The sequence below is a fragment of the Typopeltis vanoorti genome, chromosome 6 (genome assembly GCF_054136105.1).
Source record: "Typopeltis vanoorti isolate ZY-2024b chromosome 6, IOZ_Tvanoo_1.0, whole genome shotgun sequence".
NCBI lineage: Eukaryota > Metazoa > Arthropoda > Arachnida > Uropygi > Thelyphonidae > Typopeltis > Typopeltis vanoorti.
The window spans coordinates 72,781,796-72,853,884 of NC_143554.1; the positions used below are offsets into that span (position 1 = coordinate 72,781,796).

The 72,089-nt window shown below is 35.6% G+C and overlaps 5 protein-coding genes across 8 annotated transcripts; 1 reads left to right on the forward strand and 4 right to left on the reverse strand.

Moving 5' to 3' along the window:
- Window positions 1–2,519: 2,519 nt before the first annotated feature.
- On the reverse strand, window positions 2,520–14,178 carry LOC150105558 (uncharacterized). Of its 2 annotated transcripts, none has more exons than XM_090394903.1 (6): window positions 14,048–14,178; window positions 10,170–10,342; window positions 9,558–9,790; window positions 7,116–7,278; window positions 6,893–7,021; window positions 2,520–2,798 (listed from the first exon to the last, which is right to left on the reverse strand). In XM_090394903.1, exons 2-6 carry the CDS (start codon window positions 10,267–10,269, stop codon window positions 2,602–2,604), a joined length of 822 nt encoding a protein of 273 aa, XP_090251029.1. In that variant the 5' UTR covers window positions 10,270–10,342; window positions 14,048–14,178; the 3' UTR covers window positions 2,520–2,601. The 2 variants fall into 2 exon arrangements, with proteins under 2 accessions (XP_090251029.1, XP_090251030.1); XM_090394904.1 differs by having other exon boundaries at window positions 14,052–14,167.
- Window positions 14,179–15,987: 1,809 nt separating this feature from the next.
- On the reverse strand, window positions 15,988–27,741 carry LOC150105559 (low-density lipoprotein receptor-related protein 10-like). The gene is made up of 8 exons (XM_090394902.1): window positions 27,367–27,741; window positions 26,862–27,088; window positions 26,620–26,773; window positions 26,271–26,399; window positions 19,124–19,347; window positions 18,813–18,963; window positions 18,572–18,703; window positions 15,988–16,385 (listed from the first exon to the last, which is right to left on the reverse strand). The coding sequence occupies exons 1-8, from the start codon at window positions 27,446–27,448 to the stop codon at window positions 16,090–16,092; spliced, it is 1,395 nt and encodes a 464-aa protein (XP_090251028.1). The 5' UTR covers window positions 27,449–27,741; the 3' UTR covers window positions 15,988–16,089.
- A 6,389-nt stretch (window positions 27,742–34,130) lies between these two features.
- LOC150105560 (low-density lipoprotein receptor-related protein 10-like) lies at window positions 34,131–42,623 on the reverse strand. The gene is made up of 5 exons (XM_090394905.1): window positions 42,491–42,623; window positions 35,533–35,756; window positions 35,285–35,441; window positions 34,681–34,803; window positions 34,131–34,432 (listed from the first exon to the last, which is right to left on the reverse strand). Exons 1-5 carry the CDS (start codon window positions 42,564–42,566, stop codon window positions 34,260–34,262), a joined length of 753 nt encoding a protein of 250 aa, XP_090251031.1. The 5' UTR covers window positions 42,567–42,623; the 3' UTR covers window positions 34,131–34,259.
- A 568-nt stretch (window positions 42,624–43,191) lies between these two features.
- On the forward strand, window positions 43,192–58,357 carry LOC150105561 (uncharacterized). Of its 2 annotated transcripts, none has more exons than XM_090394908.1 (5): window positions 43,192–43,370; window positions 53,336–53,562; window positions 53,657–53,831; window positions 55,607–55,729; window positions 58,130–58,357. In XM_090394908.1, the coding sequence occupies exons 1-5, from the start codon at window positions 43,298–43,300 to the stop codon at window positions 58,294–58,296; spliced, it is 765 nt and encodes a 254-aa protein (XP_090251034.1). In that variant the 5' UTR covers window positions 43,192–43,297; the 3' UTR covers window positions 58,297–58,357. The 2 variants fall into 2 exon arrangements, with proteins under 2 accessions (XP_090251034.1, XP_090251033.1); XM_090394907.1 differs by lacking the exon at window positions 58,130–58,357 and adding an exon at window positions 56,643–57,999.
- Window positions 58,358–63,071: 4,714 nt separating this feature from the next.
- LOC150105562 (uncharacterized) lies at window positions 63,072–69,504 on the reverse strand. Of its 2 annotated transcripts, XM_090394909.1 has the most exons (5): window positions 69,318–69,504; window positions 64,856–65,076; window positions 63,939–64,107; window positions 63,623–63,748; window positions 63,072–63,482 (listed from the first exon to the last, which is right to left on the reverse strand). In XM_090394909.1, the coding sequence occupies exons 1-5, from the start codon at window positions 69,397–69,399 to the stop codon at window positions 63,289–63,291; spliced, it is 792 nt and encodes a 263-aa protein (XP_090251035.1). In that variant the 5' UTR covers window positions 69,400–69,504; the 3' UTR covers window positions 63,072–63,288. The 2 variants fall into 2 exon arrangements, with proteins under 2 accessions (XP_090251035.1, XP_090251036.1); XM_090394910.1 differs by lacking the exon at window positions 64,856–65,076 and having other exon boundaries at window positions 69,318–69,450.
- Window positions 69,505–72,089: the final 2,585 nt, after the last annotated feature.

Below are 72,089 nucleotides of genomic sequence, written 5' to 3' on the forward strand. Positions count from 1 at the left end.
AGCTACTTGAACTTTGCCCAATGTACGCAAGACCGCATGTACATGGAATTTTATACACACCTGGACACTTGAGAAATGGAACAGTATCTTTAGGAGATCTTGAAACTTGTTTGATGGTAGTAGATGGTTTAAATACCACTCTGATGTCGTGAGATTTTAACAATCTCGCTATTCTAGAAGAGATTGAACCCACATAGGGGGGATGACTATTGAAACGTACTGGGAGACTGTTCCTTGTTGTTGGTTCAACAGTAGTCATCCCCTTGTCACCACCTTGTGCAGACCTTCATGGAGAAATTTGTTGATGACGTTTGAAGGAAAACCATTTTGCGATAGTGTTATAGCAATTTGAGAAAATTCTGTCTGAACCTCTTCCTCGTCTGAAATAAAATTCTGGGCTCTATTCCGTCACATGTGGATGATGCTATATTTTTGTGACCTATGATGCTTAGAAGAATAATGTAGATACCGTCCAGTATCTGCAGGTTTTTTGTGTATGGAATGGTTAAAATTATTTTCTTGTCTTCTCACCAGTATCTCCAGGAAGGATAGTTGTCTGTTCTTTTCAACTTCTAGACTAAATTTGATTTTGTTGTGAAGTGAGTTTATTCTATTTAAAAATACATACAGACGTTCCATGTTTTCTTTCCAAATGATGAAAACATCATCAACGTATCTCCACCATATCGATGGTTTAGGAGTAATGTTGGTAAAAATTTCATTTTCAAATTTCTCCATGAAGGTCTGCAGGACTACCCATGGCTAGTCCTGATTGTTGGTAAACTGTATTGTTTACTATAAAGAAATTTGATTTTAGACACATATGTATAATGTCATTAGGGAAAGAGATCTTTAATAATATTCATGACTTCCTCAACTGGAACGTTCGTAAATAAGGATACTACGTCCAAGCTGCCCATTATATCCATTTGTGATATCTTTACGTTCTTAAGTTTCTCTACAAATTGTTGAGAGTTCTTTATATAGGAAACTGTTTGTCTGATTTTAGCTTTCGGCAAGGTGTTTAGCCAATAGGTATGTAGGGGAGGATCTGCCAGCAACAATCGGACGTACTGGAACTTCTTCTTTATGCACTTTGGGTGTCCCATAAAGGCGAGGAGTTATGGGAAGTGAGGATTTAAGTTTTCTTTTTAAATCTTCAAGCCACCAGTTATATTTCGGATTAGAAGGTTTGTTTCGTTGTGGTTCGTCATGTAGGGGAGGATCTGCCAGCAACAATCGGACGTACTGGAACTTCTTCTTTATGCACTTTGGGTGTCCCATAAAGGCGAGGAGTTATGGGAAGTGAGGATTTAAGTTTTCTTTTTAAATCTTCAAGCCACCAGTTATATTTCGGATTAGAAGGTTTGTTTCGTTGTGGTTCGTCATGTAGGGGAGGATCTGCCAGCAACAATCGGACGTACTGGAACTTCTTCTTTATGCACTTTGGGTGTCCCATAAAGGCGAGGAGTTATGGGAAGTGAGGATTTAAGTTTTCTTTTTAAATCTTCAAGCCACCAGTTATATTTCGGATTAGAAGGTTTGTTTCGTTGTGGTTCGTCATGTAGGGGAGGATCTGCCAGCAACAATCGGACGTACTGGAACTTCTTCTTTATGCACTTTGGGTGTCCCATAAAGGCGAGGAGTTATGGGAAGTGAGGATTTAAGTTTTCTTTTTAAATCTTCAAACCACCAGTTATATTTCGGATTAGAACGTTTGTTTCGTTGTGGTTCGTCATGGTTGGATTTTTGTTGAGTATTTTATACGTGGACCTGTCATCCGACAGTAGATTGTTTTTCTTATTGAAATAGTCTTTTGTGTTCAGGATGACTGTGAAGTTCCCCTTATCAGTTTTAGTAATTATAATCTCTTTGTTGTTTCTCAAGTTTCCTCCAAACATCATCAACAAATTCCTTTATAAAGACAACCTCCAACAACAAGGAACAGTCTCCCAGTACGTTTCAACAGTAGTCGTCCCCTATGTGGGTTCAATCTCTTTTAGAATAGCGAGATTGTTAAAATCTCACAACATTAGAGTGGTATTGGAACCAACTACTACCATCGGACAAGTTTCAAGATAGTGTTCCATTTCTCAAGTATCCAGATGTGCATTGGCGCTAATTCGAGAAAGGATACAACACAACAGGTATGAATTGAATGTTATTGACCTTAATTGCCGGAACCATTATGACGATATTTCAAATAGTTTAGACTACATTAGACCATTATAGACTACACTATCTAGAACAATATATAAAAAATATATTAATTTCTTATTTATAAATATGTCATTAATAAAATATTATGGTGTTACACTATTTATTTCGATTTATTTTAGCAAATTATTTTATTATAGATTTTTAATCGAAACGAAACTCATCTTTATGACTAAGTTTCTAAAAGATTTTATTACAGAAATACATTTTATTTAATTAACAAAATATTATTTTGCATTTTTTGAATTGTATCAAGTACGTACTTTCACATAAATTGCATATACACGAGAATTGCTCATTTTATTCGACACAGTGCACTTCTAGCTTCTTCCTAGAAGTAAAATATTTTCACCATTAAAATATTTACTGATTTCTTGTAATGAATTATGGGATGGGAGTAAGTTGAGACACATCATCATTTGTGACTGTACTGGTTCTTCTTCTTCTACATACAAATTGGTTTTTCACTGGCAAACTAATAAGGAACAGTATGAGAAACAGAAACACTAAAATGGTTGTTAGAATAATCATTGGGATGTCCATTTTTGGCGTTGGATCATAGAGTTCGTCATATTTTAACCCTATAAAAGAAAAATAAAGAAAGATGGAATTCAAGTAATATTAGTAGGAGAAATGTAAAATTATTTCTTTAGATTTTATTGATTATTAGCAGTTTTTTCTCTCTCTCTCTCTCTCTCTCTCTGTAAAATTTATTTTAATATTCCTCTAAGCCTTCTTAAACGTTAGATTAAATTAGATTAGATTATTACTTAAACGTAAAGATTAAAATTATTTTAATTAGATGAAAATTTTGCCAACGAGGAATATGGTCACCAGTTGCCAGTGGCAACTGGCGACCATGTTTCCCTTTTACTAAATGTTAATTGAACTTTGACTTCTTAAACACAATCCGCTGTAGTGCATTATCGCACTTAATAAAATGGAGTGATTCTATGATTCGCTCCATCTCTAGATGAGGCTGTCGATATATAAAATATACCATTCGTATGATAAAGAATAACTTTCATGTGCAAAAATAAACAACGTTAACCTAGTGAAAATGAAATGCACCCACTACGAGAAACACATAGCAATGAATATCTCATTAAACTCTAAAGTCCTTAAAAGGACTGGCTTAAAGAAGCGAGGCAAGAATGCTTTTCATATTCCCCGTTATCTGTAGAGGACAGTGTAGGGATAAGGTGTTATTGAGCTATTAATGCTCTGATCATGCCATGAGGGTAACAGCAATAGCCGAGCCTCAGAACTTCATTGGCTACAGCATTGCCTTCCATTACCCTCCAAAGGTATTGGATTGAATGAAACAATCAGCGACTGTTTAAGTAAAGGTGATATCTCAAAAATATCGGACGATCTCTAGGCCACTCATTCGTGGGCGAAAGACCGCCCAAGTCTCCGCATTGGTTCTACTCAGTGAAACTCGACCACCGAGCAAAACCGCTCATTCCGAAGAAAATAATTCACCGGCAAGTACCCCTCAGCGGGCCGTGTCGGAGAACCCTTTCCCCGGTGACTCAATTGCACCCTTAGGGCAAAACCTAAGAGAGCGAACTCATTACCCAGGATAACAGCAACAGCCGAACCTCAGTTAAACTTCATTGGTTCAGCATTGCCATCCGTTACCCTATATGGGCATCTCATATAAAATCCGTCACCGTATGTGTAAGTAAAGGTGATATCTCAAAAATATCGGACGATCTCTAGGCCACTCATTCGTGGGCGAAAGACCGTCCAAATCTCAGCGTTGGTTCTACTCAGTGAAACTCGAGTACCGAGCAGAACCGCTCATTCCGAAGAAAATAATTCACCGGCACGTACCCCTCAGCGGGCCGCGACGGAGAACACTTTCCCCGGTAACTCAAAGTGCTCCCTTAGGTCAAAACCTAAGAGAGCGAACTCATTTACCCAGGATAACAGCAACAGCCGAACCTCAGTTAAACTTCATTGGTTCAGCATTGCCATCCGTTACCCTATATGGGCATCTCATATAAAATCAATCACCGTATGTGTAAGTAAAGGTGATATCTCAAAAATATCGGACGATCTCTAGGCCACTCATTCGTGGGCGAAAGACCGTCCAAATCTCAGCGTTGGTTCTACTCAGTGAAACTCGATTACCGAGCAGAACCGCTCAAATTCCGAGGAACATAATTCACCGACAAAGCCCCTCAGCGGGCCGTGCCGGAGAACACCTTCCCCGGAGACTCAAAGTGCTCCCTTAAGGCAAAAACCTTAAGAGAGCGAACTCAAAAACTCGTCGCCCAAGGGGGTAAGAGCAACAGCCGAACCTCAGTTAAACTTCATTGGTACAGCTTTGCGTTGCTATCCATCACCCCCAAGGGCATTAATGAATCAATCACCGACTATGTAAGTAAAGGTGAAATCTCAAAAATACGGACGATCTCTAGGCCACTCCATAGTGGGCGAAAGACCGTCCTAATCTCAGCGTTGGTTCCACTCAGTGACGGGCTCCCCGACCACTGAGCAGAACCGCTCAAATTCCGAGGAAAATAATTCACCGACAAAGCTCCTCAGCGGGCCGTGCCGGAGAACACCTTCCCCGGAGACTCAAAGTGCTCCCTTAAGGCAAAAACCTTAAGAGAGCGAACTCAAAAACTCATCGCCCAAGTGGGTAAGAGCAACAGCCGAACCTCAGTTAAACTTCATTGGTACAGCTTTGCGTTGCTATCCATCACCCCCAAGGGCATTAATGAATCAATCACCGACTATGTAAGTAAAGGTGAAATCTCAAAAATACGGACGATCTCTAGGCCACTCCATAGTGGGCGAAAGACCGTCCTAATCTCAGCGTTGGTTCCACTCAGTGACGGGCTCCCCGACCACCGAGCAGAACCGCTCAAATTCCGAGGAAAATAATTCACCGACAAAGCCCCTCAGCGGGCCGTGCCGGAGAACACCCTCCCCGGAGACTCAAAGTGCTCCCTTAAGGCAAAAACCCTAAGAGAGCGAACTCAAAAACTCATCGCCCAAGTGGGTAAGAGCAACAGCCGAACCTCAGTTAAACTTCATTGGTACAGCTTTGCGTTGCTATCCATCACCCCCAAGGGCATTAATGAATCAATCACCGACTATGTAAGTAAAGGTGAAATCTCAAAAATACGGACGATCTCTAGGCCACTCCATAGTGGGCGAAAGACCGTCCTAATCTCAGCGTTGGTTCCACTCAGTGACGGGCTCCCCGACCACTGAGCAGAACCGCTCAAATTCCGAGGAAAATAATTCACCGACAAAGCCCCTCAGCGGGCCGTGCCGGAGAACACCTTCCCCGGAGACTCAAAGTGCTCCCTTAAGGCAAAAACCCTAAGAGAGCGAACTCAAAAACTCATCGCCCAAGTGGGTAAGAGCAACAGCCGAACCTCAGTTAAACTTCATTGGTACAGCTTTGCGTTGCTATCCATCACCCCCAAGGGCATTAATGAATCAATCACCGACTATGTAAGTAAAGGTGAAATCTCAAAAATACGGACGATCTCTAGGCCACTCCATAGTGGGCGAAAGACCGTCCTAATCTCAGCGTTGGTTCCACTCAGTGACGGGCTCCCCGACCACTGAGCAGAACCGCTCATATTCAGAGGAAAATAATTCACCGGCAAGTACCCCTCAGCGGGCCGTGCCGGAGAACACTTTCCCCGGAGACTCAAAGTGCTCCCTTAGGGCAAAACCTAAGAGAGCGAACTCATTAACCCAGGATAACAGCAACAGCCGAACCTCAGTTAAACTTCATTGGTTCAGCATTGCCATCCGTTACCCTATATATGGGCATCTCATATAAAATCAATCACCGCATCTCACAGTCGATTGATTCCATTCATAGAAGCTCCTATGAAGTTTCTATGATCTTATGCTTTGAGCTATGTATTGTTGGTTATGGTGTACTTGCTTTTCTTTAAAAATATCTTTATAATTTTGTTAAAATTTTATAATTATTTCAATAAAAGAATTTTAAAATCTTTCTACTTTTATCTTTTATTAAAAAGAAAAGTGTATATAAAAACGAATGAATTTCTTTCATTATGAAAGCAACTTTTTTATATCTCAACATATCCAAAACATCATTCGCGCATTATAGTGTGTAATCAAAAAAAATTCCCAGATTGCATTTTTTTTCTTTAAGATAATAGCTTCTTTCTTTTTCACGATGCCTTCTTCTAAAGGGCACTGTCAGTATCAACTGAGCGTCCGTAGATTTTGTAAATGTTTGCAACGTGGAATTCACTGTATAAAATTGCAAGATCCTCTTGGAATAGTCACAAACTACAACTATGGAATTAAACAGCCAATGATCAGCCAGAAGTGCCTACTTTACTACACCTAGCGGAACAACGTCGTACTAACTTCAGTAATCAAAGGAACTTTCGAAGTGGAAACATTTCTGATCGCACCTGCTGCTGAATAATGTTTCATGAAAATACAAATGAAAGGTCGCTAATTTGGAGACCATAATTAGCAGAGCTGCAGCGTTGTCTTTGGAAAACTTTACGAACCGAGTCTAAATTGTGAAGAAAGACCGCATTCATAAACTACTAGCATTTACACGTTAGTTAATGACTCCATACTTAAAAAATAAACCAAATGAGATAAATGTCTTTTGAAGATTGCATAACAAAAGTTGAATCCATGTGATAATACTTACGGCATCCGCCTTTCTTTGAGAATGACTCGTCGGATTCATCTTCACAATTATTGCGATCATCGCAAATGAGATTCTTTGAAATGCAGTTAGAATTCTCACATAGAAATCTTTCTTGCGAGTCGCAGTGACCTGAAATGTAGATGGAAGTTTGTAATACGAAATGTGTGGAACTAATGGAATGGTATGGTAAGGTAACATTTTCTTATAAACTAAATTGATTTACCTATTGAATAAACTGTATAAATTAATCGAAATCCGACCGAATAGTAGTATCTTGTGGCTGTAAAGTAGTGAATTTCAATGTCTCCAAAATGAGAAAAGGCAGCCTTCCCTGTAACTGACCGCTCGTATTGGGAATAGGATTCCGATCTATTACCAGCAATGATCTGAAAATAAATAAATAAATATCCATTAGCAAAATGAAATACCAGTCATGGGATTAGTATATTATATTTCATATTATAACTGATCTATATAAATTACTCTGTATATTTTAGATATACTGCATATATATATTTTATTTTAGATATATATCACTCTGTCCTAAAAAGGACTGGCTAGATGGGCGAAGCAAGAATGCTTTTCATATTCCCCGTTATCTGTAGAGGACAATGTAAGCATAGGGTATTATTGAGCTATATAAAGCTCTGATCATGGCAGGAGGGTAAAAGCAATGGCTGAGCCTCAGTTAAAACTTCATTGGCTACATGAAGTTTTAACTGAGGCTCAGCTAAAATGGGTACCCTTTTAGCTGAGCCTCAGTTAAATCGAGGTTTAAATAAGGTTTGAACTGAGCCTAAGTTTAAACCTCATTTAAAGTCGCCTCGTACGACATGCATGGGCTGAAGTGGAACCAGACTACTCCATAGTGGCCGAGAGATCGTCCAACTCAGAGTTGGCTCCACTCAGTGACGCCCCCCCCACCACCACCACCGAGCAGAACCGCTCGTATTCTGGAGAAAAGCATCCACCGACACAGTCCCTCACCGAGACTCAAATTGCTCCCTTAAGGCAAAAACCTTAACAGAGTGAAATTCAAACTCTCGAATCTCTGCGCATATTTTAGTCGCCTTTTACGACACGCATAGGTTGCGTCAGCGTTTTTTTTTTTTAAAGTAAATCAAACTCTAAAAATTAGGACGATCGCTAGACCACTCCTTAGTGGCCAAAAGATCGTCCAACTCAGCGTTGGCGCCACTCAGTGACACCCCCCACCACCACCACCACCGAGCAGAACCGCTCATATTCTAGGGAAAAACAGCCACGCCGGAGAACACCCTCCCCAGAGACTCAAAATGCTCTCCTAGGGCAACTCCCCCGAAATCAAGCTCCCCTCACCGGGAGCAAAATTCCGAAAGAAACCGGAGAGAGCGAACTCTTGAAACTCAGCGTCCATTTGGTCGCCTGTTATTACGACATGCCTGGATTTGCATTGGTGCTATTCTTATCCCGGCAACCACACGGGGAAGTGCTGCTATTCGCCCTATATCACTCTGCATTTTAGATATAATTAATTATAATAAAATAATTTGGACTGTTTAAAGATATATTACATTTTTATTTTTTTTTAAATTCTAGATATTAATGCTATTAAACTTAATATAAAAATAAAAGTTATATTTCGTTATTATTTTTTAAAAGAAATGGATTTTTTTGGTAAACTGTGTAAAAATACAAACATAATCGCATTCTCTCAATGTTAGTAAAAGTTACTTACAGAAGTAACTTTTACTAACATTGAGATCCTTCTATGATATGGATACGTTAACAATTAACATATGTTGAAATGTGGACTGTTTTGTTATGTTTTTCTGATTTTACATATAATATTTAGTGAAATATCATATGTAAAAGTATAATATTCTTTATATTTAGTGAAATAATGCAATGTACAAATTATAAAGTTACTGTAATAAAATGAAAAAAATGAGTTTGCAGCGTTTTTTCGTTTTTACAGTAAAGTAATCAGCTGGAAACAAATGGAATAACAGTAATTTTACAAAATCGTTTCTTTATTAGTTAGAAGATGCATAGGAGATAGTGGAGGCTAGTTCATGAACAAATTCTTCAAAATCAGAAATGGCAATCAAGAATTTAGAACGGGTTATCAGATTCGTAAATTGTAGGTTCTAAAAAGAACTGGGCGATGGACTGAGTCCTTGACTCTTTATCCCGTCATATGAATGAAGAGAATCTGTGTGGATGGGGTATTATTGAGCTAAAAGCTCTAGTCATGACTGAGTAACGGCATTAGCCAAGCCTCAGTTAAAACTTCATTGGCTGCAGCATTGCCATCCGCTACCCTGGAAGTCCTAAAAAGGACTGGGTGATCTTCTAACCCACATTTCTCTTTCCGTAATTTGTAGAGGTAAAAATTTGGCTTTCTTCATAGGTGAAGATATATATTTGTAAATGGTGTAATTAATCCATTTAAAAAAATACATATTCTAATAAAATTAAATAATAATAACAAGAGAAAAAAAACATATAAAATTAAAAGTAATTTTTTATTATTAAAATTTCATCCATATTTAATATGGTGGTGGAGTTCACATAAAAAATATATCCCTTTTAACTATTAAAATAAAATATTTCATTGTTGCGTACACAAATCTATTTTGCACATTAATCGGGTTTATTTAAGAATGCAAAGAAATACCTTTACCTTTAAACTGTCTGGACAATATTGTCTGAAGCAACTGAAATCAATTTCTTGTATTGCAATTAAAATTCCGTAACCGGAAGGAGGATGAAGAATAAGTGTGCAACTTGCTTCATCACTGTATCCTGCACTTCTGTGAGGTTGTATAATTCCCACAGATGTCAGTCCTTCTGAAGAAAGATTGTACACAGCAGGAGTCGGCCAAGGAAAATCGGAGCATATATCCTCCAAATAGGCTATAATATAGGAAAGAAGATGAATTTAAGAAAGATACAAATTATCTAAACTTTATTTCGAAATACTCGATTGAGAATTTCTCTCAACGAATTCCTATTCTTAAGAAATGATAAACAAAAGTTTACTTCTAAACTTGTAAAATATTAAAATATTATTTACTAGTAAAATATTAAAGTGCTATATGACATTAGAGGGGGGGGGGGCTAGCTGGCGCAGTAGCGACACTCGTGGTCTATATCACGAACCTATATCAGAATTCTTAAACATTTACGATTAGAAGTAGATTAAGTATTTCACATTCCATGAATCTACGCATATCATTTGTTAAAGACTGTCTCAGCTAATAAAAACTGAAGAAATGATTACGGGAATACTTACTTGTGTTATAAACTTCACCGATGCATGTATTGTGGAAAGAACCAAACAAGACAAAGAACAGAAGAGATGGATATGGGGCAGCCATATCTTTAGCAGGCATTTACTTCAGTATAATGCAAGTGGTCTTTTCACTCTAAGAAACCCAGTCTACAAGTCTTGATCATATCTCATTTCTAGAGAGAAATAATTTCAATTCATGAACAGCTTCTACTTTAACGTGGTTATCAGATCAATAATCTGCACCGAACTTACCAATATCCTTAAAAATTGAAATCTGATTTCCAATAATAAAATTCTTATTTTCCCAATATTGCCAACAAACGGAACAAGACTGATACCAAACTCTAAGATAGTTTTCTTGATAACATTTGAAAGATTTTCAGGCTTTTAAAATTTTAATTTAAAGAATAAAAAAAAATTATAATTAAATTCTTTAATTTACTATTTAAACTAAAGAGCCAATAGGCTTCATTTCGGCGATGTAAACATTATTTAAATTAAGGGGATATTAGATCCCACATTGTTTTAAAACCGAATAAGAAACTCAAAGATCGAAATCAGAGAGTTTCATGCCGAATATAGTAAACTATAAAAGTATCGGCGAATACTAGTGTAAGCTAAAGCACGTAGTACAAACTAGGGCAACTCGCAGCAAAGGTGGAGAAAGTTCTGATCGCTATTCTTAGTATTTCACATAATGTAACATAATATAACATCATACATCTCCTAGGAGATGTATGATGTTATACATTATGTTATGGCGGGAGGTCACTACCCAGACCGGTTTCGATCTTTATTGAGATCTCATCAGTGAGTAGCTAGACCAAATATAATACTAAGGCCTTATCCTTATAAGGACTGGCTTAAAGGGACGAAGCAAGAATGCTTTTCATCTTTCCCGTTATCTGTAGAGGACAGTGTAAGGATAAGGTGTTATTGCGTTATTAAAGCTCTGATTATGGCAGGAGGGTAACAGCAATAGCTGAGCCTCAGTGAAAACTTCATTGGCCACAGCATTGTCACATTTAAAGGTAAAGCCATCTCTAAAAATTCGGACGATCCCTAGGCCACTCAATCGTGGGCGAAAGACCGTCCATCTCAGCGTTGGCTTCACTCAGTGATGGCCTTCCACCCACACGCCATCACCGAGCCGAACCGCTCATATTCCGAAGAAAAGCATTCACCGACAAAGTCCCTCAGTGGGCCGTGCCGGAGAACACTTTCCCCGGAGACTCAAATTGCTCCCTTAAGGCAAAAACCTTAAGAGGGCGACTCAATCTCTCGAATCTCTGCGCCCCAGGGGGTAACAGCAACAGTCGAGCCTCAGTTAAACTTCATTGGCACAGCATTGCCATCCATTACCCTCCAAGGGTATTAATTACCGCATCTCACGGTCGATCTCCTTACCATTCTCCTATCCCCTCTGCTATACGAGTTGTCAAAAAGTAGCACCCATAAATTATTTAAAATAAAGATCCAATAGGCTTCATTTCGGCGATGTAACATTATTTAAATTAAGGGGATATTAGATCCCACATTGTTTTAAAACCGAATAAGAAACTCAAAGATCGGAATCAGAGAGTTTCATGCCGAATATAGTAAGTATAAAAGTATTGGCGACTACTAGCGTAAGCTAAGGCACGTATTACAAACTAGGGCAACTCGCAGCAAAGGTGGAGAAAGTTCTGATCGCTATTCTTAGTATTTCACATAATTATTTCACTATTCACATAGTATTTCACATATTTCACTATATTCGGCATGAAACTCTCTGATTCCGATCTTTGAGTTTCTTATTCGGTTTTAAAACAATGTGGGATTTAATATCCCCTTCATTTTAATAAATTTTTTAAATTAATGAAATATATAAAAACAAAAGATATTCTTAATATGACCCATATTAGAATTGAAGTTTCATCTTTTTTATTAGTACTACACCTAAATGAGTATTAACACTTTCACACCTGTTGTTATATGTGATACTGATAATTAAAATCATTGGATGGGTAATATTAGCACATTCAAATCGCACTACAGATGATTTCTGGTGCAATTTCTACAGTATGTACATAAATTTTGATCTGATGGATTCATTCAATCCAATACCCTTGGAGGGTAATGGATGGCAATGCTGTAGCTAATGAAGTTCTAACTGAGGCTCGGCTATTGCTGTTACCCTCCTGCCATGATCAGAGCTTTAATAGCTCAATAACACCTTATCCCTACACTGTCCTCTACAGATAACGGGGAAGATGAAAAGCATTCTTGCTTCGCCCCTTTAAGCCAGTCCTTATAAGGACTACATACATTTTAGGGAATTAGACATTCCTGATTTTAAGTTTGAGTATTTTAGGGAATTAGACATTCCTGATTTTAAGTTTAATTAGTTGGTTGGCTTTTATCGAGCGTGTGATGTGGCGATTAATACCCTTGGAGGGTAATGGATGGCAATGCTGTAGCCAATGAAGTTCTAACTGAGGCTCGGCTATTGCTGTTACCCTCTTGCAGTGATCAGAGCTCAATAACAGCTTATCCCTACACTGTCCTCTACAGATAACGGGGAAGATGAAAAGCATTCTTGACTACAGCATTGCCATCCATTATCCTTGGAGGGTAGTGGATGGCAATGCTGTAGTCAATGAAGTTTAACTGAGGTTCGGCTGTTGCTGTTACCCCCTAGGGCGCTGATATTCGAGAGTTTTGAGTTCGCTCTCTTAAGGTTTTTGCCTTAAGGGAGCAATTTGAGTCTCCGGGGAAAGTGTTCTCCGGCACGGCCCGCTGAGGGGCTTTGTTGGAGAATGCTTTTCTTCGGAATATGAGTGGTTCTGCTAGGTGGAAGGCCAACGCTGAGATGGACAGTCTTTCTCCCACGATTGAGTGGCCTAGGGATCGTCAGAATTTTTAGAGACGGCTTTACCTTAACATATGACAATGCTGTAGCCAATGAAGTTCTAACTGAGGCTCGGCTATTGCTGTTACCTTCCTGCCATGATCAGAGCTTCAATAGCGCGATAACACTTTATCCTTACACTGTCCTCTACAGATAACGGGAAAGATGAAAAGCATTCTTGCTTCGCCCCTTTAAGCCAGTCCTTATAAGGTATTTTAGATGGTTTAACAATTTCGCATTTTTGCATTTTAGTTTTTCAAAAGAACGTATATGTTGTGCTTTGTATAGCCATCTAGATTATTTAGTACTTTCAAATCAGGTAATCGTGTTTCTTACAATGTTTGTTTAGATACTAATACAATGCTATGCTTCAACAGGTTAAGCTTCAATAAAACTCTTAACAATTACATTAGTCTTTGAATATGTACGTTGCTATGACAACTAGCCAATTATGGACATGCGTACCAAATATTCATTAGAGGTATGACCAATGGGTTTTGTCATTTAGTGTAGAGTGATTAGAGCAAATTTGTATATTTATTCGTCGTAAGGGGAGATTTTAAAAAATGCATAAAAAAGCTACTAACTTGGCGTATAATGAAGTAAGCTCTTACTATACTATTTCCATTTATAATAATCATTCTAATAATAATAATTTTTCTCTACTTTCAACTATAAATAATTTTAATTCCAATTACACGCTGTTTTTTTATTTTTAAATTGGGTATCCATTTAAAAGTACGCTAAGGGAAAAAATTAATAATATTTGTAAATAAGTATGCTCAAACTACCACTAAAGAAGTAGTATGAGCTTCTGACCCTTTAATTTAGTGTCAAGGTCCTGCTACAAAGAACCGTGTTGGTGATGACGTCACTAACTATTAGAGTGCAAAATCACGTATATGTTTTGACTATACTTAGAATTTTATATTCGAAAGTTATGGCCATTGTTCAGCAAATTACCTAATAATGATTATTAGAAACTTACATACATGAGCGAACTGCAATCCATATCCACAAAAAATTAAAATTCTCAGCTCCGACTGGACATTTAAATTTACTGATCGTTAGGATTCTACTGAAAGTCTGTGCACTCCACATGCAAATGCTCAAAAACCTTGAAATTTATATTTCGTCTCTACAACGATACGGCCTTCATCTGGAGGGATTATTACATTAGGTCATTAGCAATCACGTGTTCTAGGCAAATTTCCTGATTACAGCGCATGCGCTATTTGCATGTGCCATCTTCGGGGAAATGCTTTTTCTTAAGGAATAAATGACCTTGATTCATTGACGTTAATGTCACTTGATCTACGAAACTGTTCTTGACAGAAATTACTACCTATGACAGCTTAAAAGCATTTCTAGACCTTTAGAACTGAATTATTAATACTGAAATAATTAATACTACGAATAATAAATAATACTCTTATCGCATGACCTTAAGTGCCTCGAAGCTAATGAACAATTGAAACCCTCCTAGGAGAATATAATGAAATAATGAAAGGTGTTAGAAATTTATTTATTTATTTATTGAATAAATAAATGTCTTTCAATAAATAAATTGAATTTATTTATTGAAAGGCATTGTTTTCTAAAATTAAGAACTGGATGTATCCTAATATATATAGCTAACATCTATCATTTCAAGATGGAAATAATCATCATTCACAATTGCCGAAATTAAACCACACAAAGAGAAAGAAACAGTAGACATTTAATTTAATCAACAATAACTCACGTTTCGCTAGAACTTAAATAGTATTGTCAAGGCATAAAAAAATACATATAATAAAATAACCTGCAGGGGAAAAAAAGACCACCTACGTAGGTATGGAGAGTTTCACAGTTGATTGAAAAAATTTAAGGGTATGCCAGTCTTATTCAAGATAAAAAATTTTAAAAAATCAAAAAAATCATCTGCTTTGTTGCATTTATTTGAAATTTTGAGGATTTATTCTTACTTTGAATTATTTTTCGCTTACAATCTTCACACACACACACACACACACACACACACACACAAATTTGTGCCTCGAGAATGTTTAATTTCTGGCAAATTTGGAATGTTACATTTAAACTATCTGCGTGTTTATGATTGGAAAATGTGAATTGCTATTATATATATTGCAAGAAAGGTTTGTACATATACCTTGCGCACTGCATGTATGTTAATCCGTTTAAATTTGACTCAGCCTAAACTGTTTAATCATGTTGTTTTTAAATGTAATACTCTCTGAAATGCCAATCTGATTTGTTGAATTCAGGCGACTGGAATCACGATATGAAATATAACTTAAAATAGCAGCATTTTAGTTCATGATAATAGATGTCAGCTAATAGTTGTTTTCACCACTGGTATGTAGCATTATGGTTTCACTTTTTCTCAAGCAGGTTTAAACTTTAAAGTCGCTTCGGCCTATATTTAGAAAAAAATATCATTAGGTATTACGAAATAATATCGCTCTAATTGTGTAGCTATGTGGAAATGGTGTTCACATCCATGACTATTGACTTCCAGAAGTCGGATTGTTTTTGTCAACTAAAGGACTTTTTATCAGATTTTTTTTTTCAGTAGATTCCCTAGTTAGTTGATCTTTGGCACATCAAGTAGGATTTTTCCCATGAAAACCTTGATTTTTAACGTGCAACTGGAAAAAAAAATCACCTGCAGAAGTTACACTATTTTAGTTAATAACATACATGTTAAGTTTCGGAACCACGAAATGGAAATGGTTGCTTTTTGTACTCTCCTCCTGGGATGCATTTAAAATCACTGGTAGCCTTGGGAGCAGCTATCAGTATTCAGTTGCTGGATAACTGACATAATAGGTGAGAACCGGGATAAAAAAAATTAAATAAATCACAGGTCTCTTATTTTTTTTTACTAACGTTTATTACAAACACAATAAATAGTACATAAAAATTCATTCAGTAAAATTTTAAACATCCAAATGTTTTTAATTACTTGAAAACGGCTGTTGAAGATGTGCAAATCTTCTCTGAATATTTGTAAAGCAGTCAGAATCAAGGCTCGTATGGCGGAGGACGATCCAGAAATCCATCATTATCGTACGCTGCTGGTTCCTGCCTTAGATTATCCGTAATTGTATATGGAGGTGGAGCAGGATGTCCTGTGCTTCTACGAACAGAAGCAGCGGAACCTCTGGTGCTGGTTGTATTTTTCTTTTTTATGCAAATGCTTAGCATGATTATTATAATGACGCTTATTATGACAAGCATGACGTAAACTAGTATTAGTAGAGGGTCAGGTGTCTTTCGCTTCTTTTCTTCTTTGGGATAAATTGAAGGATATTTGATTCCTGTTCGGTAAGAGAAAAATCTCATCAGTTTAATTATTTTGATTATTGATATAACTAATAGAGTTACTGATCAATGAAACTACACAACAAACGTCTTTTACTTACTATTACAAATGCGCAAAGATAGATTCTTATCTTATCCCTATGTAATTCTAATTATGGCCCCATTTTGTAGTATTTATTAATCGTTTGTATCTTTGATCTTGTTGAAAAATGAAATACATCAAATGAAGCCATTCTAGACTTTTTTCTTTAATGATAATTACCTTCATAAAAAGTTATCGAAAAGTTCCTTCTGTGGTTCGTTACAGGAATATATCCAAACATTCATTAGCTGTTTTCACCATTCCCTCAAACCTAAGGCGATGTCGATAGTTAAACCACGAATCCTAAATCCTTCTGATCCTAATTCATCTGTTACTTTCTTGCAAAATATTTCAACAACTCATTTATTCTCTCTCAAGTCAGACTAGTATCGCTTACGCCTATTACCAGAGTCCGTAACCCCAACTATGGTAATTGGAGATGGCGGTGTTAATGGTATGGTCCAGTTTTTTCTGGTTTGGTCTCGGACGTCTGTTTGTGGCGCCACGAACATTGAACTCCGAGAGGTATATGAACATTCTGGAACAATGCAATACTTCCTACTTTTCGGCGTTTCTACAGAATTGCCTCATTAAGCAACACAATGCACCGTGTCAATAAGGTTGCTGCTGTAACTGTGTGGTTTGTGGGCATGAACGTCACCACACTTAACTGGCCTCCACAGAGCCTTGATCTGAACCCTAATGAACATCTGTGGGATGAACTGAAACGTCTGGTTAAGTCAAGCGACGTCCGCTTCTCAACAGTCCAGGATCTCATTACATGCCGACAGGAAGAATGATCCAAAATTAATTTAGATCTTTATCGTACGCTTGTGGAAAGTATGCCCCGCAGGATTGCTGTAGTCGTCACAGCGAAAAGAGGTCCTACATCTTATTAAGGTGGGCGCCATGACTGTTTGTTCCTCACAGTATAGTGTCCATTGACTTCTTTCCAAGCAGTGTATGTTGGAATTTTTATGTGGCATTTGTACTTTTAGTAATTTATGTTCATGGGTGTATTTATTGTTCGAAAAGTTGGACAGATACTATTACAGGTGATAACTGTAATAAAAGAGACAGAGAAAGACATTTTTCTTTGCCAAAGCTTATTATTATTATTATTATTATTATTATTATTATTATTATTATTGATACATATATCTAACCAGTGTCATCCTCAGATAAACTCATTAAAAAGCTTCGAGGATGCAAGCAGAGACATTACATCTCAACCAAGATCAAAAAAAAAAAATGAATTTTTTATTACATTGAAGTGCTGTAGTTAAAGCGGTTAAAAACATTAAAAATCAAAAATTGTAAAATATATATAACTTAATGTTATATTATACTATAAATGCTGTTTAAAAAATGTAACCTTATTCAATTGCGAAAACGATAAATTACCATCCATAGTAACTTTAATAACTATTATTAACGCATTTTAGAATATAAAAAACAGAAAAATTGTATGAAATTCACTATAAAAAATATATGTAATATGTAAATATGTGTATATATGTAAATGCTCTGTAAGATGATAAATAAAATGTTATTACAGAATTTAAAAAAATTATTATTAATAATAATTTGAAAGCAGTCATGAAATATCTACTTTATCAGTACCAAACAAGCTAAAAAGAACACACTGTACCTGTATTATTTTTGATAAATTAATATAATTAATATTTCTGAGACTGAACACACACACACACACACACACACACACACACACACACACACGCACGCACTCTGTTAATAGGATTAGATTGATTCTTTTGTTGTGTTACCGTTTATCAACATATCTCTTCGTCATTAATAGATATAATATGTTTAATGAAATTTATTAGTTTAGCATTATTATATATGTTCTTAATTATCTAAAATTGTTATATTAGTCAGTTTAAAAATATGCTCCATTTAAACGAAAGAAATGTATTAGATGCCTTTGATAATCTAGCACTACAGGCCTATGATGCCAACATAGAGAACTGGAGAGTGCCAGTACACATAACTATACACACCCTCCATGACTTCATTACCAGAGAACAATAACAACAAGAGAAAAAAAAAGCTGGATCTGCATAATTATAAATAACTTACCGCAGCCGCCATCTGTCTGATAAGATTCATCGGATTTATCGCCGCAGTTGTCATATCCATCACATATAAGATCCTTAGAAATGCATTTCCAATTCCAACATCTATACTCTTTGTTGAGATCACAATTATAACCTGCAAGATAACAGAAATCTGAATTAACTTTATTGACAATTTTAACAGATAAGTCAGAACTTGCACTCTTATTAAGAATAAACTCTAAAACATCCAGCTGATAATTTACCTCTTCTGTAAACTGTATACACCACCTCAAATCCAATTTGCCTCTTACTTCCTAGTACAGAATCGTAGATAAGCTTGGCTTCCTCCAAAGTGGAATATGATGTCGTATGCGAAGGGTAGCAATATGATGTTTTTATTCCATTAACTACAAGCTATGATGAAATAAATAATCACATTAATTAGTGTATTTTCCATTATCTTTAAACACCTTTCATGTGTAATTATGAACGTATCAAGTTTTAACATTAAGTCCCAATGAGGTTATTAATTACATTTATATGAAAATCCAAATGAAATATAAATATATATTACCGTAAGTTGATCTTCACATAAAGGTGAATATGAAAAAGCAATTGTTTCAATAGAAATCACAATTCCATAACCTTTTGGAGGAACTAAAATGGCCGTGCAGTGCATTTCACTGGAGTACTCGTTGTTTCTTCGAGGTCTGATTGTTCCTACTGATCCAAATCCACTTGGAGAAACGAAATATGTTGTAGGAAATTCCTGACGACAGTTGCCCTCCTCCAAATAGACTAAAATAAAAAAAAAGAATATCACTTAAACAAATAATAATCAGTAAAGAAAATTATTTAAAATGAAACACAATTGCATCCTCAGAAATGTGGAATCGTAAATTGGCGGTGAAAAAATCATATAAGTGAATCCTTTGAATTTGATATTCTACTAGTTTGAATTCAAAATGGTAGAATCTCTCTCTCTCTCTCTCTCTCTCTTATCCATGGAGAACCTCCGTAGCTGACGAAACCGTTGGTTGGAAAGACCTGTCTTAAATCCCAGTCTACAAACATAAATAATATTTGTAATGATTTTTTAAACTGTAATTAGCAGGTCTTGTACGCGGGGGGGGAAGGTTTGAACCTCCGATTTTTACAATCCAATAAATAAGTCAAACGGACCAGAAATTTGAAGTGCTGTAATGGTTGGGTAATTTTGAGCAAAATTGAGACTTCATCCTCCCATGTTAAGCTTACTTTTAAACAAAAAGAATAAAAAAATTCGAGAAAGATTCAAAACCCATGATGGTGAATTCTAAGACATCCTTTGCACAGTCTTCTGATATGAATTTGATGAGATGCGTAATGAATGTTCTGTTACGGATTTATAAGGTAGCTGTAGTAATTGGCTCCAATCTCTTAATTGTGAGATAATTGTTGAAAATAAATATACATCAGCAACACTAAATATATTGGGGAGCATTTTCTATGGTACTTACTCTCAAGACAAATTAAAATTGAAAATATTAACGCATGAATTCATAATTGAGATTTTTTTTGTTGTTGTTTTGGACACATTGCCATCTCTTTGGATGCCACACGGTTCCTTAGACCTCATAGAGTTTTTGAGAGTGAAGTCACTGTTAGAAGACGTGGAAGGGTCGCATCTTCTTTTACGCACAGAATTAGTAAAACAATTACAAACATCCATGTTTATGGCGAGGATTCGAACCCACAGCAAATTGGACAACAGATATGTTACCACTCACCCAACAACTGGACGTTGAGTTTCAGCATTATGTGCAATACATTAAAGATAAGAAACTGTGGATAAAAATCGAAAGATGTGAATAAATTTAACAGTTAAAGTTAAAGAAAAACATTCCAAGAAAACAATTAAATAAAATGATTTATATACGTTGAATAAATTGGAAAAGATATGAAAATTTAAAAATGCTGAAGCGTAAATTTAGAATGTAACGACCGATATTTATAATTTTAGAATTGTAAAAATAAATCTTCCAAGATCTTCCATTATACATCGGGTAGATGAGTGGAGTACCATGCAACCAATCGCCTTCAGAATAAAGAGAATGATGAACCTCTTCATTCTTGAATTTTAACAGTATTTTTTTCTTTTCCATTAATTCTCAATTATAAATTCAGGTTTTAAACTATTAAACTCTTCATTTGACACGAGGAGAGAGAGAGAGAGAGCATATGAATTGCTCCGCAACACATATGCTGTGTATGTCTAGTAAATCTAAAGTTTTGCTTGAAAAGTCGAGTTTAACGAATCCAAATATGTGTTCATTTATACAGGGTGGTTCAAAATTCCACGTATAAACTTTGAGGGGAGGTAGAGAACATCACGATGAACCATATTCACATAAGAAAGCATGACCGGAAACGCCACCCGAAAGTGATAGGTGGCGCTGTTTGCCAGCGCTCCAGGTGAGCAACTGGGGCTTTCTCATTCAAGCTTTCGACGTCGTACGAAGAACATGCATCGTTTTACGAACGCTGAGATGAGTAGCATGTCTGCTATTCATTTTACAAATAGCAGACATGCACCTCGTTTACCATATTATGTATCCAACTACTATTGAACTGTTCATACGTTTTTTACAATAAGTTTTTTACACTACTTACTGTCTTGTGTTATTTCTTCATCTTTGTGTCCCTGTTAGTACCTTCTGGTGGCATTTCCGATCATGCTTTCCTATGTGAATATGGTTGATTTTGATGTTCTCTACCCCCCCCCTCAAAGTTTTAAGTGGAATTTTGAACCACCCTATATACATAAAGAACAGTGTAAAAACTCATTCCATCTCATCTTCTTTTAACTATTAAGATCAATGGGAAAGCTATGTGGCTTATGCGTATGCATAATAGTTTTAAATCTATGGGATCATTAATATCAAGGACAGGTTAAGTGTTAGATAATTATGGCATCCTGTCGTAGAGATTAATAAGCATAGATGATGTTTTTTCCAAGGCAACTAGATTACTTCCGGTAATCAAAGTGGCGAAAAACCTGTGATTACAATATGCAATGTAATCACAGGTTCCGATTTCCTTAAAATGGCCTTATATAGTCCTTATAAAGACTGGCTTAAACGCGCGAAGCAAGAATGCTTTTCATCTTCCCAGTTATCTGTAGAGGACAATGTAGGAAAAAGGTGTTATGAAGCTATTAGAGCTCTGATCATGGCAATATTCAGCCTCGGTTAGAACTTCATTGGCTACAGCATTGCCATCCATTACCCTCCAAGGGTATTAATCACCGCATCTCACGGTCGATTTCCTCCAACCGCCCTTAAAATATAAAATGGCCCTTATAGTCCTTATAAGGACTGACTTAATGGGGCGAAGCAAGAATGCTTTTCATCTTCCCCGTTATCTGTAGAGGACAGTGTAGGGATAAGGTGTTATTGAGCTATTAATTAAAGCTCTGATCGTGGCAGGAGGGTAACAGCAATAGCCGAGCCTCAGTTAGAACTTCATTGGCTACAGCATTGCCATCCATTACCCTCCAAGGGTATATATTAATCACCGCTACCATCCATATAAAATGGCCCACTGTACATAATACTAAATAATTACAGCAATTTAAAAGAATTAAAGGTGTATTAAATGATTTTATAATTTAATAAACATTTTAAAATTTATCTCCTTAATTTTTAAAATTTTGTCTCCAGCAAAATAATACTACACTTTTTATAAGAATAAAGCACTAATACTTGAAAATTTCGTTATTCAGATGATATTGCTTGTAAAATCTGAATGAAAAGTGCTCGATTATACGCAAACGAACAATCGACAAAAATACTTACTTTTGTAATACTCACAACTGCACCAGCCGTATAAAATAACAAACAAAACATAAAACACAGGAGGAAAATAAAGGACAGCCATGTTTTTCTGCAGCACAAGAACTGCGCTATATCTCGTTCCTTAATGATGTATCTGCTCGTATTCTGGAACTATGATAACATATCGCTTAATGTGATAATGAAACATAGCGGTGTGTGCCTGTTTGCGAGACGTATCTCGTTGATAAATGTTTCTGACAAAAATATGCTTCATAACCAATACTACATTGGTTTTCGAATAATGAAAGTAAAAATCCTACTGCTGCCTGTTGAGACATTTACAGTAATTTTGGGAAGGTATATGCTGCTGGATGGTTTGCATGGTTACGGGATAAAAACCCGATTTTCTAGGTGGGGAAAACCTTCTACTCTTCTGTATGAGACTATCCCAGTCACTTTCAGTCAAAAATCCCTTATGAAGGGTCGCGTCCTACACAGGATTCGATCCTGGGTCTTTCCAACCAGTGGGCTTTGTCGAAACCTGTTGACCTGCGAGGCTTCAACACTAGATGTCTGCTTATCCAATATAGAATCATTATAGTGAAAATATCCCCTATTTTCTCCCGATATCCTCTTTCACTCCTGCGTACGCTACTTAACAATAACACCTGGAGATAAACACTTGGACTATGCCACCTGACATATATACACTGTCTATCAAAATAACATAAAAACATGTGTACAGATAACAGGAAGAAGTATTTCGTCGTGATAGTTGAATACAGGTGGTATGGCAGCAAGACGGGAACTCAGTGACTTCGAGAGGGGTGTCATCGTGGGCTGTCACATTGGTGGCTTGTCCATACGTATCATTGCCGCTCAACTGGAGCATCCAAAATCAACAGTTGGCGATGTGATCAACAAATGGGGACGTTTTAGCATCACTAGTGCAGGTAAACAACCAGGGCAACCGCCAAAAATGACTGACAGGACAGGAAGGTGTTAAAAAACTAGTGGCGCGCAAAAAACTAGCAACAATCGGCACAGACCATCTGAGTCCCAGAGCTTCTATAACACCATAATGAGCACTAATACTGAGCGAAAAGAACTCCATTTACTGGGTTTCCACGGAAGAGTAGCGGCACAGAAACCGAACATCCCAACAACGAACAAAGTAGCTCGCTTGGCCTGGGGCAAAGAGCGTGTGAGCTGGACTACTGACCAGTGGAAAACGGTACTCTGGAGTGATGAATCAAGGTTCGCCTGCTTCCAGTCTGATGGCAGGGTGTGGGTGTGGGGTAGCCTGGTGAACGCTTGTTACCACAGTGTGTTGTACCCATAGTAAAGTTTGGTGGTGGAGGAGTAATGATGTGGGGTGCATTCAGCTGGTTTGGAGTAGGACCACTGGTCGTTGTCCGTGGTTCCATGAAGCAGCTCAGCACCTTGATATTCTAGATAATCAGGTCCTGCCTACACTGGAGTTTTTATGGAACGAACCCGTGTTACTATCAAGACGACAATGCCTCATGCCACAAAACTGCAGTTATTAAGGAATGGAATGAAGAGATGAGTGTTAAACGACTACCCTCGCCTGGGCATAGTCCTCACCTCAACCCCATCGAACACCTGTGGGACGAATTGGAGCGGTGATCGAAGTCTAGAGCAGCACGTCCTCGATCTGTCGCTGAACTCAGTATACTGCTTTGATGGAGGGATGGACACAAGTTCCCTCAAAGAATGCAGGAGGTGATCAAAGCTAAATGTGAAAATACTCGATATTAGGATTCGCCTGCCGGTATCTGTAAATTACTGAAGTATCCGAACAATTACTGGTAGATAGTGTACATATCAGTCGCTGAAATGCCAGCTACAAGCGTTCTACTTCTAAATAACGTTATCGGCAGTTGCCAAAAATAACTTCTGGAATCCGAAAAATATTTTATAATGATTTTGAATTATCTGATTATCTCAATAACAATATATATTATTTATATATATATATATATATATATATATATATATAATTTTATATATATATAATTTTATATATATATTATTATATATATGGGAATAAAATAACCAAGCATATAAAATTGCTTGGTTATCCTAATATACAATATACCCAAGTTAAAAATTTATTCCCATCAATATCTCCTCCAGAGATTTTTATTAAAACTTAATACACCTTGTTGCAACTTATATAGGTAAAGTTGATAAGGCTTTGTATTACTAAAACCTTGGTATGGTATTTAGGGTCTAGCTACTCACTGAGGAGACCTCAAAAAAGGTTGAAACCGGTCTGGGTAGTGACCCCACCCATAATGCATTGCAGTATACATCTTCTAGTGAGATGTGCTTTACATTATGGGAAAATACTAAGAATAGTGATCAAAGCTTTACCCACCTTTACAATGAGTTGCCCTGGTGTTGTACCATCTTTAGACTTGAACTTTGTTTCAGGCGCAAACTTAATTGTTTGCATACTTGGGATTAGGTGCTAAAATAACCAAGCATATAAAATTGCTTGGTTATCCTAATATATTATATATATATATATATATATATATATATATATATATATATATATATGAACTCTTTCCAGACTGCAGTATAAATTTTAGTATAAAGCGCCCAGTTGTTCAAACTCCACTTAGTGTATCTGTTATATCACTTGGAGGGAAACACAAATGTCTAGTAGTAGTGAAAAGTATCTAACCACTGAGCTACGAGAGCTCACTTACGTAACAACACGAGCAGTACCGTTGACGTCATGTTTCCATGACAACCAAAGGTTCTGGTGGTGTTGTTATCAGAACAAAAGAGAACGAGCAGCCTAAAGTGATAACAACAGACTGTTCCATTTCATAACGGTAAGTTCATGATTCGAGTTCGAAACAGATCTCAGCACAACATTCTTACGTAGTATATACTTTATTGATAACTAATAATTATTTCCAACAACTAATTTAATACTCTTACACATACAAGAGTTGAACAATTCAAATTTTCCAGTATTTTTATATTTATTTAATACAATTTCAGCTAATAAACGTCACATATTACATTAAACAATGACTCCAGAAACGACTAAAAAAAAAAAAATCAAAAACAAATGAAGTCATTGGTTTTTTTATTTACTGAGAATTTTTTGTTGAGAGTTGCTAGATGAAATCAAGGCCCATATAATGGAGGAGAATCTTCAAATCTAAATTTGTCGTCATCATAGGCTGAGATTTTGTGAACAGATGGATTTACCGTAATGATATATGTGGATGGAATTTCTCCTGAATTTTCCGTATTCTTCTTTATCGACCATAGTCTCCCGATCACTACAATTAACATCATGATACTTATTATTCCTATTATTGGTGTGTATATTTTTTCTAACGTATTTCTCTCTTCAATGTTGGGAGAAATTGGAAATTTTGTAGGCTCTGTAAAGTAAAACCAAAGAGAATGTAAATTATAAATCTATACCATGCTAATAAAAAAGGACTTAAATTGAAATTAAATGTCATGCAGTTGAAAAGAACTATGATGAAACGTCATAGCTGATGACGTTTATTCCATTTGCGCATGCTCAGCAGCAACTATATATCATAATATATATTTTAATTTACGATGCTAATTGATCGGCTATTGTTAGATTCTTGATTATAATCCGAATTACGCTATATTTCCAGGCGAATTATTATTTAAATGATATCTTGTTTTAACACTTATATAAATAATAATAAAATCAATGCAAAAAAATGAAGTTTATATATATATATATATATATATATATATATATATAAACTGTGGTTTTGATATGATAAAACTATGGTTTTATACCATACTTTTTTTTTATCAGAAATATATATTTCTGATAAATATATTTTATATCTTTACCAAGCAAGTACTTACTGCATCCCCCACCAGACAGATAAGATTCATCGGAGTTGTCACCACAGTTGTTAAAGCCATCACACATAAGATCCTTCGAAATGCATTTAAAATTCCAACATGAAAACTCCTTGTCGGTATCACAGCGACCTATAAAATTAATACAAAAATGAGATTCAAGAATGCAATAATAATTTAAAAAAAATAAAAGAAAAAACTTAAGATTAAATATATTAAGATAATGAGAATTATGTGAAATTTCATTCTAATTAGGATGAACTAATGAATATTAAATTAAGATGAAAATGAGGCAAGTTTATAAATATGAACTCCATCGGAATATTAACATTAGAGAAAACTAATCAAGTACCTGTTTTATAAATGGTATAAACTAATTCGAATCCAATACGCCACTCACTGCCTTCTGTCGTTTCATAGATGAGTTTGATGTTGTCAAGACTGGAATAAGACATCGTCTGAGAAGATCCTTCGCAATGTGTTACGGTAACTTTATCTGTTACGATCTGTTATAAAAAGAAAAATTATTAATACTATATTACTAATTAAATTTACTTGAAAATTCGAGTAAAAATGCGTGCGTATATACTATACCGTTAAGTGATCATTGCATAATGAGAAGTACGGAAAGTCAATGCTACTGATAGTAACTACAACTCCATGGCCCACTGGAGGAACTAGAATAAGGGTGCAGTTTCTTCCCCCACTGTACCAGTTACTTTTTTGAGGTCGTATTATTCCTACAGATTTATCTTTGCTTGACAAAAAGTAGTTGGAATCAGGAAACCGGAATATCTCTGTACATATTTCTTCTATATATACTGAAAACAAGAAAAAATAATTAATTAAATACGTTTAAATTGAATCATCAAGAACTGGAAGAATGGAAGTGTTAATAATGATTCGTGAAATAATAAAAATTCTCTGAAAGTGTTGAAAAGATAGATATACAGCTGCAGTTAGCTGTCGTTAGTTAGTTAGTTAGGGCTAGCACTTGTGTAATGTTTAGGTCTATTGATGAGCAAATTGTGACAAGTAGCAACACAATAAGCACGGTCAAAAACGGCTGAAAATACTAAAAACGTAATGAATTACTTACTGTTGTTATAACGTAAGGAACCACATGTGCTGTGGAAAGTAACAAATATAACACAAACAGAAAACAAATTCAGAACAGTCATGTTTCCCAATAACACCGCATCTCAGTGGCATCTAGAAAGTGGTTATCGATGAGGAACTCGCCTCTAACAATGCTGATAAGGTATCTGTGATAAAAAAAAATAATAATAAATAAATAAAAAAAATGTGTAGGTGATACAATACAAGTCCAGTTGATAAAAGTCTAAAGATGAATAATCTCATAAATAATGAACTAATGCATGTTTTAATGGGAATTTTATCTGCATGATTGAATGCAAAATATTCAGCTATCAATGCTCTGATTTTGTGGAATGAAATCGAGAAACTGGCTGTTTCTTTTTACATCAGTTTACCGTACTTTATCCGAAATTTATGTGCATCATACCTCATCCATTCCGGAAAAAAAAATTATCTGTATTAATAAATTAATTATATAGACAAAAAACTGCGGATATTACTTTAAAATGCATCACTTAAAAATAAACACGGCTAATATACTGTACTTACTATTACCATAATTACATATATTAAAAAAATAAAATAAATGCCTTCAGCATCGTGTAGAAATGTCTCGGAAAGATAATAATTATAATTCCTTAATTCTACATATATCAGAACTCTATACACGTGATAACAATAATTAATAATAAACATATAAACCAGAAGAAATAATAAGCATTAAACATTTAAACCAGAAGGTATTTAGTATAAAACTATTAGCACTGTAATTATATACTGTAATGAATAAAACATCTTCATAAAATTATATATTATTATTATTATTATTATTGCAGTTACACACTGAACCAGAACCCATAAAAATCACTGAGACTACAAAACAGTATCATAGCATTGTAAACGAAGCAATAGTGAACGATGAAATCAGAAAAACAGACTGGATGCAGATAGCATCTTTAGACTCTGTTGAAGCTGTATATAATAATCTTAAACTTGCATTTAACAAATTATATAACAAAGCATTGACAAAAATAAAAATACACCCCCAAAAGAAACAAAATCCATGGATAACAGACAACATACTAACAGACATACAAAGAAAAGATGCCCTATGGAAACAACTTAAGAAGTCGCCGGACAATATCGCTTTAAAAGCTGAATACAAAAGAAAACGGAATCTCCTAACAACACAGATTAGAACGGGAAAAAGAAACTATTACAGCAACAAATTAACAACAGCTCAGAATGACATAAAGGAAACCTGGCACCTGATTAATGAAATGCTGGACAATATACACAGAACCACTGCCTCAGAAACAATAAAACACAGCTTTGCCTGCGATCCCAAATCCCTCAAACAGTTGGAAAACAACTTTAATCAGCACTTCGTGAACTCTGTCCAAAAGCTACAAGAAACAACCTTTCCTCACACAAACGAACATTCTCCACTAGGTCCACGAGCAACCCAGTCGATGTGGTTCCCCACAGTAACAAAAGAAGAACTATCACTGACAATTCAACAAATTAATCCTAACAAAGGACCGGGGATAGACGGAATCAGACCAAAAGACATCAAGAAACACTCAACCGACCTACTTCCAGTTACACAAAAACTGTTAAATAAAATCTTCGAAACGGGACACAAACCTGAAACACTGAAGACTGCATTAATCACACCCATACACAAACAGGGAAAAAGAAACATAATAAGTAATTACAGACCTATCGCCACGCTGCCTGTAATCAACCAAATCATGGAGCGTATTGTATATCAGAAATTCTCCACATACGTTGAAAAATTTCAAATCATACCCAAAACACAATATGGCTTTCAAAAAAATAAAGGAACAGCAACACTCCTGGAAGATTTCACAGATCTAATAAACGATGCATTGGATAAAAACAGAATAACATTAGTGGTATTCATTGACCTAACAAAAGCATTTGACACACTAACACATAAAACCTTGTTAACGAAACGTACCCATATCGGAATTGGAGGTCGTCTACTCCAGTGGTTTAAAGCATACACGAAAAACAGAAAGCACATCACACGTATAGGATCAGCATACAGCCAAGAGATACATGTAGCCTGTGGAGTACCGCAAGGAGCCGTCCTATCTCCCATTCTATTTAACATATACACACACGACATAAGCCAACTCCCCCTAAAAAGTAAAATCTTCCAGTATGCAGACGACACGGCCATAGTATCCATTCACAACAATGCAAATATCGCTTACAAAAATATGCAACACGACATCAATCAAATCACTAACTGGTTAACTGAAAACGGCATATATATAAACCCTGGAAAGACAAAGCTAATGATATTCAAAAACCCCCAAACCCTGCCCATAGAAACTAAATATCTCACTATCAAACATTCATCCTCCTATACACAAAGTGCAGAACCTAAAATCACAACCATCACACAGGTGAAAACAACACGCTATCTTGGACTTCACTTTGATGCAGATCAAAGTTGGAATAGCCATACAAACTACCTCATACCAAGCTTAGGATAATAGCAAGCAAACTATACGGATTAAAAGACATTGCCCCAACCCACATAAAAATACTAATCTATAAAGCATTATGTGAAAACATTTTAAGATATGCAATCACATCATACGCATTCTGCGCAGACTACAGACTTAACAGGCTACAATGGTTGCAAGATAAAATGATAAAACTGATATTCTGGGAACAACCCACTCTTATGCAGGAAGCATGGACAAAACACAAAATATTTAAGGTGAAACACTTATGCCACTACACAGTCATGTTAAAACACTACTACAGCCCAACATATAGAGTAACCAGAACAACATATCAAATAACAAGACCACAGTCAACAAACTACATAACATATAAGTACAAAATCTACGGCAAAGCCACCCGAAACTTCTACGTACTTGACATGATAAACAAACTGCCGTTCCACAACAGAAACCTAGGAACATACAGAGAGCTGAAACAGGCGCTATATAAATATTATAGCGAGAATGAAAATTAGAGCAATTCCTGTTCTCTCTCCCCCCCACCACACATGCACACACACACACAAACCTATGACAAACCCTCCCCCCTCTCAAAAACTATCACTACAAGAACTTAAAGAAACAAACACACCATGTCTAAATCCAACCCTATTTGCACAAAAAAAAAAAAAAAAGTTAAACTGTAATAGCAATCGAAGTCTTCCAAGCACGTACCAACAAACAGTAAAATCAACACCTGGCTTGTGACCAGTATAGGAACATAACCATGAAACCACCACCCTCCATCATCTATTATCTTCCTCAGATAAGCTCTGCTAAGCTTCGAGGAAGAAAATTATTAACTTGCAAGTATCTGTTATTCACAATTGTAATGCGTTATAAATATTATATATATATATATAATTACTACAGCAACTATGTATGCAATTCATCTGAGACATAAAAAAATAATAATAATAAATAAATAAAATAAATTATTATTATTATTATGCATATTCTAAATTCAAAAATTCTGTATAATCCTTATTGTAAATATTGTAAATATTATTATTGTATGTAATTTATACTGAGACGTAATAAAATGTTTAAAAAATATATATATTATTATTATTATTACGCGACACCTCCAGGGAGTCCAAAGACTCATCGAGGGAAGGGTACCTACTCTTCAACTCGCCATCTACACCACTCAATCCACCACCCACAACTATACCACGCCATCTACCGCCAACCACCAGCCCTAGTATTTTCACAGACAATCACAAATATCCATGCCCAAGGCAATTATTAATCTAAAACAATTGTTATATACTTGTAGGTACCTGTATGCACTTGTGAGCATGTATATATATTGTAAATATTATTTATGAATAATAAAGTTTGATTGATTGATAAAAAATATATTATTATTATTATTTTATTCACATGATTGAAAAGGTCAAAACAAGATATTTCAAACAACAATTTAACTGGCGATATAGAACTATTCAGATTCTATCCAAGAATATAAGAAGAGTCTGTTAGCAGCGTATAATTTGGACTCTTTCACTTTCAAGTCGTGCCATTTTTTTTTGTAGATCATACGAGGTTATCTCATTGATGTCTATTCGTGTAAATAGTTGGGTAGCTTCTTTCGAGTGCATAGATGGTACCAATAACAACTGGGATGACTTTGGTGCGTTTAACTCATAGCTGGTCAACTTCGATTGCCAGATCTCGATATTTAGTCTTTTTTTTTTCTAGTTCTTTGCTGTTAATGTCGTTATAGTACGCCCACAGATACGAGATCCTTCGGCACTTCTGCGCATGTCAACAGAAGGAGAATCCATTCAGACAATCCTGAGGTGTCTGTTCTGTTGTTGTTGACATCTCCGATATGCTCTTTTTTTTCGGATTGCTAGGGTTCGTGATGTTTGGCCTATATAGTTCAGTCCACAGGAACATGGAATTTTATAATAGAAACATCCCACAGACAGCCTCAAGTTACGCAGTATACATCATCCATCTTCATACCTTATGCCAGCTCGGTTTCAACGAAAATAGCAAACATCATGAGGTCTTTCAACATCAGGGTTACCTTTAAACCTATTTTAACTACACGACACATGTTAAGATCTCCTAAAGACAACATCGCCTTCTACAAGTACGCAGGTGTATATGACCCTGTTCCATGTTCCTGTGGACTGAACTATGTAGGCCAAACATCACGAACCCTAGAAATCCGAAAAAAAAAAAAAAAAAAGAGCATATCGGAGATGTCAACAACAACAGAACAGACACCTCAGGATTAGCCCATCATTTCTCTATTTCGAACCACTCCATCGATTGGGACAACAGCTCCATGCCGTACGTTGAAGAAGATTTCAGATGTAGAAACTTTAAAGAAACTGCAGTGGTACTCCGGACAGGAGACACTCTCAACAGAAATCAAGGCATGATATTAAAAGACATTAAAAGACAAAGTTAATAAATTCACTATTTTAGCAGAACTCAATTTCGCGAAAAACTATAAAACACGATCTACAAACAATGACTGAGTATCCACGGTCCATGCTCTTAATGTCACGCGTCTTTTCAATTTTAATTAATTTTACTGTCGTTACTGCATTCTTCTGTTTTAGCATTTAATGTTAGTGAAGTCCTGAAGAAGCCAGACAGAATTAAGCTGGCGAAACTGTAGACGATTGTATACATATGTTTATAAAGAATCAGGGTCCAATAATAAATCCAAAGAAAATGTCTTATACTTAGTAGAAATGGACCAAATATTAACAGTTAAAAAAAAAAATCTAACTATTATCACAGAAGCAAGATAATCCGATTAAGTGGGAAAAATCAAAATAATCTAGAATATTATTGCATTGTAATGCATGTAATTTAACTTACTATTAGTTTATCTCGATAATTATTCACAAGGAATTCAACTTTTTCCAACACCACAACAATCTCCTGCTTTGGTGGGCTCTGTAAGATAATATTATAACGTCTTTTTGGTGAATAGAAGTCATTAATATTGCTGCTGACTTTGGACCCAACGACTCTAATTTATATATTACAGTTTTTCTCTGAGTTGTTTCTTTTATGTCTTCTAAGTAGTCTATAGTAAAAGAAAAACAAAATGGTCATAGAACAGTAGGAAGAGTAGACGAATCCTCAACAAATGGAAATTAAAAAAAAAAAAAAAAAGGAAGTACAGAAGAGTTATTTAAAAATGAAAATTATATTGTGAAGTATTTATACTTACATGTGATATAATGGGATCCCGTGAGATGGCGCTACTCATCGATATTTAGAAGAGACACTTAGTGAAAGGCACTCAGGCCGATTAGGAGGTAGTATATGGAGTTGTAGAAAACGACTGGATCCCCGAGGATAAGGGAGACATACCATTAAACAAAATGAGAGAGTATTGAGTGAATATTTTTTTTTCTTGACAATTCCTTTATAAATTTGCTTCAATAATGTATTTTTGAGAACCCTTCTACCAAAATTGCATTTTGATCGTATTTTGAACTGGAATTTTGAAACTGAGGTGTGTAAATTGCAAGTTTTGAGCTAATGCGAGAAGAGAAAATGCAATAACACAACAGGACAAGAAATTTGCTGTTATGTGATGCAGATTTAATAAAAATAGAGAAAAACAACTGATTCCGAAAATAGGGTCACTTTAAATTAATACAGTTTTGAATTTTGGAAATTTATTAGGACTGTCTGAAAAGACGATGATTTTCACCACGCGATGTGACAGTATCAAATCCTTAATACGGTTCTAAAGTTTCATAAAATAATGTTTATTCTTCTATATTATAAGTTCCAATAACCTATCGTCATGAATTCCACGATGTGTAAAAAACTTATTTAAGAATAGGTCGTGCCTCCTATAGTTAAGGAAATTGTGCCTGCAGTCACGTGAGAAGTTATGGAGGTCGAAGGAAACGTGGTTGGAATAAACATAAAATTATTTGCGCAATAACTTTGTCATCAGGAGAATATGAGCACAAAAAATGGCTGCTGGGTTGGAGTTCTACGAGAACGCTACTGCAATCATCTGCAATCAAAGCATACTATAAAAAGTACTTTAGCGTACTTTTCATAACATGTTTTGATTGTTTTGTGGTCGAATCTGAAGAGAATGTAACTAATAAGAGCTCAAAGAATAGGTCATTATACTAATTATGTCCATTAACAAAATATGTTATTTAAATTTTAAAATAACGTAAAATAGGTATCGAAGTGTTGATGTAAAAGAATAAACACTAAACCTTGAAGATTTTTTTTATTATTTTCTCTTTATTGAAATGAAGTTTGTACAAATTGCAATTCATATAGTAATTACAGACAACACACAAGTTGATCCTTGTAAAAAAAAAAAAAAATCCAATTAAAACAGTTAGGTTACAACAGCTGCGCTTGCAACTGTCGGTTCAAAAGAAGTAGTGTCGTCTTCTGTCAGTCTATTGGTTTTAAAACGCTGGCGAAAAATAAGTACTAAGAAAGTAATTGGAATGATATCCAGGATTACCAACATTAAAGACAGGAACACGATGAGCGGAATATTTTTTTCTAAATGAAAAAAAAAATGATAATTAACATATTTATTTATTATATTTGAAAGAATAAACTATTTAAATTATCTATAGAAAAGAAAATATAGAATCTCTCTTAGCGTAAAAGATAAAAATAATTATCTTTTACACTAAGAGAGATTCAATGCATAAGATGGCAACGATGAAATCTATAACTGCCATTGTGAAAACAGGAAATTATTTATTAGCTAGTGAAGAATTTATTTATTTATTTAATTTTCTTACTTGGACAAGTGTCTTTGTCTTCGTCACTAAAATCTCCACAATTATCGTGTCCATCACATTTTAAATTGCTCCAAATGCACCTCTTGTTACGACATTCAAACTGAGTACTGTTGCAAGTTTTATCTGGAAATAAACGATAAAAAAATTGGTCATTTATTAATTCATCAATCGCTTTTTAAAAGTCGTATTGATTTCTAATTAGGAGAGGGGGAGACTAACTACTGTTTTTTTTTTTCCTTCCTGACTTAAAGCACTATACATTATTGGAGAAAATTATCCCAATACTGGAAAACTCATTATGACAGATAGTTTTTAGTCTCCGAAGATGAAGCGCTTCCTTCCAAAAATAAATAAATAAATAAATAGATAAATAAATAAATAAACCCTCTTGAGAACATATCTGATTGACTGGCAGTCTCTTATCCCAGGTCTAATATCCAATAACGAACACCATTTTATTTCTCTTGAGTTATCAGGACAGTCAAGTGATCAATACAATGTATGAAAACATACGTAGTTTATTAATAAAAAAATTAATTTATCAGGATAACCAAAATAACATTGTTATCTTAATAAAAATGCAATGAGAAAAATGCCACTTAACTGTATGTGTAGGCCGTGGCGGTCAACTGAAATCCAATAAAATTTCTTACTTCCCCAGCTCCTGTTGTATACAAAAGAGTCAAATCACCCGATGATGCTACAGTTCTGTTATCTTGAACAAGGAGAGGCTCTCCACAGAGAGTGAGATTATGTTGAATCTATCAAAGACATGCAGTATACAGTCAAAATATTGTTAAGGAAATTCTTGTGTTTAGTAAAGGAATTTGAATGTTCTTTGATTTTACTTACTTTTAGATTGTCCTTGCATTCATTCTGAAAAAAGTCGATCTTTTCCAATGCTATAAGGATACCATAGTCTGGAGGACTGTGTAAGGTGATGTTACAATTGATTTTTGGCGAGTATGTGTCATTCTCTCTTGGTCGTATTATTGCTGCCGATGTTGGACCTTCAGATGCAAAATTATACTGCAAAGTTCGCCCTTGAGAAGGTTTACAATTTTCTTCCACATAATCTGGAATGATACGAAAAACAAACCATTTTTCCTTCACGTGTTTCTGATTTTTAAAGAGTAATAAAACATTAAATTGGATTAAAAATAATAAACAGACTTTAAGATTGTTATGTGATTAGTTTATATAGTATTACAGTATTATTTAATTAGATATAATGTATATATTACTCGTACTAGAGGATTCTATGTTATTCATTAGCACTCAGCTACCATAAGTAGGATAAGTAGGGATTTTATTTATTTATTATTTTATTTATTTTTAATTACTTGATTTTTCTAGATAGCTTCGTTTATGAAAAAATGCATTCGTTCAGTATCTGACTAATAGATGGCGCTCGCAGTGATTATCATTTGCTGTCCCAAAGATAAGTAAGCAGAGAAATGTGTAGTACTTTTCGGCTAGTAGATAGATGGCAGTAGAGTTTCTTTCTTTTTTTTTTTTTTTTTTTTAAACTATAAATCTAAATTCAGCAGCGCAAAATTTAGATTTATGCAGTCTAATCGCCTTATATATTTAAGGCGATTAGACTGTATAAATTGCATTTGCATTTGCAATCAAATACTGTCAAAAAAATTTAAGTTTGCAAATATCAATAAATTCAGATTTAAAAAAAATGTCGCGAGCCTATATTGGATCAGAGTAGGACAACAAAGTATTTAATTAGATTATGAGATGGGTGATTTAATGCTAATGCTTTCTGCATAGTTCGAACAGCGTTAGTGAAATAGGAATATATTTCAAGATATTTAATTAGATTTCGTCACCAGAGCATTATCTTTTGACCATAAATTTTGATGGATGATTTAGTACCAATGCTTTCTGTATAGTTCGCAGTGTTCTTGAAATAGGAGTATATGCTCTACTGAGAACATCAGCTAACAAAATATGGACAAGCTATTATATCTATGTGTATAATCCATTAATCAAAAAGGTGTTTTTTTAATATTTAAATAAACTTAAAATTTAAAAATAATTTTTAATAAATTTTACCTAAAATAAAACTTTCAATCAAATTTAATAATAATTTCTTACTAAAATTAATTTATATATAATTATATTTATTAATTCTATAATAAATTAAAATTACGTAAAATAAATTATATTTATTAAATGTATAATTATTTTATATATTAATTTATATGTATATATTTATATTAATAAATGAAGCACATTTTGTACACAGTGGCTAAAATGAGGTATATATAACGCAACATTTCAAGAAACACAATTTCGAGTTAACATAATTCGGCATGGTTTTTAAATGCTTATGAATATGAATAAATATAAATGCTTATAGAAATGAATATTTGCTGATAAGGTAGAGTTTTTCAAATGACCAAATATGCTCAAAATAGTGTGCGCAAGTTCGAGACACATTCTGATAAAAGGCAAGAAAGTGTATACTTGATCGTAACTAAGATCGCTTTAGGAATAACGAGGAGACTTTCACCAGCGGAAGAACTGAGTCAGATTTTGATGCTGTTCCTCAGCTGATGACGGACTGCAGTTTATTACATTTTTTTCCTTGCCGCAAAATAAAATAAAATAAAGCAGAACAGTCTGTTTATCAAGCTTCACGGAAGCGACTTTTGCATTTAAGTGTATGAATGTGCAACACCATCTTCGCATATGGCCACGCTGGATCCATATGAGGAGATGGTGATAGAGTGGTACTATACAATATGTAAAACACTAAAAAGATTTGTTCCGGATAGGGTTTTCGAGTGCTTCAGCTTATTTTAAAGCATACTGGAAACTTTTCGATTTGTTTGGTTTTGAGACACGTGATCTGGGCACGAATGAAGAGCTGCTCTTTACCAATATCAAAAACAGCTGGGGGACAACCTTTTCATCGGGATTTGGCTTGGAGAATCGCTTACAGCCGACTCTCGGTGAAACTAGTGAAATCATAATATCGTCCTCGACCTTGTGCCCCCTTTTGCGAAGTATGCCATGCAATTAAAACTGTAGGGCCCTCTTCTTCCAGTGCCCACCAATGCAGCGCATTTAGAGAAGGCTGGCTAAGGATCTCGTTGCCCACTTTCTCTGAGGTGGTATTATTGCAGTTCCCCCACACCGGTGAGAAAAAACAAAACAAAAAAAAAATCTAATTTTTCTCATCAATGTTATAAAATATCACGCATGGAAAGTGCGTAAAAAACATCTTCTCACTGAGGAAGAAACAGAATCTATCATCGAATTAAGAACTGCTTATCCGCCTATCTCCTTCGCTTCCTACACAGGAAAGATACCTCTTGGGCGATTCCTAAGGAAATGGTGTAGGCCACCAATCATATATCAGATTACACAGGAGAGAATTAAAGTGTGTATATTTCTAACATGTTTTTATGAGCTTTTAAACTCATATTTTATTAGATTTGTTATTTTAGTCTACTTTAAGGGGGGGGCTGAATAAACTCGGGCTGCGAAGGCAAACATCGAGGTGGTTCTGGGACGTTTTAGGGCTGGATCTCCCGGGTCAAGTCTCCCCAATTTGTTCACTTATTTTTATTATTTTTATCCGTTTATTAAATTTTACAAGCTTTTGTACTTCGTATACTGGTTTCAATGGTGTATTTAATATTATTTTTATCTGTTTAGGTTTTTAATGTATTTTTTTTTTTCTTTCTGGGACTTTCCCCTTAATGAGTAAAAAGTCAAACGACCGTTTTGGAAATATCCGGTGGGTCAACAGCTAAAACTGGTCAACTGAGGCCTCTTTCTCTCCTCTATCACTGTTTCGCTCTATCTTTTTACTCTGTCCTTTCTTTCTCTCTGCGAATCTCAGCGCTGCTTTTAAACTCAAAAGGCCAATGATGATGAGAGACTTTAATTTCACACGATATAAATTTCTTTTGCGATTAGGTTAATTAACTAAGAGACTTAATGATATCTTAGGGGAGTTAAACAAAGAAATTTAAAGATAACTTTCGCCAGTCTGATTGGCCGAGTAGTTAGCGCATATACTTGACAACCAACAAGATGTGGGCAGGAATGTTTAAGACTATCTTTAGATGAAAGATGAATTTCATCGGCAGTTTATTCAAAGGATGAAGTGGCTTGAAAAAGTTCCATGTTTGACTTTTAGATCAAGGTCTCAGCATAAAAATATAAAAAAGAAAAAAATCCTTAGTCTGTAACTCAGCTTACATGTCATAGTACCACTCAGAGGCAAGACTGTAGTCCAATTATTGTGCAACTACATCACGAGCTATTCATCATTCGCTTGAACTATACACCCTCTGTCCAAAAAGAAACCGAACTTTTCGAAAATAGAAGAAATAATGGCGCCACCTGTTGTATCATTTTATTGTCGAAAGCGGCAACCTTCATTAGTGTCGTGTCAACTGCTTATGACATTTGTTTCATGAGCAGCCGAGTTATAGTGCCAAGAGTGACAGTGTGTTTTGACGAAAGGTCGGTCGTCACGATATTCATGCCGTACCGGACGAATTCTCGCTATCAATCCCTTCAAAACTTCGAGATAAAACTCACTATTGACTGTTTGGCCAGGCGGAACGAATTCTTTGTGGATAATGCCCTTGGAATCGTAGAAACAAATCAGCATTGTCTTTACTTTTGACTTCTCCAAGCGACTCTTTTTCGGATGCCCTTTTTCTGGAGCTCATACTCAAAACACCACGTTTCATCACCAGTAACGATCGTTTCAAGGAAGTTGAATCCTTACAGCGGTTTTAATAATGTCCTTGCAGTGTTCAATTCGATACATTTTTGGTCGTCGATCAACTTGTGGGGAACAAATCGCGAATTCAATTTACGAAGGCCCAAACTCTCTGGCACGATGTTGTGCACAGTTGATTTTGGAATCCCCAATTCATCTTCAATCAATCTCACGGACGATTTCAGGTTTTCTTTGATGAAATCACGCACTTTTTGGATATTAACTTCGCTCAGTACAGTTTTTGGACGACCCGGCTTTTCATCGTCCTCAAGCGTCTCACGACCACTTTGAAATCGCTTAAACCACTCGTAAACTTGAGTACGAGATAAGCATTCATCACCGTATGCTTGTTGAAGCATTTGATGCGTTTCGGTAAACCTTTTACCAAGTTTAACACAAAAGTCAATCGCAGCTCTGTTTGAAACTCATTTTCCGACCGTTCGTCGAAACACACTGTCACTCTTGGCACTAGGACTCGGTTGCTAATGAAGCAAATGTCATAAACAGTCGACACACCACTAATGAAGGTTGCCGCTTCGACAACAAAAAAAGATACAAATGGCGCCACTAGCTTCTATTTTCGAAAAGTTCGGTTTCTTTTTGGACAGAGGGTGTAGAACTAATAAGTATTCTATCAAACTTATCATTCTATCAAGATTCTTGTGTGCTCCTCTAAAATAGAACGTCGCAAAGATGGTTTAATACTCATTGTTTGTCCAGTATTGTTCATAATGCATAGAGAGATAATGGGAACATCTGTGCACCTACTTTTATCTAGTGAATTATACCCAAATAATTTGCTTTTGATACATATGTAATAATCAAATTATCTAGTTATAATTAATAACAATATTGGATGGATTAAAACATTTATTTACAGAATAATGTTTGACCAAGTTTTCTGTTCAGCTTCGGTGTCACACGGCCGAAAATTACTCGAAAAATAAAATAAAATAAAAATTACTTAACTTTAGTCTGCCCAATATTGTTATTAACTGCCATTATCTCTCGTTCAAGTTCGTTTATCTATTACACAGATTTAACGCTGAACCAGAAACTGGATTTGCTTGAATTTAGTATAGAGTGTCGGAGATGTTTGAAGTCCGGCGATGTCCTCTGTCATTTTAAACGCTTCCCCAACTTACCGAAAATGGTAGTGTGTGATTGGCATGACAGCCTAATTTCTTTTAAACATTTACTTTTTTATTAGGCTTTTAAATACAAAATAAAATTATTAATCATTCGGAGAAGTAAAAATATTCCAGCAGATGTTCATCTAAACTCCCGTTATTAACAGGCGAATATCAATGTCGAATATTTTTGTACTTTACAGATAGATTCAGAGAATTACGCATTGAATTGTACTCTTCCAATTAACAGAGACTTAAATCAAGTTGACTTACTTAAAAAAAATAAATAAATAGTTACTTAACACTTTGCTAAATAATTATGTAGATCGGGGAATTAAAATATGCCACACATTCTATCGAATACTTTATGAAGATTCACTCAGCCATAATCTAGCAATCTGTAATGAAATTGCTATTCACAATTATGAATAACAACGCCAAGTCCAGTTAAGTTTCGTTCAACTTGAGAGTTACATAATGGCAAATCTAACTTAGAAGGTGAAAGGGAAATTAATTGCATTCCTATAAAGAAAACTAAAACTTAAATCTAAATTTATATTTTTATAATTTCGCTATGAAAGAATGGCGCTACTTCATACTAGAGATGTTTATCTAAATAAATAGAACAATTGCTTCTGATTGTAAGTGTACCCACACACTATCGTAGGAAAAGGACAAAGGCTCGGTAGATTAGAGATAGAACTAATCTTTTACATCTGATTTTAAGTTTACGTTAGAAAAGATTTCTATTTTAAAAATTATAACTAGATTTTTGGATTTATAATATATATTTCTTTAAAACAAAAAAGTATTAATGAAGAAATCAAAGACACCTTTAATTTGATAAAATAATGTACATATTTTCAAAATGCGAACACATTATCATGATTTGTTATGGTTTTGGGTAGGGAATGAACACCTGATTCCCGGAAAAGTCCTTTTTAGGACTTCCAGGGTGACAAATGGCAATGCTAAAGCCAATGAAGTTCTAACTGAGGCTCGGCTATTGCCGTTACCCAGCCATGACTAGAGCTTTTTAGCTCAATAACACTCTATCCATACAGATTTACTTCATTCAGATGACGGGATAAAGAGTCAAGGACTCAGTCCATCGCCCAGTTCTTTTAAGAACTTAAGATGATTTGTTATTATATTATAGGTGACATGTGGTCATTAATACCCTTGGAGGGTAATAATGGATGGCAATGCTGTAGCCAATGAAGTTCTAACTGAGGCTCGGCTATTGCTGTTACCTTCCTGCCATGATCAGAGCTTTAATTAATAATTTGTTATGTTGATATATAAACATTTTGGTTTGATGTGCTGATAGATGATAGATAGGTTTCTGATAATAAAAGGTGTTTCTGAAAAGCAGGTGTGATGAAAGGGAAAAGATTTCACCTAAGGATCAAATTCTACGTGTAAAATTCGCATACCTGTTTCTAAATAAACACTGGATGCATTTTAAATGAAGTCGGTGAAGTTTTCGTCTTTAATTTTTGAGCATCTTTAAAAAAAAAATTAAGATATTTAAGTGTGCCTTTGCTTTCTTAACGAAACATTAATGACAATGATTGAAACACAGCAAATCATCTTATAAGAATCAAACGCACCTCCTAATATGACTGCAACTAATCCATTATCTCAAGGGTACAACCACTGTTCACAATAGAATAAAAAACACCCCCGAGACCATAAGCGAAATCAGTAACACCGCTAGTTGTTTCAAAATGCTAACAATCAACTTCATTCATAGGCAAAATTAAATTTTCTCGGTAGTTGAATACTAACAGTTTGGCAGAAAATTAAATCATTTCACCGTATCTTATTTTCACTTCTACCACAAAAATTAAACAAGAATTACGTAATATACTTCTAAATGAAACCATATAAATCACATTAGGATATATTTAATACTTACATGTTTTATAATTTTCACAAAAAGCAATATAAGGCGTTGCAAAGAACGCAACAAAATACAGTTTTAATGACAGCATAGCTGCGACTCTCCCGTTACTATATCAGCACATAGCTAACAAAATAAGGCATGAACAATTCTGTTACGATAGCTAAGGAAGCATTGTTTTTTGTTATCGTTTTTCGAAAGGATATTACGCAAGCCGCTAACCACTTCTGTGTTTAGTGACTTGTCGCTAAACGAATGGCATGTGAAGGGTGACGAGTTAAAATATCCCTCTGATCAACCGATTTTAGGACAAAATGGTACATAAATGAAATTTAAATTTATTTAAATTTCTTAGAGTAGTCACAGCTGTCTTTATTCCTTTATAAATTCTAAAGATCTACAACACACAAAAATAATCTAAGATGCGTATAAATACATGTTCGTATATACATACCCCTTCTAAAAATAAAATAAAATAAAAATAGAAGCAATCCCTTTCATTAAAAGCGAAGCAAGCATTATCGTGTGACAGTGACGTCACATCAAGGTCATTTTAGCCTTTGGAGGTTATAAACTAGAATTTGTTTCGTTTCTGACTGCAATGACTAACGAATGTCTGAAGGAAGGGTAAAAAAAACATGGTAAAATGGACCACGTGTTATGGTCAGGAAATCCGGTGACGTCATCAGCTTTTTATCAGCCAGTTATGACTGCTCTCCAAATGAAGGAAGTTTAGCTCTTCAACAGAAGCATCAGTTTTAGCGCACTTGGGCATTTCGATATACTTATTATCATGCATTAACTTTCAATGTACAGTTAAAGATGAATATATTCGTAATTCAACTTGCCTTGGCAGCTTCTTTCAGCCTAGGACTAGCATCGGAGTATACAACATGTAAGTAATTGCATGCATTGAATTAGTACAACCTACAATGTTCTCTATCTGCATGTCTGCAAAACGTGATCATTGCTTTCAAATAATGGCGAATATATTTTATTAATTATATACATTTTCTACTGACCCTTCCTTTCAAATCCCTGGTTCGAGTCCTGTCATAGCACAAGAGAAACCTTTACAAGATTTTTTGTTAACAGAAAGTGAGTTAGCCAGTCTGACACGGAGGCGGTGAGTTTTTGTTCCTCTGCAAAACAACGTTGGCAACTGAGCACTGCTCTGGCACGGTCTTCGTAACAGCGTGACCTATGACCTCACAGTCGATACTATCACTATTGTTAAAACTTGGAGCATCATCTCACACCTAATGGTTACACACACAAGTTTTCGTCTACAGATGAGAGCACCAATATAATCAAACGAAGGATATTTCCTTTCTCTGACCTCGGAGAAAGCGAATAGTTCGGTTTTATCGATCACCATATTCAACAGATGTAGACAGTAATACTCCAACCTCCCCCCACCTCTCAATCTCCACACTGTCATTCCTGGTTGTTTGTTCGTGAGAATGTGATGAACAATGCTCCTACAGACGACGTTGCAACTTAAGGTCATCACGAAACATGACGTGACACTATCCATGCAGCTGTTTCAATAGACTGCGTCTTTTAAAAGCCAGGATGTTGAGTAACTTATGCTATTTATGTAGCTGCATGATTTACTTAAAAAATTTTATGCACTGTTTGAATGTTTGCATAAACTTCATTGGCACATCTCTATCAAAATTTGGCTAAATTACACGAGATATGATTGAAATATATTTTCACTTTAATTTTCATGAGAAAATATATTCATGAATATAGGTAATGATTCTCGTGACGTATGCTGATCTAGACAACAATAGATCACATTACTTCTATTGCCTTTTACATTGAAACAGCAGACTAAAACAACCAATGAACACATCGTGACCATTAAAATATTGCGAGCCTTGGTACTGTAGAGATAAAAATTTGGGCTGTTTATAAATCAGAATTTTGTTTCCTATTTTGGGGGAGGGGTATTTTAAGAATTCTGTACTAAGTTCTCGTTTTCAGTCTGCAAAAGATCATATTGTTTATTATATTTCAAATACGTATATGAAACCGCCTGAAGTATAAATATAAATATATGAAACCGCCTGAAGTATAAATATAGGTATTCATACTTTGCATGTTATTGTATTATATTTAAAAGAAACACAAATAGGTGTATAAAAGAAAATATAATATAACATTTGTTACATTCATTAAATAGATTTTTAATTCATAAAATAATTTAATAATTCTATATAAACTATATGATATAATATTCATTTCATTAAAATTAAAAATTATAAAAAATGTTCACTTTTCTGTGTCAGATTTGTAAATTTAAATATAAAATCCTTCCAATCCTAGAATCAATTATCTGCCTAGAATCAATCCTAGAATCAATCATTCTTCCATTTAAAGAATGTGTCAAATTGTCCACTGGTCCATTGATTCAAGGGTAATTTCTTAAATATCGGAGAAATTAAGCAAGAAGTTGAGCACTGATCAATGAGAGTAAACATATCCATTAAATAGTGTTTTGTTTTTGTTTCTGGCTAAATAAAGCAAAATTATATCTCTTTGCTTAACCATAAATTTGCAAGTAACGGGAATTTCTATTTTCAGCCTAATACTTGTTTATTTTACATAAATTCTTCAAAGATTTATTATATTTGTCAATTGCTAGAAAGAGGGGGGGAAAAACTATAAATAAAAATATATGGAGACACGAAAACTAATCGGTACCTGCAGATAAGTAAGCCATAAACTAATCACTATATTTTTCTATCTTTGTTTTTTTAATATGAAAATTTCTCTATATAATGTAAAAATAGTTTTGCAAATATAATAAAAAAAACTTACTTTTAAAGAAATTAAATTATATTTTATATTTCTAGGAAATTTTATAGAAAATGATTAGAAACCTTAATAATTAATTAATAAATTCTTTACTTGTGATGAAGCAAATGAAGGTAATTCAAATTTATTATAGTTTGTTTTTTGAAATTGATTATTATCAATGGAAGAAGGAAAATAGATAGAAACACAGCTGTTTGCTCAATGCTGTTATGTTAAGAACGAATATTATTCATCAAAATCAATACCAAGATTTGGGTCAATTCAATATCACTAACTCGCCTCTAGCTGATACTCTTATTATTCCTTACATAAATATATTTACACAACTGTTTACTTTACTCAAGTCCAACTTGCTTATCATTCTGTTTGTTTTTAAAGCACAATTTCTGATAGCATGTCTCCGAAATCCTTCAATACTGATCCCTTCCCTTTGTATCCTCTTAAACAAATCAATGTCTTTCGAATTTCAAGTTAATACTGGAAGGAGAGATATATCTTCTTAGATATTTGCTTTAATCTACTTTTATTAATTCATAACCATCGTTTCGGTAACATTCTCTTTCAATATATTTACTTGCAGTGCATTAACACCATCGTCGGGTATCTGTACCACCTGTGTAAATGCAGTGACAAAGTACTGGTTAAGTCGACGCTTTTTTCTATAGCAAATGATTAATTTGTTCTCTTTTGCTTTTAGATGCTATGAGTTCAAATATATCATTCGCTTTATCTGTTTTACCAGTGCTCATTAGTAGACGACCTTACTGTGTCATTCAATTACAATTAGGCTTATATTTATTATATAACACAAACGTTTGGCAATAAAAATGGATTGCTGAATTTTACAAACTCAGTATATACATTGGTGGCTTATATATTCTTTTTTATATTCTATAAATACACCGCTTTGAAAGAAGTCAACGGACATCCCCATGGTGCATCGTAACATTTAACGAGTTAACGTGTTTGTAGTCGGTATAAACTGGAGGAATATGATGCTCCCAAGTCAGTGCAATTGTGTCCATGTGCAAATGGCTGCGAGAAGGGAACTGACGAACTTTGAAAGAGGCTTTGTGAAGGGATTCCAAGGATATTATGTAAAAACAGCCGTCGGGAACACGTTGAATGCAGAGTTCTGAGCATCGACTGAGACACGAATCTGCACAAAAAACATTCAGAACCGACACAACGTGGGTTTCCATGGTAGGACCACAAGATACAAGCACCCCCATTATCCGAACTAACATAGCGTAGTCTTCAGTAGTACAAAAAAGCGTGTACAGTGAGACGTGGAAGCTTGGAAAGCTTTGTTATGGAGCAATGAATCACGCTATACCCTCTACCGAACAGATGGACGGATAGGTGTGGCGCCCGGATTATGTCTCTTACCAGAGTGCTTAATCCCAACTATGCAATTCGGAGGTGGCAGTGTGATGGTAGGATCCTGTTTTTCCTGGTTTCGGCCTCGTGCCTTTGTTTGTGGTGCCACGAACATTGAACTCCAAGAGGTATCTGAACATTCAGGACAATGCAATACTTCCTACTTTTCGACGTTTCTACCGAAATGGCCAAACTGACCAGCGTCTCTTTCAGTAAGACAATACACCGTGTCATTAGGGTGCTGCTGTAACTGCGTAGTTTGTAGACATGAATTCCCCGCTTGATTGGCCTCCACAGAGCCCTGATCGCAACCCTGTTGAACAGCTATGGGAACGAACTGGAGCGTCTGGTGAGGTCAAGAGACGTCCACCCAACAACAATACAGGACCTCATTACACGCGTACAGGAAGAATGGTCCAAAATTCCCATTGATCCTATCGTACGCTTGTGGAAAGTATACCCAGTAAGATTGCCCCAGTCATTGCAGTGAAAGGAAATCCTAAGGTGGGCACCATGACTGTTTGTTCCTCACACTGTGGTGTCCGTTGACTTCTTTCCAAGCAGTGTACAGTTCACATTTTTAAGTCCTCAGAAAATCTTACAAAATATTATCAGAATTTATCTATACCCTCTGTTCAAAAAAGAAACCGAACTTTTCGAAAATATAAGAAACTAGTGGCGCCACCTGTTCTATCTTTTTGTTGTCGAAAGGGGCAACCTTCATTAGTGTTGTGTCAACTGTTCATGACATATGTTTCATTAATACGCGACGAATTCTCGCTATCAATCGCTTCAAAACTTCGAAATAAAACTCACCATTGACCGTTTGGCTAGGCGGAACCAATTCTTTGTGGATAATGCCCTTGAAATCGTAGAAACAAATCGGCATTGTCTTTACTTTTAACTTCTCCAAGCGACCTTTTTTTTTTTTTTTCGGATGCCCCTCTTCTGGTGGTCTCCACTCAGCACTCTGACGCTTTGTTTTGGACTCATGCTCAAAACACCACGTTTCGTTACCAGTAACGATCGTTTCAAGGAAGTTTTGAGTCCTTACGAGCGGTTTTAATGAGGTCCTTGCAGTGTTTAAATCGATACATTTTTTGGTCGTCGGTCAACTTGTGGGGAACAAATCGCGAATTCAATTTATGAAGGCCCAAACTCTCGATCAAAATGTTGTGCACGGTTGACTTTGGAATCCCCAATTCATCTTCAATCAATCTCACGGACGATTTCGGGTTTTCTTTGATGAAATCAAGCACTTTTTGGATGTTAACTTCGCTCAGTCCAGTTTTTGGAAGGACCGGCTTTTCGTCGTCCTCAAGCGTCTCACGACCACTTTAAAATCACTTAAACCATCGTAAACTTGAGTACGGGATAAGCATTCATCACCGTATGCTTTTTGAAGCATTTGATGCGTTTCGGTACTACTTTTACCAAGTTTAACACAAAACTCAATCGCAGCTCTCTGAAACTCATTTTCTGACCGTTCGTCAAGACACACTGTCACTCTTGGCACTATAACTGGGCTTCTGATGAAACAAATGTTATAAACAGTTAAGACAACATTGATGAAGGTTGCCACTTTCGAGAACAAAAAGATACAAACAGGTGGACCACTAGTTTCTTCTATTTTCAAAACGTTCGGTTTCGTTTTGAGAGTGTATTGTGCTTTTTTTTTTAAGCAGACCTTTATTTATATTTATATACTGATAACTTAGTGTTATGATTAATTATTCTCTAGCAAATACTATCGTTGTTATTGAATGAAAATTCTAACTTGCTGTCCATGGAACGAGGACCAAATTCCACCCACGTCGCTTTCCTGTGATATTAATTTATTGCAAGAATGACAGAGAACCTTATGTTTAGTAAAACATTTCTACTCACGTTATTGCCATTACATTGCAATGTAATGGCAATAACGTGAACAAGATTGACAATTGACATTTATTCTTTAAGGGTGAAGCAAGATGCTTTTCATATTCCCCGCTATCTGTTGTGGTTACAGTGAGGGTAAAATTTACGAGCAGTTTGCTCGTCCTGAATGGGCATGGAGATTATGCATCGTTATAAGAGGCTAATATAGTATTCTATATTTGAATATGTCCGTTGGCTCGTATGCTGCAGCGTGTTGAACCAAATCGTTGGGATGTGTGGACGTCTTTAGAAAAAACTTGGAAGCTAAGGATTGTAGATAAGAGAGAATATAGGGAATATTTGTGTCTCTGTGGAGTTGGCTGTTTCTAACTTACCACGGGGCGTTCAGAATCATTCTCAAGCACTTGTTCTGCACTCGCAGTATTTTGATAATGTTAGTATTAGAGGTGTGGCTCCAGGCCGGAGTGGCATAGGTGATTATAGGACGAATCGTCATCTGGTATAGGTGCATTTGATTCTGTTGCTGAGTTTGCTATTTCTATTAATTAGCGGGTAGATCTGAGCTATAGCTTTAGATGCTTTTTCGCATGCAGACTTGATATGTTGGTTGAAAATAGCTTTTTGTCGAGAATCACACCCAGGTAATTTGTTTCTTTCTGCCGGGGAATTTTAGTATTGAATAGTAACACATCTCCTGCAGGAGACATTGGCCTTTTTGAGAAAAGAACCACTGAGCTTTTCAGGGGGTTGACTTCCAATCTCCACTTGGAGAACCACCCCTCCAGCTTTAGAAGGTTTTCTTGAAGCTTTCTGGTAACGAAGTGGGGTCGGAGAGATCTGGTTAGTATTGCCGTATCGTCCGCATACAGGGCTAAAATGGAAGTCATCGGATTGCATGGGATGTCTGACATGTATACAGAAAACAGCAATGGAGCCAGTAGAGATCCCTGCGGCACTCCAGCAAAGATATGGCGCTAGACGATGTAGAACCGTTAATTTTAACTTGCATTGATCTATTCTGAAGATATGAACGGATTAGATGAACCATTTTTAGTGAGATACCGGCTGAGATAAGTTTGTACAGGAGTCCAAAATGCCAGATTTTGTCAAATGCTTTGGATAGGTCTAGGAATACAGCTCCTGTGCACTGGCGCCAGTTGTAGCTGGTGGTGATATATTCCACAATTCTGTGGATTTGCTGGGTAGTACTATGGTGTTGTCGAAAACCAAACTGTTCTTTAGGGAGAATGTTTCGGTCATATACTGAGGTTTGGAGTCGTGAGAGGATGACCTTCTCTGCAACCTTACCCAGATTGGAGATGAGACTGATTGGACGATAATTCTGCGGTAAGTGTGGGTCTTTGCCTGGCTTATGTATAGGAATCACATCAACCAGTTTCCAGGTGGAAGAAAAATAGTGAAGTCTTAAGATTGCATTTATTATACTGGTCAGGTGCACTATAACTTTTCGAGGCAGCAGCTTGATCACCCTGTTTGAGATGCTGTCTGGTCCAGGAGCTTTATTGTTCTTAAGTTTTTTAATAATATCATATAATTCAACGGGTGATGCAGGTGCAATATGGTCAGCACTGGTATCTGGGAGGTTTAGTGCATGCCTAACCTTTCTGTGGATTTTGTACAGATGATTGAAATCAACGTTGTTGTAAGAAGGTTTGCACTGATCCTCAAGATTTTAAGTATGGCTTCTGCCTTATCTGCATTTGTGTGGACTAGGCCCTGGTTTGAGATTATAGGGGGGGGAGGGATCTGTTTTTATTTTTGATGTTTCTCAGTTTCTCAGAAACCAAGTTTTTCCCAAACTTGGTTTCTATGTGTTTTAAGTGCATCTCTTACTTCTCCATTCAATCTGTTAAGCACTGTCTTATCCTGAGGTGCGCGAGTGTTATGAAATCTCTTCGTAGCTCTGCTCTGCTCTTTTCTGATCAGGTCCATAATGTCCTCAGGCAAACGATCAAGCTTGGGAACAGGTTTCTGGAAGGTTGCAACCATTATAGCGTACTTAATCTGTTGGGTGAGGCTAGTCACTGCAGATTCCACATCTTCTGGTGTGCATATGTGAGGGACGGGTCCTATTTGATCCCTAAGTGCTTTAGACAATCGCTCTCACAATATGCCTGAATGAGAGGGAGGAGACAGGCATTCTTGTTCTCCCAATTGCAGTAGAATTGGGTTGTGATCCTACGACAGCTCGTTTATAAGGCTGTACTGTAGTTTAATGTCTTGCAGGATGGCTATATCCAGGATGTCAGCAGTGCCAGATGTGCTGAGATGAGTTGGTTCGGTAGGTCCAGCCACAACAACGTGGTTTGATCCTGTGTAGCTAGAAAGGATGCGACCATTTTTGTTAGTAGATTTACTGTTCCAAGCAGGATGCTTTGCATTGAGGTCTCTAGCAATGATGACCGGTCCTTTTACTCCAAGGATAGCATCTAGATCTGAGGTCAATAATGTCTTTAATGGAGGGTTGTATGCAGAAAAAATTTTAAGGTTTCCAATCGAGTTTGTGAGGACATTGATTCCTGTGATTTCGAGGTTGGTAGTAGGGTTGGTTATTGAATGATGATTGATATAGTTTTTGATAAGGATGGCTGTACCTCCACCTCTATACCCAAGCCTGTCGTTTCTGTAAATCTGATACCCTCTGATTTTCAGGGTGTCAGCAGGCCTCAGGTGAGTTTCATTAATTAGCAGTATATCTGGGTTGTATCTATTATTAAATTCCTGGATTTCTAACAGTTTATTTTTTATACCGTTGGCATTCCAACCGATAATCCTAAGAGAGTTTGGGGCGATTTTTTTTCCTATGCATCAGAGAGTGCTGATAATATGGATTGGGTTTGCTGTAGGAATCTTTTTGTGACACTTAAGGATGGATTTGAGTTGCTGAAATCCTGCAGCATGTTTGCAAGAGAAGAGGTGATAACAGCTGATAGATTTGAGTGTGGATTATTCCGGTTCTGGGTTTGTACTATCTGATTGGAGCGGGCCACATCAGCATATGTTCTCGCTTGATGTTGAAGATTCGTTTTCTTAAGGGGCTCAGTTAATGATGGGCAAGCACCTGAGTTAATGATGGGCATCTGAACTGAGCTTTGCATAGCTTCTGGGCATGGCCAAATTTTTGGCATTGGTGGCACTGCCTAGATGATTTCGTTCTCAATGGTTCTGGGGTGATTTTGAGTCTACAGATTGATTTTAAATTATAGATGTCTTTGTAAATGTTATGAATTTCTACTAAAACTAAGGCATAGGTGTCTTATTTGATCTAAACATTTTAGTGACCGTTATGGGGGGTTAGTTCCTGTAGGTTAAGGTCAGTAACTATTTCATCTGTGTCAGTATCCTCGGAGACTCCTTGTTGGACTACTTTCAGATTTTTTTCAGAGGCAAGTGAAAATGTGTGAAAATGAGTTCCTCTTGCGTCCAGTTCCTTTGTAAGATTTCTATAGTCAGCCACCGTAGTGGGTTGAATTCGTATACCTTCGTCTGCATTTTTAGCAGATGTGTAACATATTTGTAAATTAGCCATGATGGTTCTGAGTGTTGTCCATCTCTGCTTTTCCCTTAGGATAATCGGTGGCACCTTTTCATTGGGGGGAAACAGAGGGATATGAAATGGGAACATCCTCGTCCATACCAACAACATTTGTTGGCTCAGCAGCGAGAATTTTTCTCTTCTTACGAGCGAGGATTTCTTCTTGATCAGGATTAGAGGTAGAGACAACTAGATTGAGTTTTTCCTCCATTTGAGAGGAGTCTTCATTTTCCTCAACGTCGACTTTGAAGAATACAAGTTTAAATAGCCGGGCTAATCCCGTTCAAACTTTTTGAGAAGTTTTTTTAATAAAAGTGAGTGCTAGCCTTTTATCGAGTGACTCGATAATGATGTCGAGGTCAATCATGCTAGTAGGCCATGTCAGCTTGAACTTCTTTTGGAGTTTATCAATAAGTACTCTTCATCGAACAAATCAGTGAATACGTCTAGGTCAGGTACGCTCATATCGTTTTAACTGCGTATGTGCGTTAATAATACTGTATATCCCGCAGGTCCAAAGACCTGCCAGCAGAAATTTTTGTAAAATATCCCACAGCCGCAAGGATTGCCAGCAATATCAAGCGTAGGCTAAAGAAAGCGATAGCAATTAAATTGCATCTAAACAAAGTCTTACCTTGATATTTCACAAAATGCCACGATCAATGCAAAATCAAAACAACGCAGTAAATATTTCCGAACAAGTGAACTGGTCATATAAATAAATATAATAAATATAAATAAACCATATGTATATATATAATCATGCAGAGTACGTATATAACTATTCATTTGTAATACGCAAATAGAACATCCGACTCGTGAACAAGATCCTTATAGTCCTTATAAGGACTGGCTTAAAGGGGCGAAGCAAGAATGCTTTTCATCTTCCCCGTTATCTGTAGAGGACAGTGTAGGAATAAGGTGGTATTGAGCTATTAAAGCTCTGATCATGGCAGGAGGGTAACAGCAATAGCCGAGCCTCAGTTAGAACTTCACTGGCTACAGCATTGCCATCCATTACCCTCCAAGGGTATTGGATTGAATGAATCAATCACCACATCTCACCACCCGTGAACAAGATCTTTCAAGACTTAAATATATAATATTATGTTATACATATAAAAAATGGTTTATGTTAAATCTTAAATTTAAATAAACTTCTTATTAAAATGAATTTTTTATTACAATGATTTACAATTATTTTTATAAATTATTTTTAGTTTTTTTGGAAGATTTGTGTACAGGTCAAAATATTGATAACATCACTTATAATCTGGATACCGTGGGCAGCAAATCAATGGCAATACTGAGGCCTAGGAGTACAAATAATTACAGTCCTGGAAGACAATGTGCAGCATTTTTAATACCTTCCACAGGATATGATGGTATTATAGTAGCCTTTAGGGTGATTGATTTTGAATTTCCAGAATGCCAAGACCATTTAAGGGTAAGTATGTGATGATTTATTACGTTCTTAATAAACTGTAGCAGCACAATATGAATGCTTTATCTTCTAAAACCTACTTATTCGATTATCGTAGATCTTCAGTTACAATCTTCAGCAGCCACAATTCTTGTGCGACAAGGATTTCTATCCAAATGAAGATCGTTCCTATTATATGCTCCAGATGTTTGAAATAGATTATGTCACAATCAGCAACACAAGTATCAGGAACACAACAGGATTTCAACTTACATTTACATCGTTCACTGAAGGTGAGTTAAAATATTTTTTTGCTTTCTGTAAATATCTTTGAAAATGAAATTTATATGATCTACATGTATGAAACAGAATTAAAACTCGTGCACACAGTGTACGTAGAACTGATCATTCTAAATTACATAATATAAAAATTAAATCATACTACACTCCCACTCCCACCTCACAAGAAAAAAGTACTTAGTTTTTCTTAAGTTCAGAAAGTTCTCATAAAAGTTTAGCTTATTGACGGCCTGAAGTGGCTTCGAAAAAAGGTTCCTATTTTGTCTAGAAAAGGACTATTGGATTATACAACCCTTAACTATTAATTATTGTATGCTTGGTTTATAAATTTTCTTTAGTGATTCGTATAAAAAAAAACTAAAAAAATCACTTTGTTGCGACTTGAGCATAATCCTCTGGATTATACTCTGGACTCGGGACATGTCCATAGTCCTGAGCATAATCCAGAAGATTATGCTGAACAAATACACTCGTCCCTGGAGTGTTAGATCAGGCCAGACAAACTAGAATTTTTTTGTATTAAATAAAAAAATTAAAACAAACATCTTTTTTTAAAGAAAATAGCACCACCAATCACTTGATGTAATTCCTATTGATAAACTGTGACATATCATTAGAAAAATGAGAGGGTTTTCGGCGAATACATTTTTTGATGGCGAGTAGGGTTTTGTGTAATTTGTCGAACCCCGTTCATAATAAAATAACATGCGATGCCAATTTAATTAGACTTTCTATGCTGTAGCTGGTTCTTATTCGGGTTTAGATAGTAAGTACGAAAAGAAATTATATTTTTCTTATCGTCGATATTTTCTTGAGTTGACTCATAGTTGAGTCTAAATGTTCTGAGATGGTTCTATGAGATAGTTCTAATTCTACTTCAAAATTGCTTACACAGAGAAAGACTTCTGGATTTTCTTTTCTCTCCAGTAGTGATCACCATGAGTCTCACTATACAATTTCAAATACGCGACACCTATTGCCTACTTTGCTTTTTGCCAGATTGTGATCAAATTATCAAAGCACTTGATGATTAAATAAAAATGAATCATCTAGATTTTTTATTCTCTAAATGAAATAGATGGAAAATCCATTAGCCTTAAATAACTTTTGAAAATCCGAACGCAAACTGCCCCAGCTCTTTGCCGTCACCGGTAGATGAGTTCAAGGCTACCGATGATTTCTAGACTTACAAGTGAAGAAAGTAAAGACAACTTTAACCTCGTCTTCCGGACTCTAACTGGTATTGTTGTCTGATAGAGTTCCACGATTGCAACTAGGTTGTTGTTATCATTCTTTCTGGTTACACAGTAAGCGTGTGATGTGAATGGATCTTTATCGTTAAACGTGACAACTACTGCTCGAGTTCAACAAAGCATTGGTGTTCTCCGTATATCTGCTTCTCTCTGTAAATTCAATCCACAGTTTTGCTGATGGCATTACATCACTGTCTTCTTTTTCATTTGACAAATATTTTTCATCAAAAATCCACAAAACTTCGAAAATGTTAAATTCTGCAGTCTTAAGTATGATCTTCAACTTTTTTGTGCAGTCTACAAAGATACAGATACATCATATGGCTAAAGAACATCTCTAGGTTTAAACACTAGTATTGCTAAATTTAAATATACTGTGTGTGTGTGTGTGTTTTATAAATGCAGTTATTCTCATTTTATCTACTAGGTAATTTTTATAATGAAATATACTATGCAGTGTACAATATATCTCATAGTCCCTTCTCTCTCTCTTTCTCTCTCTCTCTCTCTTTTAGCCAAAAATTGTAACCCCAAAAATCATTTCAAATGCAAAAACGGATTCTGTATTTCGAATGGTTTAACCTGCAATGGCCATAATAACTGTGGAGATCTCAGTGATGAAGTAGGATGCAATGCCGGTGAGTATATGGATTGTTTTGTCAAAAGATATTTAAGTAGCTATCGGGAAGGTGATCGTGTACTATGTTCTAATGGAAACCAAAGCTTGCGTGATTTTTTTTTACTTAGATTTTATTAACTTAATATATTTTTATGAGTATGTCTGATCTAGGAGTGCTGTATGCTAATTTCACCTGAGATTTATAATTAATATTGCTTTATTCAATGCACAAAATTGACCATTCTATTAGGTCGTCAAACACGATACAAGACACTGCTGCACTAATCTAATAAAAAAATAAGCTGATGTATCACCGAATTATGAAGACAGTTTACCATTTGATCTAGATGCATTTCCTTTAACTTGAGTTTTACACACATAAATAGCCGAAATATTTGCTTTTACCAGATTCCCTTATATTGAAAAAAATGACAGCAATGAAGAAGGGGTAGGGTTGATGATTAGTAGATACAAGCTTCATATATTTCGCTTTATTTATCTAATTGTTACTTTAAAAAATGGATTCATAGCAAACGTCTATCACGACTCTGTTGTATGTTTATCCCATATTCTGTGTTATAATCTTCTTAAGTCTCTTAAACATAACTAATTTTTTTCGCATTAAATGTAACTGCGGCATTCGTCTTGGCCACTACCCCCAGAAAGGAGACGTGAAATAAATAAAAAAGATAAGATAGAGAGCGATCTTATTCGAATCATTGTTAGTAATTTATATTATTCTCAAGGTTCTGAAATAACGTTTTATTTTATAAAAGTCTATAAACTCAAAAAGGAAGCTTATAGGTCTGCTGTTCGTTGTATCCTATTTAATTAAGTAATTTGTTTCTCGAAATCCAATGTTCGTATTGTGAGTGACTGAAATAGCATTCGTTAGTATTCACTTAACTGTTCCTATTTCATTCTCATTACAGATGTAACTCCAGACCAAAGCAACCATTCTGTGGTCATCGGAGTGATCTGTGGATTGCTGTTTATCCTTGCTATTGCCGCTGTTGGCAGTTATTGCTACTACAGACGTACACATAGGGGTGGATACAACATTCCTTTGTTGAGCGATGAAAGAAGAAGAAGTCGTAATCCTTTTTTGTCGGTGGTTGCTTAGGAAAGAATTTTAATGAAAAAGACTCAACTATTGTCAGAACGTAACAAGTTCTCCTCACAAACTATTGTATAAATATCTTACTCTGTCAAAGACTGTTGCCTAAATACGATCATTCAGTTTGAGCCAATCAAACTGATTTATACCATTGTTGGGCTCTGCTGCTTAGCACTTATTGGTTTGTTAGTTTATCAAAGCCTTAAAAATAGTACATTTTCAGTTAATACAAAAATACAGGCAGAGCTGGTCCCGTGGTCTTCAATATCAGCACGTGGTACTCCTCACTCCACCCCCCCCCCACACACACACGCTATAAGTAGTAACATTACATCAGAAACAGTACATAAATGAGACTCGATTCATCAATAGGATAACAGCCTCTGCAACAGGCAAGATATTAGTTTCAATTCCCACAATAGATGTTTTTAAAATTTGTCATTAAGTTAAAATTCGAAGTTGCTCTTAAAATATACTGCTACGCATATATACTGATACTAGACATTCACCGTCTAGTATCATATAGTTGAAGTAACCCATCAGAACAATAATTGTGTATGGCAAATCAATTGTGATTGTAGATTTGAAAAACATAACTGGAGGGCAAGCCTTTTAGCTTTCTTATAGCATTTCGTTGGGTTGCTCAAAGCCTTTTTAACGCATTTTTGAAAGGCTGTTCCTTTTATATTCCAGATATATTCCTTTTCACACTGACTTTCTTTTTGCGTTGTTTCTTCAATCATTCGTAACATTAAACTATTGTTCTAATAGAAAACTTTCAAATAATTTTAAACATTGGACTTAACATGGTTTCACAACTCTTTGACACACATACACACAAAACATCACATGTTGAGCCCTCCCCATGTCCTTTAATATACATCATATAAAGATGATCTTAAAGACAGAAGTCGTGATCTTAATTCCTCGAATCTCACTCGAGTGTTTGTAAGGAAGAAATATTAACTGTGTTGTATTTTTTTTTTGTTTCTATTTGTGTTAAATTATGTTTTGTACAATAAATGTTGGGAACGTTAACTGTGTTGTCTTTTGTTTGTGTCAAATTATGTTTTGTGTAAATGTTGGAAAACTGTTTTGTGCTTTGTTCTGTTTGTGCTAAATTATATTTTGATCTTGTATAAATGTGGCGAAATATAAATATTAAAACAATACCTTGTAGTTGATTCTTTTACTCATTAATCACAGGAATCACCACAAAGAGCGCCACTGTCGCTCTCCATGCACGTGACTTCTTGTCCAGTTTATCTTTTGCTAAACTATTAATTGTTGTTCTCATTCCAGAGAAAAGTTATGGGTCAGCACACATCTGGGTTATCTGTATTTCGGTGGTGACTTTCTTCTTCGTTGCTGTTGGCTACTTCTGGTACAAACGTATATACCTAAGAGGACAAATCATCCCATCGTGGATAACAAATCGACGTACTACTTATTCGAACTTGCTGACTTAGTATAAAGTTCTTCATGTAAAATATGCATGTCTTGAGTGACAATAAAATCGTTTTCTTGTAAGTATGCAGCGAAGTATATTTGTCATAAACGTTAGTTTATTTTCCCGTGGACTGTTTTTATTATACAGTAGATATCGTGTTTTCTATTCAAGAAAAGCAGGACATAAAAACATACAAATTTACCTGACTGTAATCCTAAACTGGATTCCCTAAATAAACCCTCTTCGTGTACTTTGTACGCATCCAATGACGTCACCAGTTTTATCTGCAGGTGAATACTCCAGAAAGGGGAAATGGAATACTTCAGCATAAGTGCTTCCGAGAATTTCCATGTTCAAATTTCCGCAGCTCTCGTTATGATTCCTGTCCAAATTTCTGGAACAGAAAAACTACGTAAACATAGAAATGCAAATAAATAATTTACTGACTGAAATTATTTAAACCGACGTTTCGCTAGCCAAGCTAGCATTATCAGAGGCACTTTAGCAATACACCTCCTGCGATGACACAGAAGTGTCTTTGCAGGAGGTATATTATATGATATACCAAAATCTATGAGCGATTCTATCGTTCTGTTACAGTCACCCAGATTCTGCAGAACTTGTGCCGCTTCCATGAACAATTTGTGAGTTACTTCCCGATCTGGGATTTGTGAAGTAGCCTGGATTTCTTCAATCACATGAAGTTGTCTTTCTCCAAGATATGTTGTTACAATTTACTTTGTTAGTTGTCCGTTTCGAATATATTTTTATATTTTGTTTTTCTGACCAAGGTAGTCCATCTTGTCTGTCGGAAATATAAATGTACACAAAACATCACATGTTCCATCCTAACAGGAGATGTTTTAGGCACCTGGAAAGAAGAGAGGGGTTCTATTGTTCCTTGAGTTGTCTTAGGAAGGTACATACTTTACTTAAAGGTTTGAAGGGTGTTCTGATTCTGTGTTGTTTCAGGAAGGAATCCAGTTTATCTGTTGTGCCTTTGATGTAAGATAAAGATATATTGTAGGTAGAGTCTAAGTTTGGAGTTGGGATAGTTTATTGTAATTTTTAAGGAATCTGACGAGGTTTTTTTTTTTGTTGTTGTTGTTGTATCCATTTTTCTGGAATCGATTGAGTAGACACTGTTATTCCAGATATAGTGCTGATCATCTGGGCAAAATTCACTCTTCCTCAAGGCTAATGTTATGAAACTTTCAAGTTTCTGGGCAGTGGTGTGACGTGACATGTAGGTATCTGCTTGTGGGGGGGGGGGCTTACGGTAAACTGAACACATGAGGGACCTATCGGCTTGCTTTGTATAACTAAACTATCCAAGAAGGCCTAGAACTCCTTATGTTTCCTCTTCCACAGTGAAGCTAATTCGAGGAAGGCTTGAGGAAATGTAAAATGTTACAGAAAGACTGCGAGCCATGCAGTCAAATGGCAAAAACATCATTTACATACCTCGGGCTTGAGATGGAGCGAATTAAGTGGATAAAAATTAAGACGAATTTTTATTTTTATGTAAGACGATGTCTTGCTGATACTCATATGTTTGTTGAGTTTGTTTAATTATGGTGAACACTACACATACACTTTCCATTACATTATTATTACTTGACACCTCCAGGGAGTCCAAAGACTCATCGAGGGAGGGCATCTACTCTACATCATTCTATCTCCACCACTCACAATGAACCACAACTACACCAACGCCATCTACCTCCCACCATTACCCCTTTCGCAGACAACCACATCCATCCAAGTCCACGGCGGGATTCGAACCCGCAGCCTTTCGGCTAGAGAGCGGATACGCTAATCACTCGGCCAATCAGGTCAGCATTATAAAGCAACATTTATATTTTATAATATTCTGTTACATTATAAAACTGAGAAAAACAAGCTATTATGAATTTGTCATCGTATTTATTACGTTATTAAGTTTGTTCATAATTAAATTTGTCATCTGAATTATTTTTAAAGTCCAAAGTTTAAATGGACCATACAATGTAAATAGGAAGTTAATATAATGCTGCGAATTCGTTGAGGGGAAAAGAATAATTCTAATGATCAGTTCTTTCTGTCTATAGTGTGTATTATAAAATGATTGATATTTCTGTTGTAATTTATAACAAATCTGCATTTTTTTTTTTAAATTCCTTGAGATTTCAAACCAACATCAAATTGTGATTATTAACAAATCACAACATTCTGCTTCAGGCATGGATAACAGCTACTACAAAGAATATCAAAGTGAATTACACTATTTGAAAAAACAGAATGAATTTCACCAATTATTCACTAGTACGTCGTCAAAATCTTTCAGTTTCCACGAGGCATGAAGGAGTACTTGAATCTCAGTGGCCTGAAAGAGAGGCGGATATTAAGGGACTTATGTGCATGTTTAGTTCAACGCGATAATAAAATTGCGAGAATTTAAGCGTAGTATGATAGTCATTGTTAGTACTTTGCTATGGGTGGTCACATGATCGTGTCTACAGTGTAAAAGAATAGTCCAATAATAATAATAATCCAAATGACAGTCCTCTAATCGAAGAGAGTGTTGATGTAACAGGTCAATGGACGCTGAGATGAGGTTGTTGAGAGTTAACAGCGGATGCTCTATTCGGCGTATCTAGTAAATTGGCCAATCAGTTATTATGTCTGATGTAATTTACCATACTTAATCAGATAAACCTCATGACAAATTTTACAGAAATTTAGACTTCGCTGGCTTTAAACCCATAAACAGAGAACGTAGAAAACGGACTTATTCTCCTCTATCCGTATAAATACAAAAAAGGGGAAAAGAAAATTGTTATCAGTCTTTTTTTGTATTTACTTTCTTGATTCAATCTAAAGAAGCGGTTGTTTCTAGGACTCTAAAAAGGCTTCCTTCTCTCATTCTTTGGGGAATGCAGTTTACCATCATTTAATTCCACTGCAATAGCATTTTCACCGTTCACTAGACCCTTACTTTTCATTCTTATCAAATTTAAATCCAGACCAAACAGCTATTCTCATCAGAGTGATTTGTGTTGGCAATTGTTATCATCCCTGTTGGCAGGTTTTGCAACTACAGGAGCACAACTATGGGCCAAAAGTTATTTTTTTATTATTATTCTTTGTCAAAATTCGCTGCTCGACTACTACCTTCGAAATGTAAAAATACATTCACAACATTATCTAGAAGAAAAACCAATAAGATCGGTTTTATCAGCAGATAAGAACTACTTCAGATGAAGGTAGTGGCTCTCCTCAATTACATTCGAATTCGTAGAGCTACAAAACACCTCATGGAACGTATGCGCCTTCTGTGGGTAGAAAAATATTTATTTCTGTCTCGTGATTTACATTTTCTTTTAATCGAAATGAGACTGGATTCAATATACTTTGAGGTGATAGAGAATAAGGTTTAATTCGTCACATATAATTTAATTCATCACAGTGTGTTGGCATTCCTCATTTAATTCATCACAGTGTGTTGGCATTCCTCATATTTTAAATTTTAAACATTTTTAGTACAAAATTTTTAGTACAAAATAATCATCCTACATTGGGTGATTACTCTATCTATATATCTATACCTTATGTAAAACATTTATTCTATCATTATAGTGGTGTCTATAGTGATAACGTAAAAATAGGGAATGTCTCGGCAAAAGATAAATCTAATTTTGCAGATAAATCAACATAGTTAAAGGAAATATTTCTTTATGTTATTAACTGTTTCATTGATTGTTTATTGGGGTTTAGAAAATATTAGTTCATCGTATTTACAATATCGCACATAAAGCACGAACAATAACAACTGTAGTGTCCGTTATTTTAAAAATGGTATCGTTTATTAGTATTCTTAGTTTTGAACAATGGAAGATATATCGCTTGTAATTAGTTCTGGAATTTTAAAATTTTAAAATTAAACAAAAAAGAAGAAAAATTAAACTACAAGACACATTTTTTTTAAATAAACAGCTCACAAAAAAAAGTGTACACACTTACTATCATTCCTTTATTTAATAATTAGGTTGGAATCTAAGAAATAAAATAAAAAGTGAAACAAAAATAAAAAAATGAATATTCTACTAAAGGAATATTTATTTATTTAATCCATTAGCTGAATGTAAAGTATACAATATTATATAAAACACCACTCGCAGAAATAAATGAAACAAATTTATTTTAGCAACATTTCCATATCAATTTCGGTTGCGTCTGTTCAAAATCCGGGCACTGTGCCACTTAAATGATTAAAATCTACATTAAGCAAACATTGCATCTAATGCTAATAAGAACAAAGCATGCTGTGTCATTTTGCTTCTACCTTTTATTGTGTTGCTGAACTGATTCTTATGTGAACTTCATTTCAGATTAACAGTTCGGTTTCATAATATTGTTTGCAATGCATGTATAAATAAAACTGATGCCATAGCAGAAACCATTTTTTTTTTACAAAAGGCGTTTATTTACTCGGTTTTAAGAGAAAAGTGTGCTCTGTTAAGATAGAATTTTAAGTAAATCTTTAAAAATGAAGCCATCATCCTCTCATTGACGTGATGTCAAAATTTAAAAAGAATTTTTAGATAAATTTTGTAATTTTGTCACCTTGCCCATTACCGACAAGCAATATCCACAACTTGGAAATCATAAGAATTCGATACAATCAGTTATTTTTTACTAAGTTACGTTTTAAGATATATAAAATATAAAACCGCTGCTATATAATGTTACATATAAATAAACAGCAGTTAAATTTTTATATATCTTAAAACGTAACTTAGTAATAAAAAAAAACTGACTGTATCTTATGATTTCGAATTCTAAAAAAGTATTTGATAAAATTCACGTGATAATTGTAAAATAAACATGCACAAATTTGGAGATGCAACTTTGTGTAAGAAATGTTTTATTAAATGCAAATTTAAAAAATTCTAATAAATCACAAATATCTCGTTTACTTTTGCAACAACCGAGAACTAGCATATCTTGTAAGTGGATTCAAATACATAGACTACTCTTCAATTGTGTCCATAGGAAGTCGTTCGTAACCTTGATTAGTTTCTATAAGAGGTATCTCAGCATCTCTGGCATAAGGTGCTTGCACATCTTTTCCTTTGTGACATCCGATTATGCAAATGATAAATAAAACCGCCAGTATTATGACAGCGGTGACCGAGACAGCAACGATGTTATAGATGAGCCTACCTACAACAGTCATAAATATTTATGAAATTTAAATAAATATTTCAAAATTTCTATGTCCTAATGGATATAGAAAATGTAATTTCCATTGCTGGAATATATATTTTAATGAGAAAACAGCTGTTCGAATTTATGAATCTCACTTTTGGTGCATCCCTTGACTTCATCGCTATTGTCGCCGCAGTTATTTTGTCCATTACATGCCAATCCAGCCCAAATACACATTCCATTTGCGCATTTAAACCAATCTGGTATATTGCAAGAAATATCTGAAAAGTAATTATGAAAATTTATTAGCAGATTTGATGTCGTGGGGGAAAAAATTATTTTTTTTTTTAAAAATAACTTTAAAAATAAAAATTGCTATTAAAATAACATTATTTTGATAGCAATTGTAAAACCCACTGGTCGTTAAGTAGTTGAAATTCTAACAGTAGATTCTTTATAAAAATTCCTTACCTTTAGAGTAAGCAGAATATGTTAACTGAAATCCGACAGATTCATATAATGAACTTCCATTCCATGTTTGATACAATAGGGTCATGTTACCCGGAGTGGATAGCCATACTGACTCGTGGGAATAGTTGTGATAGCCACAAAACCAGACCAGATCGCTTCGGTTATAAATCTGACAAAAAATAAAAATGTATTTTTCATTTTTTTATTCTTCAAATTGTTCCCACAATTAATGAATTAATTTAGTACTTTAAAAAAGTACAATAACTAAGTATAAAAAGTACTTACTTGTTCCTAATACTACTTAACACTACGCAAAAATAAGATAACGCTTAATTTTGGTACATACTCTATGTTGAAATAAGATATGTTGAAACATATGTATATTTTGTACCTATGTATAAGTAGTAAAATGAAAATCTCGGCACCCCAATGTGGAAACGATTATCCAGGGATCTACCGTCGTACTCTGATTAACAGTAGCCCCACTTTCTATGAAAGGAATACTTCACACCAGCCAATCAACAGTACAGACTACACCGGCGTAAAGTGCATCATAACTGGTCTATGGTGAAGTTTTTGACAAAAGTAATAAATCACACCGCCATCATGTCATACTCGCCTATTAGTTGAATAGGCGAGTGTGACAGCTACTTGGAGAAAACCTTATGCAGTGGTAAAGGTAAATTTCCACTTAAGAGTTTGAAACGAGAGTTGTATTGATCTGAGGTTATTTGTCCTGGTATGGAACGATGTTTGGTTATAGTACATGGAAGGATGGACAATGTACATACAACAGTCCAAAGAATGGACTACGTGCTGTTAAAGTGTGTGTGTGGTAATCGAGATTAATCTGAAATACATTAAACATCGTGTCTTATATTAATTAGAAAAGAAAAGAAAATTACTCATTTGCATACCAACAAATAATCAAGACATCCCTCATTGACGAAGCTCACGGCATTAATCGTAGCAATGATCCCGAATCCAGCAGGAGGATGGAGAGTCACCGTACAACGCCTCCAAGGTGAGTATGTATCTGTTCTTGTCGGCCTTAAAATTCCAGTAGAAGATTTACCACTTTTGTCCACCTCATAAACTATGCTCACGTTCGTTTTGTTACATTGGTCTTCTAAGTAAACTGCAGTGTAGAAACAGAAATACAATATGATTTATTGTAACTTCTGTTGTTATTGTTACAATATTCATTGAGCGTATTGTTAACAAATAAAGTTCTACATATTCGAAATATTTTTATTCTGACATCATTCGAAAAATTATTTTCCAAAAAAAAAAAGTTTTTTCCAAAAAAAAGAAAAAATCCACAAGCACGATTTAAAAAAAAATGCTGAGATTATACATATTCGTCTCATTGATTTATGGTGATAAGCAAATAAATCTAGCAATACGTAAAACAAACATATTTTCAAAATTTCAGAATACCAATTTTTTTATTACAAAACAACGCCATCTACAATAAACTCTTGCGTTACCATTATGAGAATGATTAAGTAGTAACAGTTTCGAGTCGAATATGAGCCAGTTATTGACGATTTTGTATTAAAAATAATAATTAATAAAATAAAATAAAAATTAAAAAATAAATAAAATGCAAAACAGATAAAATATCACTCACTGTTTTACTCTATACATACACACCTCTAAATGCTATAAATAAGTAAGACTAAATAATCTGAAACAAATCGTCCCAACGTAAATGAAAAGAGAAAGGAATCAATCGACCGTGAGATGCGGTCGATTGGTTCATTAATGCCCTTGGGGGTGATGGATAGCAACGCAAAGCTGTACCAATGAAGTTTAACTGAGGTTCGGCTGTTGCTCTTATCCCCTTGGGCGACGAGTTTTTGAGTTCGCTCTCTTAGGGTTTTTGCCTTAAGGGAGCACTTTGAGTCTCCGGGGAAGGTGTTCTCCGGCACGGCCCGCTGAGGGGCTTTGTCGGTGAATTATTTTCCTCGGAATTTGAGCGGTTCTGCTCGGTAATCGAGTTTCACTGAGTAGAACCAACGCTGAGATTTGGACGGTCTTTCGCCCACGAATGAGTGGCCTAGAGATCGTCCGATCCGATATTTTTGAGATCGAACCTTTACTTACATAGTCGATTGGTTCATTAATGCCCTTGGGGGTAACGGATGGCAACAATGCAATGCTGTACCGATGAAGTTCAACTGAGGTTCGGCTGTTGCTGTTACCCGCTTGGGCGACGAGTTTTTGAGTTCGCTCTCTTAAGGTTTTTGCCTTAAGGGAGCACTTTGAGTCTCCGGGGTAGTTGTTCTCCGGCACGGCCCGCTGAGGGGCTTTGTCGGTGAATTATTTTCCTCGGAATTTGAGCGGTTCTGCTCAGTGGTCGGGGAGCCCGTCACTGAGTGGAACCAACGCTGAGATTAGGACGGTCTTTCGCCCACTATGGAGTGGCCTAGAGATCGTCCGTATTTTTGAGATTTCACCTTTACTTACATAGTCGGTGATTGATTCATTCAATCCAATACCCTTGGAGGGTAATGGATGGCAATGCTGTAGCTAATGAAGTTCTAACTGAGGCTCGGATATTGCTTTTACCCTCCTGCCATGATCAGAGCTTTAATAGCTTAATAACACCTTATCCATACACTGTCCTCTACAGATAACGGGGAAGATGAAAAGCATACTTGCTTCGCCCCTTTAAGCCAGTCCTTATAAGGACTCCCAACGTAAATAAATAAAGTACTGTGGTTTGAAACCTTGATTACAGATATCTGAACGTGCTTTCTCCCCCAGTCCTTGGTTAGGTTTCGGTCCCCCTAAAGATAGCTCCTATAGCCGGCCGAATTCCATGCAATTTCAGGTGCCTGAAGAAGTAGATGAGACAGAACTTCTCAAAGATATTGTAACTTTTCTCGGAGATGAAAAGGATATAATTTGGATTACCCATTTCCTGGGTAACAGGTTTCAAATGACAGTCAGCCCAAAAGCCAGAGATACCCTACTTGAAGGATTCGTATACAAAGATCAAATCATAATCCAAACACAGTCGGACTGTCCCGAAAAATCATAAGAATCCGAGAGTTCCCATTAAACTGGAAGATAACTGGATAAAAGAAAGCTTAACCAACTACGGCCGTGAAATAAGTATTGGACGCCAGTCTCATAAAGAATTTCCCTCCATTTTAACGGGCAACACGACGATCTCAATGTTAATGGAGAGACCAGTGCCAAACATAGTTATAATAGCTGGCTGGAAGCTCGTAATCAGCTACGCAGGGGTCGTACGACAATGTACGAGGTGTAACTCTAAAGAACACCAAGTACAGACTGCCCTAGAAGGAAAAAAGATAAAATAAGTGAAACAAACTTAGTAGAGGAAAAGGAAACTAACGAGGGAGTAGAAACACCGACTGCAGAAGAGGAAGGAGACGCAAAGAGCACTGCACCTCCGGCAGAGTCCCCAAAAACAACAGAGGAAGAAGAAAAATCATGCAATAATTTGAAAGATAACAAAGACCAAACTAAACTCAAGAAAACAAAAAAACAGACAAACCAATATCGAAATCAAAACCTGACGACACAAACCAAACACTCGCACCCATTCATACATGCCAACAAAAGATACAAACCACACGAGGAAAATCTCTAATAATTCTTACATTAAAAGACATATCATTCGAAGAAGCAAACAAAAAAATTCGCAAACCTTACATAGCATGCGCAAATGAAGGAGGAGGAAAAAAACACACCATACTTCGAATGGGGAGAACATAGAATTGGAATTGACATTAACTTAGAAGAAAACGTCTATAAGGCGTGCAGATCTTTTGGTGTAAGTCCACACCCAGACATGCCACAAGCAATAAAATCTTGCAGGGATGAATTACTAGAACTAAAAGAAATATCGCAAAATTTAAACAACACAATACAGTCATTTATATAATAAACTACTTTTACTGTTATCTACAAACGGTGTAAATAACAGTCTTATAATGGTATACCCCTGTTATAGTTCCCTATTTCTGTTATAGTTTCAACAGGTCTGGAAAAGACCTGTTGAAACTATAACAGACCTATAAACAGACCATAGTTTCAACAGATCTAGACTTTCCCAAGGCCTGCAAAGTCTACAAATCCCCTCTGCTGAAGCAATTGCCAGAGTGGGCAATGACAGAACAGACCAGTGGAAGATTCAAAGAGACAAAATGGTAATTAACAAAAGGTATAAAGTGGAATTAAAGAAGTGGAAGCTTAGGCTGAAACTTTAATAATTGTATTTTATCAATGAGTATGTCTTCCATTGGCCTTGGCAGAGATATGCCTTGGTCAGTGAGGATGTCTAACCATAGTTAGAATAAACAGTAATGATCTGAAACAAGATCTGAAAACGTTGAATGGTCTCTAAAAATCAAAACTGATCTAATTTTCAGTTGCATGTAATTGCATCATGTTGTCTCAGTTATGTTACTGTCATTATTTTATTTTAAATTAAATTACATTTCTGAGAAGATGGCTATCTGAAATATAAAATATTTTCCTTACAGATTTAATTAAGGACTTTCCCCTATTTCTGTTTCCTTTCTATATAAAGAAATAGAATTCGAACTAGTCTTCAAAATTTGCTGATTTTTAAATTTCTATAAAGTTTAAATAAAAAAAAAAGTTCATTTAACTATTATTCTTTTATTTACAGAATTTATATGCCACAAGAGCATTAATTAATTTTCTTATTTTTCAACAAGAAGAAGCAGTTAATCCACAAAAGTGGCTAAGCAGGAGGGGTGGGTGAGGAAAAAGGTAAGGGCTGTCGCCTTAAGGAATAAGTGTCATTAGGGAAGTACTGTAATAAAACGCACAAAATGACGTTTCGATAAAACTTACAAAATAATGTATTATGCTGAGACATGGACAAACATATTGACATAAATATGCATAAAACCATCGAATTCCTTTTTTTTTTCTCAATGATAAAATAATCCTGAAATAAAATATATATAATGGTACATGAAAATGGTACACCAAAAAACCTCACGGAATGACAATGTTTCAATATCGTGGCATCCTGTCATTACCACCTCGACATGATAATACACCCACCGACATATGCACATTTCCCTAGTAATGCTTTTATTTCTGAACATTGATAATAGATGGCGTTGTCATTTGTTATCTTTATAGAAAGGCTTTTCTTCAGAAATATTTGTTCAAATGCTTTACAATGTTGAAAAAAAAAAAGATCCGACACTTTTATTTAAAGCAATATTTAATTTTACGTTTATATTTTAATATTCAGAAATACGCATTTTTATTTCAGCACACCTTTAATTCTTTAAATAGTTTTATTACATGGACAAAAATGAAAACCTTACTCTGAGTGACTAACAGCACCTGTTAACCTACTTGCATTTTCCTGTGACCACGCGCAGCAAACAAACAATAATAAGCCCAAAGACGTGCAGCATACCGTACTCTGTAATAGCATTCTACGTCACAGATGGTAACTAAAAGTTTTACATATCCTTTGGTGATGAAGTGTGCTTCGGTTCTTCGTCGATCTCATTGTTCCTTCATTAAAATAACAGCTAGGATAAACGAACCACGTGATCTCAAAAGATGATTATTCAGGTAAATGACAGGTGACGATATAACACAGATAAAGAACTCGAGCGCCATCTACGATATTTGAAGAACATGACAGACAGTAGTACATAATATAACATGCGGCTAAACTGTCTACCTTTTAAAATACAGTATTTAGTTAATGTAAATACTGTAATGGATAAAAATAAATAGTAAACTGAATTCGGTTTATGGTGAACGTAAAATCTCATTATAGAAATCCAACACATTTTAAGAAAAAATGCTGTAATTATTTTTATATATAAAATTATTTTGCTTGAAAACGAAGTCATGATTTTCACACGATTTATCATTTAATTTATATTACTTAATTAGAAACAATAATGAAACTTATTTTAATTAAAAGTAATAGTACATTTTAATAATTTTTAAATATCATTTTAAATTTATTTAATTTTAAATGCCAAGCAATTTTATAAGCTAGGTTTTTAATCCTTTTCCCAAGTAATATATATATATATATATATATATATATATATATATATATATATATATATATATATATATATATATATATATATATATATATATATATATATATATATAATCTGCTCAAAAGAGCGACCGCCAACATTAATGCAGGCTTCACACCTTCGACGTAGTGATTTCCGTACATTGGTAAAAACACCAGGCATTTCTCGTACAGCGGCAGCGGCAATAGAAATCTTGGCAATAAGGTCCTCATTGGAATCGATGGGGCTATCGTAGATCAGGCTTTTCATATGGCCCCATAGGAAAAAGTCCAGACATGAGAGATCGGGCGATCGTGGCGGCAAAGCGATGGGACCACCCCGACCAATCCATCACCTGGAAATGTTACATCAAAGGCGTTCCGTACATCCACGCTGAAATGGGGTGGCGCTCCGTCGTGTTGGAACCACATACGTATTTGAATGTTTGCTGGAACAGGGTTCAGTAATTCTGGCAAGACCTCTTGTACAAATACGAGGTACGTTCTCCCATTCAGTCGCGCTGGCAGAAGGTATGGGCCAATCAAATGGTCATGTAGGATTCCAGCCCAAACATTTATGGAGAAACGCTACTTGTACGAATGTGGACGTGTGGCGTGCGGATTTCTGCTCGCCCGCTCATGATAACTGTGGGTATTAAAAATGCTCTCACGTGCAAAGGTGCATTCGTCAGTGAATAAGACGTGTGCATCAAAGTCCGGCTGCACTGCACTCTGCCGCAGGAACCACGGTGCAAAATCCACATGAGGCCGATAATCTGCAGGTGTCAAGGATTGCACCCTTTGTGCATGATAGGGGAGTAATCATTCGTCTGATAGAACTCGCCACGCCGTCAATTGGAGCACATGTACAGCATGGGAAATTGCTCGCCTGCTACATTCGGGACGATCTGCAACCCTACGTAGAATTTCCTCTGTAACACGTGGCGTCATCACACGGCCTGTATCCTGCATGCCGCTGACAAAGGAGCCCATTTCGCACAGATACCAGTGCAATCGCTGAAAGGTGCAGTTTTTGGGCTTCCCTCGTATTCCCGTCCGCAGCTCCGTAAATGAAATGCATGTCAGCCTTCTCCTGATTTGTGAAAGAATCCATCCTTTTTGCACTCCACGGTAGAAATAACGACGACTGCAAAAACCAGCGCACTGGAAAGCGCTTCACCGCTTGAATTCGGACCATGCATTGTATGACGAAAAGTGCTTGTATAGGTGTGTTCTATCACCCCCTTAAAGTTTGGCCCAAGAGTTCTGAATCACCCTGTATATATATATATATATATATATATATATGTGTGTGTGTGTGTGTGTGTGTGTGTGTGTGTGTGTTCAGAAATTTTAATGACTTAAACATCGAGATAATTAATAATAAAAGTTTAATACGGACACAACTAGTTTCATTGGTAAGCCAACTTCATTAGGTGTCAAAGTACAGAGATATATGCACAAAAAAGACCGAATTATATATATAATTAAATAGGATAAAAGTAAATCATATGGAAACTTACACCATTGTCTTTGGCTGTGCATTCGAATTTTTGTATTTTAAGATAATAGGCAGGGGTGAATTCTCCATACTCGCTGCGCAGCTCATTACTTGAGAAAGAAGTAATATTTATTTGTTAATAAATGCATGAATTTATAAGCATTCCATTTAGGCTTTCATTTTTGTAGACAGAAGACGTCTTAAGCTTGCGCGTCAATAATTGAGCTTTGCGTTGTGTATCGAAGGCCGATGCTTGCTCGTCTAGTCAAAAGCTACCTTGGCTTGCTCGGTTGTAGGAGCTCCAGGTCCTCTCAGCAGCACTGTGATTTCATGCACGCGCGCATAGCCATTTCACGCCGTCTCATTTGTTGCTTAAACACAGGCCATACGCAATCAAAGTAGCTCTAGCCAGTGAGCTTCAGCCAGTCTTTACAAGTGTGCGTGTTGCTTGCGAAAATTAAGTTATAACCAACTTTTTATGACGATGTTATTTACCAGTTCATAAAGAAGGTCCGTACGGTAGAATTTGTATTCAAGTAGCTAAATTGAAAAAGATAGAATATCATTTGTAAAATAAATG

Excerpts from the sequence above, each read along its gene's own strand:
- LOC150105561 (XM_090394907.1), top strand. The coding sequence starts at position 43,298 with ATGAATATATTCGTAATTCAACTTGCCTTGGCAGCTTCTTTCAGCCTA. Across the intron at positions 43,371-53,335 it reads AGCATCGGAGTATACAACAT|TTTTTTTGGAAGATTTGTGT; the intron begins GTAAGTAATTGC and ends AATTATTTTTAG. Across the intron at positions 55,730-56,642 it reads TGAAGTAGGATGCAATGCCG|ATGTAACTCCAGACCAAAGC; the intron begins GTGAGTATATGG and ends TTCTCATTACAG.
- LOC150105559 (XM_090394902.1), bottom strand. The coding sequence starts at position 27,448 with ATGACTGTTCTGAATTTGTTTTCTGTTTGTGTTATATTTGTTACTTTC. Across the intron at positions 26,774-26,861 it reads TATGCAATGATCACTTAACG|ATCGTAACAGATAAAGTTAC; the intron begins GTATAGTATATA and ends TTTTTATAACAG. Across the intron at positions 18,964-19,123 it reads TATGTGAAGATCAACTTACG|CTTGTAGTTAATGGAATAAA; the intron begins GTAATATATATT and ends ATTTCATCATAG.
- LOC150105562 (XM_090394909.1), bottom strand. The coding sequence starts at position 69,399 with ATGCTATTACAGAGTACGGTATGCTGCACGTCTTTGGGCTTATTATTG. Across the intron at positions 65,077-69,317 it reads GTGGTCACAGGAAAATGCAA|TTTACTTAGAAGACCAATGT; the intron begins GTAGGTTAACAG and ends TCTACACTGCAG. Across the intron at positions 64,108-64,855 it reads GATGTCTTGATTATTTGTTG|ATTTATAACCGAAGCGATCT; the intron begins GTATGCAAATGA and ends ATTTTTTGTCAG.
- LOC150105560 (XM_090394905.1), bottom strand. The coding sequence starts at position 42,566 with ATGCTGTCATTAAAACTGTATTTTGTTGCGTTCTTTGCAACGCCTTAT. Across the intron at positions 35,442-35,532 it reads AATGCAAGGACAATCTAAAA|ATTCAACATAATCTCACTCT; the intron begins GTAAGTAAAATC and ends TGTCTTTGATAG. Across the intron at positions 34,804-35,284 it reads CGCCACGGCCTACACATACA|ATAAAACTTGCAACAGTACT; the intron begins GTTAAGTGGCAT and ends GTTTATTTCCAG.
- LOC150105558 (XM_090394903.1), bottom strand. The coding sequence starts at position 10,269 with ATGCCTGCTAAAGATATGGCTGCCCCATATCCATCTCTTCTGTTCTTT. Across the intron at positions 7,279-9,557 it reads ATTGTCCAGACAGTTTAAAG|ATCATTGCTGGTAATAGATC; the intron begins GTAAAGGTATTT and ends ATTTATTTTCAG. Across the intron at positions 2,799-6,892 it reads CTCAAAGAAAGGCGGATGCC|GGTTAAAATATGACGAACTC; the intron begins GTAAGTATTATC and ends TTTCTTTTATAG.